The 72,089-nt window shown below is 37.7% G+C and overlaps 2 protein-coding genes across 2 annotated transcripts; both read right to left on the minus strand.

Moving 5' to 3' along the window:
- Positions 1–15,859: 15,859 nt before the first annotated feature.
- Positions 15,860–49,863, minus strand: LOC100793515 (L-galactono-1,4-lactone dehydrogenase, mitochondrial). Its single transcript, XM_003535854.5, has 6 exons — positions 49,216–49,863; positions 48,877–49,127; positions 47,227–47,412; positions 38,043–38,463; positions 37,412–37,552; positions 15,860–16,202 (listed from the first exon to the last, which is right to left on the minus strand). Exons 1-6 carry the CDS (start codon positions 49,801–49,803, stop codon positions 16,044–16,046), a joined length of 1,746 nt encoding a protein of 581 aa, XP_003535902.1. The 5' UTR covers positions 49,804–49,863; the 3' UTR covers positions 15,860–16,043.
- Positions 49,864–64,556: 14,693 nt separating this feature from the next.
- On the minus strand, positions 64,557–65,255 carry LOC102663299 (uncharacterized). Its single transcript, XM_006589930.1, has 2 exons — positions 65,028–65,255; positions 64,557–64,925 (listed from the first exon to the last, which is right to left on the minus strand). The coding sequence occupies exons 1-2, from the start codon at positions 65,253–65,255 to the stop codon at positions 64,557–64,559; spliced, it is 597 nt and encodes a 198-aa protein (XP_006589993.1).
- Between the last annotated feature and the right edge of the window lie 6,834 nt (positions 65,256–72,089).

Genomic DNA, 72,089 nt, shown 5'->3' on the forward strand with positions numbered 1-72,089 from the left:
TTTCCTCCATCTATCATCGTCTATCTCATTTTTCTTTGTAAAGTTCAATCTTAACCGATCGTTAGTGTTGTAAAGTTGTCTATAAAGAGATTGAAAGTTAATAAACAAAACCAAGATAAAACCAACTCATAACTAACTTCTTTTTATCAAATATCACTTGAGATCATTTCAAGGTCCAACGCCTTAACGATTCTCTTCACTTTTCAAATTTAAAATATCGTTTCAAGGTCCAACACCTTAACGATTCTCTCTGTTTTTTAAAATTTAAAATATCATTTCAAGGTCCAACACCTTAAACGACTTTTTGTTCGCAATTAAAATGAATCTTTCAAAAACATAAAATCAATTTAACACACAAACATTCAAACTTAAAGAACTACGTAGGTCTAAATTCCTCATCACACCTGAGGTTATGTAGGAGCAAGGGCAACACCCTTGTCGACCCTAAAAAAATAAAAATAAAATATAAAAAGGGAAAATACACAATTTTGAAGTCATGTTTTGCACACTCGATTAAAGATTATCATCCCTTGTGACGGGCGCGTGGGATGCTAATACCTTCCCCATGCGTAAACAACTCCTGAGCCCTTATTTTCAATATTCGCAAACCTCGTTTCGGTTTTTCTAACGTTTTCCTCGAATAAACGTTGATGGCGGCTCCCGCACATTTTCCGTTTTGGAAGACGCTCCTTTGGCTCTTTGTTGTCCCATCGTAGGGTGTATATATATATATATATATATATATATATAGAGAGAGAGAGAGAGAGAGAGAGAGAGAGAGAGAGAGAGAGAAAGAGAGAGAGAGGATATTTTCCTTAGTATTGTCAAATACTCAACCCTTAAGGCCAAGCTCTGATACCAACTGAAACGGCAAGAAACACACTAAAAAGGGGGTGAGGGGATTGAATAGTGTGTATATCAAATATAAAAACTTTTTGCAATAACCAAAATAGTATGAATAATATAAAGATAAACATTGGTCATCCATTCAGGATAAAAGGAATATGTAATGAAGAACAGAGTGGTTGTCCATTGACAAATAAAAGGTTTTTAAAACAGTTTTTCTAATAAGAACTTGATGTAATGCGATGTTAGAAAATAGGCTTAACTATTGTTTTATCCCCTGAATTTGCGGGTTTGTTTTTTTTAGTCCCTAAATTTTGAAAAATTTATTTTTTTTAGTCCTTGATTGACACTTTGTGGTGGTTTTTAAGCATTTTGTGGCTGGTTTTTTTAACATTTTGTGGCAGATTTTAAATGCAAATTCAAGTGGATAAAAAATAAAAATTAATTTATGATAGCTAAAACTCATCATAAAGTGTCAATTTACTATGTCAGGGACTAAAAATAGCATTTTTTAAATTTTAGGGACTAAAAAAGCGCATACCCCAAGTTGAGGGACTAAAATAGTAATTAAGCCTGGAAAATATAATAAGAATACTCAACAAAACTATATGGTAAGAAGTAGAAACACTTGGTTTATATTGGTTCACTCAACCTAAGTTACGTCCAGTTCTCCTTTACTCACTTATAAAGGGTTCCACTAATCAAAAACTTATTACAAAACAAGTATTCTAACCTGTCACTCCTAACTTTACAATTTCTTAACACCACTTTTGGTATCTTCTTAAACTCCCCCTAAATCTAAGAACCCAAGTATATCTTAACACTATGTCACTCTTGGCTTTCACAAACAAAAGTTTGATTTGAATACATGTATTCTTAACACTCAAAGAGTGAATATATAGTTAAGCACATATACAAACTACTTTGCTTTGCAAAGAATAATAATAGTGTAGAACATGTGGTTTTTTTAGAAATGTTTCACTTTCTCAATATTTGTTGGGATCTTGTTCCTTTTCTTTTCTTTTCTTTTCTTTTTTTGTCAATTGCTTCATTGAGGGAGATATCCTCTTATAAACTTTAGTGAGGTATCAGTTGTGGGATCAGTGTCGTTATCTTGAAAGAACCGTTGTCTCACATATAAGAATTGGTCGACATGTCAAGTTCTGAATTGGTCGACATGTAATTTTTTACCTTTCTAAAAGAAACTTTCCAGGGGATATTCCACAGAGGCTTTCTAGTCTCTTCTATGTTATCCTTTTCTTGAATTCAAATGTTAGCTATTAAAACGTAATAGAGACAAAAGGAATTTGGATAAAACAATACATATGCACTTCTCTTTTTCATGATACTTAGTCCTTGATACTAGATGCACGAGTTTACCTTATGTCAACGTGTTATACTATTATGCACGAGTATCAAACATAGGGAACTTGTTCATTTAGCAAAGTTTTGTTAAGTAAGCAGGCATTTGCAAACAGAAATTAATGATTGTGAATTAAAGCAAAAGTATGTTCTATCCTAAGAAAAAGCAATAAACGAGAACAAATAAGTGTGAAAACAGATATCTAAAGTCGTTGGGTCCTCCTACTGAGTAAGTAGATGCAATTAAAGATGTTTTTCTAATTAAAGATGTTCCTGTGTTCTATGCTTATGGAAGCTTGCTTGTGGAGCTTCTATGAAGGCTGGATCTTTGAGCTTCAATGAGGTCCTTCAATGGTGATTTTCCACCATGGAGATGTAGCGGAAGACAAAGGAGAAGAGGTGAGGCGAGCCGACATCCACTAAGGAATAAGCCATGGAAGAAGGAGCTTCCCCACCAAGAATGTGCCTTGGATAAGAAGCTTGGAGAGGATGCTTCAATGGAGGAAAAGAAAGAGAGCGAGAAAGAGAGAGGGGGGGAGCACGAAATTGAAGGAAGAAAAGAGAAAGAGAAGTTGAACTTTGAAGTTTGTCTCACAAGACTCTCATTCATCAAAGTTAAAACAAGTGTTACACATGCTTCTATTTATAGACAAGGTTCCTTGAGAAGCTTTCTTGAGAAAACTTCCTTGAGAAGCTTCTTTGAGAAAACTTCCTTGAAAAGTTAGAGCTTAGCTACACACACCCCTCTAATAACTAAGCTAACCTCCTTGAGAAGCTTCCTTGAGAAGATTCATAAAGAAGCTAGAGCTTAGCTACACACACCTCTCTAATAGCTAAGCTCACCTCCTTGAGATAAGAAGCTAGAGCTTAGCTACACACCCCCTATAATAGCTAAGCTCACCCCCATTCCAAAAATACATGAAAATAAAAAATAAAAAATAAAAAGTCCCTACTACAAAGACTACTCAAAATGCCCTGAAATACAAGGCTAAAACCCTATACTACTAGAATGGCCAAAATACAATGCCCAAAAGAAGGAAAAACCTATTCTAATATTTACAAAGAAGAGTGTATCCAACCTTTACCCTTGGGCTAAAAAATCTACCCTAAGGTTCATGAGAACCCTAGGGCCTTCTTTAGTAGCTCTAGCCCAATCCTCTTGGAGTCTTTAATCCAATACCCTTGGGGGGTAGGATTGCATCATATGCTGAGGACAAAAATACCAAACACTGATTCCTCCAAAGTTTGGACTAATTTAAATCAAACTTCGTTCGCAGATTCCTCTTGTTGAACTTAGCTTAATTTAAACAACATTATACTCACAGCATAATAAAGAAAACTAAAACCCTACACACTATCCCTAGCAATGCAGTTATTCAGTCCCTGTTATATCAAGTTCTAAGGAAACAATACATTTCCCAATGCTAAAGTCCCTAACAGCACACACAAATAGGTGATCAATTATGCAACCCTACCCCGCAAAGGCATTGGATAGAAGACTCCAAGTATATTAGGCCAGAGATGCAAGACAAGGCCCTAGGGTTCTCATGAACCTTAGGGCAAATATCAGGCCCATGGACTAAGTATGATGTTGGATCAAGTGGCCTCGGAATAATTAAGAAGGGGGAGGTTGAATTAATTATTAATGTGCCTTGACTAATTAAAAATCTATCCTTCTTTATGTTACTAGATTTAATTAGGCATCTACTACTAAGTTAAGAAAGTAAAGAATTGAAAAAGAAACTTAACCAAAAGTAAAAGCGATAAATAAAGTGTACAGCGGAAATTAAAGAGTGTAGGGAAGAAGAAGACAAACACAAGAATTTATACTGGTTCGGCAACAACCCGTGCCTACATCCAGTCCCCAAGCAGCCTGTGGTCCTTGAGATTTCTTTCAACCTTGTAAAAACCTTTACAAGCAAAGATCCACAAGGGATGTACCCTCCCTTGTTCTCTTTGAACAACCAAGTGGATGTACCTTCCACTTGAACTGATCCACAAGAGATGTACCCTCTCTTATTCTTAGTTACAACAACCCAAGTAGATGTACCCTCTACTTGTACCACAAAGGATGTACCATCCAATGTGTTAAGACAAAGTTCTCAGGCGGTTAGTCCTTTGAATCTTTGTAAAGGGGAAACAAAAGATATCCCAGGCGGTTAGTCCTTTGAAATCTTTTGTTTAAGAGAAAGGGAAGAATCAAAAGAATTCTCAGACTGTGTCCTTCTGAATTCTTTGAAAAGGGAGAAGGGAGACACAAAAGAATTCAGGCAGTTAGTCCTATGTTCTTTTGGAAAAGGGAGAAGAGAGACACAAAAAGAATTCAAGCAATTAGTCCTTGTTGAATTCTTTTTGGCAAAGGGAGAAGAGAATGAAAAGATATAGCACACTTTTGTTTTCTGCAGAAGAACAAGGTTTGGAAAACAGAAAACTTAGAAAGCTTTTTGGCAAAGGAAGAAGAAGAAAGATGAGAAGCAAAGGTTTCAAGATTTATCAAAAGTTGTTCAAGGAAGTTCAAAAGTTGTAAAAGTTCTTTGAATGCAAGTCGAGGTCTTGCTTTTTTAGACTCTTCATGTCTGGTCAAGAAAACCATTGGAAGAGTTATAACCTTGAGAAAATCTTGAGAAAACCATTGGAAGAGTTACATCTCTTGACTTTTTATTCAAAACTTGTCACTGGTAATCGATTACCATAACCATGTAATCGATTACACAATGCATTTTATGAAAAGATGTGACTCTTCACAATTGAATTTGAATTTCAACGTTCAGATACATTGGTAATCGATTACCAAAATATTGTAATCGATTACACCATTTAAAAAACATTTGGAACGTTGCAAATTCAGTTAAAAGCTTTTGAAATCAAACTTTACCACTGGTAATCGATTACAGGAAACTGATAATCGATTACCAGAGAGTAAATACTCTGGTAACTTAGAAAAATTTGGAAAAACTTTTCTTGTAAAACAAAATTATGCTATGTTTGGTTTTTGAAAAATCTTTTTCAATACTTCCCTTGTGAAGTCTTGACTTGTTGCTTTTTGGTTTCTTCTCTTGAATCTTGAATTCATCTTCTCTTGAATCTTTATTCTTCTTGATGTCTTTTATTTAATCTTGATCTTGAACTTGCTGACTCAATCTTGACATCATTCTTTTGGGTTCTTTTGGGCTTTTTGTCATCATCAAAACTACTTGACTCATACTTGATTCATGATCATGAAGCTTGCTTCTACATATGAGCCCACTTATCTTTGTACATATTAAACTAATGTTTCATTATTTTTTTGTCCTTGTATTTAGGGCTCCATAATGTAGGTAAGGTATTCTATAAATGTAGGATTTTTAATCCCTTGTATTTTAGGGCACCTAGATTAGTTTTTGTATTAGGGGTAGTTTTGTAATTTCATATGTATTAAGTGAATATTTGATATATCTTGGTAAATAAATTTAATTGAATTGGGAGAAGCCCAATCCAATTAAATTTTAGAGGGGGAGGTGAGCATTTTCTTGCTACACCCCATTGCCAGATCATATAGTCACACTTTGTGCATGTTCTTCATGCTTTACATGCCTCATGCCACCTAAGCATACTTAGTGGATAATCTTGGACTTGATCTTGAATTAGTGGGATGAACCATAGCTAAAATTCACTAATCATAATTAGTGAAATTTTGGCTCCAAAATTTGGCTCCACAAATTCAATTTCAAATTCAAGTGAAATTTGAATAGAAATTCAAATTTCCCTCCAATTTTGTGTGACACTTAGGCTATAAATAGAGGCCTTGTGTGTGCATTTTTTTCAACTTTGATCATTTGAAAATTAAACTTCAGATTTCAGAGCTCTTTTAGAGCACAAAATTTTGTGCTCTTCTCTTCCTCTCCTTTCATTCATCTTCTTCTTCCTCCAAGCTCATATCCATTGCCTCTTATAGTGGTGAGCTTCTTCTAGACTTATCTTCTCCTTGAAGTGGCGTCTCCTCTCTCTCTCTCTCTTCCTTCTCCATTTCGCTGCCATTCATCTTCCAATAAGCAAAGGAATCCATTGATGAAGAAGATCCTAGGCCTACAAGCTCCATGGAGCTTACGTCATGTGGTATCAGAGCATCTTCATCTAGGTGATGTTCTTTTGCTTCCTCTATCTTTTTGTTTGGTGAATTCTCTTTAATTCCTTGTTCTTCATCTTATTCTCCATGTATATCCTCCATTTTCTTGTGGTTTGGTGTTGTTTAGAGTAGATTCAAAAAAATAAACTAATCAAATCTTAGATCTACACTTGTTCTTGCATTTCTATGGTTCAAATTTTGTAGATCTACTCTTGAATCATGTTTTTGTGTTGATTTTAGGTTCTATCATTTTTCATTCATAATATTCTTGTGCTGAACCTTAGATTCAAATTTTCTTCCAAAATATTGATTAGAAAAAAAAAACACAAAAATCTAAGTGTAAATTACTTAATCCATGTTGTCTTAGAGTCATGTTTAGTCATAGTAATTGTCACATTATGTTCTAAGTTTGTGTTGAATCTTTATTTTGTTGATTGAATTCTACATACATTTGTTCATGTATTCTTGTAATTCTTAGCCTATCTTTTAAATTTTGAGTCTAATTCATGCATGTTATTTAGTTCATAACATGTTCTAAATGAATTCCTAGAAGTAGTCTTGTTGTTGAACTCTTTTTTTTGTTTTCTAAATTTCCTACATGATGCCTATGATTTCTAGGTTGAAATCGCTGGTGCTGGCAGCTTGAACATACGAACTTGTATAAATTACTGGGAATTGGTCACTACGTGTTTTGAGCTGAAATTTTTACTGAATTTTCTAGACATCTGGACCAAAATTATGAAAAAAGAACCAAGCGATTTGGATTAAAGGAAAAAATAAGAAAAATCACAAAAGTTGGCAGAAAAATCAATGTCCAGGAAAAAAAAGTGAAAGGGAAGTGTGCTTGTTGTTTTGGCTCAAAATTTGTTATATAATTGGTGCCTATTTTATACCAATCCTAGTTCTGAAATTTCAATTGAAAATTAGTGTGAAAAAAAAGTTCCAAAACTAGAGGTTTCTTGAGTTTTTTTATTTGTTTTTTTTTTACTCTACTCTAGAGTCATTCTAAGTTTCTCTTTGAGTCCCAACTTGCTTTTATGTGCTTTTCATTGCTTTAATTGTTGAAAAATCCCTGAAAATTTGTCTTGTTAAAACTCTATTGGTTTAGCTTTCATTTCATTTTTTGGGTCATTGGTTATTGCTTGTCTCTTTGTTTCCTTGTTTGTGAGTTGCCATATAGGGAATTGAAAAGGAGGATTGGTGTCATCCCTTGAAGAATTTGAGTCAAGAAGCAAGGGGAAAATCACCTTAAGAGCTATTGGACTAAGAAGCACTCCAAATTGAGTGAATCACTAAAGAGAGAATAGCCACCACAATTGAGGACTTTTATTTTGTAATTGACAATTTACTTACTTTCATTGCTTTCAAATTTTGTAACAAAAAGGCCTTTCATTGGAAGTAAGTTGGGAGCCTCCGCTAGGTCACCCTACTTCCATTTGTGTGTAATAATTTTAGGCAATTTCCCCTTAGGATAGTGAGTGTTTTGTTGGGAACCTTAAATGTGGTCATCCAAACACTCTTAGGATTCGCCTAGTTTACATTTCATAGCTTATTTCCTTTACCTTCCATTGTCAAACTGCCTAGATAGCTTGCCTTTTACTAATTAGTTTTTACCTTATCTTTCACACCTCTTTTAGTGTTTATTTTGGCTAGTTTCAACCATAGTTTCTTTTACCTTTTGTTTTCAAACCCCCAACAAGAAAGAACCACAACTTAGGAACCAACATGAGTTTTCATTCTTCATTTAGTGTTAATGGTGAGGGTTCTACTCCAAAGGACCCCTTGTATAAGATATTAGATGAGTTGAGATCCCTTCAGTTGTGGAAAGAAAAACAAGAGAGAAAAGAAAAAGGAAAAAAAAGAGTGGAAGAAATAAATCAAGATGAAAGAGAGAAAATAAGAGAGGAAGAAGGAAGAAAAATAATGAAAGAAATGAAAAGAGAAAAACATGCCTCTTATAGTAGTCATAACTCTTGCAAGAGCCTAAGTGAAGAACTTCATGACTATTATGAAGGAAGGCATAAGTCACATCTTAGACCTCACTCCCATAGGAGAGAAAATGAAAGAAAGCCTCAAGAGGCTAACATTAACCTCCCATACTTCCATGGGAAGGACAATGTAGAGGTTTACTTAGATTGGGAAATAAGGATAGATCAAAAACTTAAAAGAAAGTCTACTTTAAAATCTTATGGATCTCATTCTTATCCAAAGAAAGACCAAGGTCTAGGCATCTTAGGGGCAGCACCTTCTAAGCCCAAAGATGATAAGGGGAAGACAATAGAAAAACAACCCCCTAAGGCTAGTATGCAAGAAAATACTAGCTTTATAAAGTGTTTTAAATGTCTTGGAAGAGGACACATTACTTCTCAATGTCCTACAAAGAAAACCATGATTATGAGGAGCCAAGACATTTATAGTAGCCAAGATGAGGCTACTACTTCACCTTCCTCTAGTGAAAGTGAAGAAGCAAAAGGGGAAGAATCTAGTGAAGAAATCTACTCATATGAAGAAGGACAACCTTTAATGGTTAAGGAGAAGTGTAAGGAGGTAAGTGTCTCCTCCAAGAGGTTAGCTAAGAAGGAAAGGCATTTTGAAATAAAGATAAATATTAAAGAAATTTACCCTCTTAGACAACCTCCACATTTTCTCCTTTGTAAAAAGACACTTGTTAGCATTGTCACACCTCTTGGGCTTGAGTTTATTCCTCAACTAAAAGAGTTGTTGGATGAGGGTTTGGTTCGCAAGAGCTTAAATTCACTTGCTTTGTTGGTGCCCAAAATAGGTATTATTAGGCACCAAATTCCTAAAATAGATGGTATGATGAATGTTTTGAGTGGTGCAACCCTCTTTTGTAAAATCACTCGTGTACCCAATATCTTCATTATTTGTGTACATAGGGACTCATTAGGTAGGTTTGTTCTTATTTTTAGTTTCAATACAAACTTAGGTACTCATATGGGACACCTTAGGTTTGTCATACTTTTTGGTAGGAATAATCAACATGAAAATACAGAAAAAGGTATGTTTTATTGCATTACTTTTCTTAATTTTTTAAATAGTGATCAAGGGGTTCCCATAAACACTAAGAGAATAAAGGTCATTCCTGAGTGGCCCACTCCACCAAGTATAAGTAAAATTTGGGGCTTCCATAACTTAACAAACTTTTACAAAAGGTTTGTCCCATATTTTTCTATACTTGTAGCACCACTCATTGAGTTGGTGAGGAAACATGTTCCTTCATGGGAAGATGCCCAGGAAATGGGTTTTCAGACCTTACCTTACTTCAACATACCAAACACCACTAATATATATGTTTTTGTTCTTTTTACAGGTGTTGAGGAAAAAAGCCCGGAGTTTCAAGAACTTCGGGATTTGAGGTCAAATCTTTTTCAAGGGGGAGGGAATGATGCAATCCTACCCCGCAAGGGCATTGGATAGAAGACTCCAAGTAGATTGGGCCAGAGATGCAAGAGAAGGCCCTAAGATTCTCATGAGCCTTAGGGCCTTGTGTGTGCATTTTTTCAACTTTGATCATTTGAAAATTAAACTTCAGATTTCAGAGCTCTTTTAGAGCACAAAATTTCGTGTTCTTCTCTTCCTCTCCCTTCATTCATCTCATTCTTCCTCCAAGCTCTTATCCATGGCCTCCTATGGTGGTGAGCTTCTTCTAGACTCATCTTCTCCTTGAAGTGACGTCTCCTCTCTCTCTTCCTTCTCTATTTCGCTGCTATTCATCTTACAATAAGCAAAGGAATCCATTGATGAAGAAGATTCTAGGCCTACAAGCTCCAATGGAGCTTACATCAATCAAGCCACAAGCATGCATACAATAAGCATAGATAGAAGCAGTGAACACATAAAACAATCTTAATTAGATATGAAAAAGAGTTTACATTAACTACTCAGTAAGAATCCCCAACTAAGGGTTTTAGCCATTCATGGCAAGGAAGCTCCTTTTACACTGAAGAAGCGGAATCAAGAGAAATTGCTTGCTTACAAAGGAGTGGGGATTTCTCCTCTACCTCTAGGAATCTCACAATCTCTCAAAAACTCACTAATCTCCCTAAAAGATGAAAACTTGGCCCCTTGCTCTGCTCTATGCTCTTTGAAATTCACACTCTTCAGGCCTCTCAGTAGTGAACCGTTCTCCTCTCTTGGCTCTCGCTCCCATTCCTGTACAAATCAGGCTTAAAAAGGGCTTCCTGATCTCAACGTCGCGCTTAGCGCGAGTAAGTGAATTTGAGCTTAGCGCCAATCTCGCACTAAGCCTAGAAAGCGACAGACGACTTACTTAGCGAGCTGATAACGCGCTAAGTGCGTGCTTGCGAAGTAGATGTCTTTCCAGATTTCCCTTTACTCGCTAAACGCGCTGGTGCTGGGCTTAACCGTTGATGCGCGCTAAGCGCATTGAGCTCGCTTAGTGCGATGACTCCTTTGGCCCTTCTTTAAAATAGCTCTTTTTTGCCTGAAATTAAAGAAAATTTAACATTAATTCCATGTAAAGAGGCTTCTACTGAGCAGAGATCAAAACAAAGAAATTTTATTTACAAACCTACCAAAAAGAACCATAAATTGGAAGATTTATATACATTTTGGAAAACTTTTCTACACAAAAGTTAGTCGTAAAAGACGACTAACAAACTCCCCTAAATTTACAGTTTTGCTTGTCCTCAAGCAAAGAAAGAACAGTTCACTTGTCCTCAAGTGACAAAAAATCACAATGGTTCTTCACAAATGTGTTTATTCCAAAAAATTCAATCACATGACATGAATGGCAATCAATGCTTCCATCAACAACTTCTCACAAGACATGCAGTTTTTCGAAGACATGAACATGATTATTAAGAAACACAACTGAGATAAGTTAGTAGGAATGACAGATATCAAGGAAGGATCATCAACCAAAGCCTCACGGTCACTGTTTCACTCAAGCACAAGTGTTTAGGCTATCCATTAGTCAACAACCAACATAAGTCTCAATCTTTTCACTTCATCTCATACCATACAGTCAAGAACACACAAACTTGAATCCGAAGGACTTTTACTAGGCTTGTAATGAGGCTAGGCTGCAAACAAATCATGGTTTTTCTAGGATGCAAAACTTAAGTTCTAGGAGAGCATTCATCCATAGATCAACCTTTTTCTTTTTATTCCAGCTCTATTACTTGCCTTTCCGCACTTAGCTTTTCTTTTTCTTGAATAACAGCATACATTTTTATTTTTATATACTACTTACATTTTTTTTAACACATAGTTGTGCTTATTAACTCCTGTGTGTGCTATTATTTCTTACCGTTGGAAGCTTTCACCCAATAAACTCCCCCAAATTTGGGGCAAATTTCTTTGAACCAAATTTTTCCTTTCATGAATGATGCTCTCCTACAACCTAAGACAAGGTAGAAGGAGATAAACTGTACAGGCTCAAGGCTCAATCAAACAATCATACTTTTAGCTCAAACTGGGTGCAAGGGATAAATCATTCATACACAAGGTAAGCTTTTTGGCTAAGTGGCTACTTTTAATTAAAACATGGCCTTCATCTTCTTCAAACTCATGCATTCATTCCATATTCAGAGATTCATGCAAAAACCATTACTTACTGCTAGTCGTTCTCTCACAATTAAAGATCACACTCTCACCAGGTTGTGGCTAACGTGTTCCTTCATAATCAACCTGACAAACCAACTAACATTTTCAGTCATGATCCTAATTCCATGTTTTTTCTCTTCTAATGATTGCATGCTCATTCAAAGCATATGATTTACGCATTTCAATTCACTCACATCATACAATCGATCCATTCAAATCAATCAACAAACACTGATTTCCAAAATCAAACATCAACCATTGAATAATATAAGTGCACTGTTCAATCAAGCTTTTATACAAGCTACCAAACAAAATATAACTATGAACTGAAATTTAAAAACTGAACTGAAATTTAAAAACTGAAACATAAACATAAAATGTACTGAAGACAGAATAATATAAACTGTTCAAAGTGCAAGAAAATGAAGATCCTGATCTTGTCAATCATCCTGTGCAGCGTCATTCAGGTCCAGTGCTGGTGCAGATAGTGGATCCTGAGAAATAGGCAAGTCCAGCACTGGTGCAGATGGCTCTGGCTGAGAGGATGTCAGGTCCAGCTCTGAAATGATATGCTCTGGTAGAGGCTATGGAGTCACCTATGGGGTAACTGCTGCAGTGTCCTCCTGTGGAGTAGCTGGACCAGCCCCAATAATAAAAGGCTCTAATGGAGAGGGCTCTGATATGTCAGCAGAAGCATCCTCATGTGCAAGTGAATATAAATGGACTTTGAGTGAGAAATTTTTGTTTACCTAGTTGCAAGTGGATATAACCGCTCAATCCTTGGTTGAGTGAATGACATGCAATACCTGCCTAAGATTTTAACAGCATTATACATCCTCCCATTTTTGGATAGGGCAAAAATTGCTCCACACATTTCTTTTTGCAAATGTACTAAACATGTTGAACCCTAACTGTACCGGCCAACTCGATCAAGATTTTTTAATAGGGATAGATACATCAGGTGAACTCTATTCTTTGACTTGTCTGGCATCAACACCCCACCAATCAGCCCTAAAATGTATGCTCTACAATGGACTACTAATTTTTATGGTGCAGGTTCTGCTGGGAGAATCAACATGTTTTCTTTTAATCATTTTAGTTTAAGTGTTGATCCCACTAGTACATTCTTTGGGGGAACAACACCTATATATATTTTGCACACATTAGTTCCAAATCATAATATGTTGGGCCAATAATTGGTCTTCCATCAACGTGTAAACCCAACTGAAGAGCAACATCTTCTAAGGTGATTATGCATTCACCAACAAGAGATGAAATGTGTGTGACTCAAGTCTCTACCTTTCAACCAAAGTAGTGACTAAAGTGGAATCAATTTTAACTTTTCTAAGCTTTGCAACATGTGGAACCCAGCTTGAACCAACAAAGATTCGATTCTAAAATCTGAAGAAGGCATAACATGAGCTTATGATTGGATTACATCGTCTGTTACCTACAAAAAATAAAAATAATAACAACATCACTATTTGTGAACCATAACATAATTAACATTCGATTAAACAAAATGTATTACATACTTCTCCAAATCTATGTAGGTATTGTTTCCAAAAAAGAGAAACAGTAGTAGATTTCATGGTTTAGGCTTTGGTACTAATGTCAAGAAGAAGTTAAAGAGGGATATATGAGAACGAGACATAGTGAGGCTGTGAGTTAGTGTATATGATGGCAATACATGCATTGTATTTATAGAAAAAAACTAACAGTAAATTGATTCATTCGATGGGATCTTGGTCGTTGATTTTGTCGGTGGGATCTTAACTGTTCAACGTGTGTTGCTCCAATCGATGATATCTAGGTCGTTCATTTTGCTAGTGGTATCTTCGCAATTCTTTTTGCAGTGTATGTGACATGCCATTTAACATTATAAATATGGTCTACACTGAGACAATCTGATCCATCACCTCAATCAAAAACCTTACTATTACCATAAACCCTAAACCATGACTTTATCATCAGTCAATGCGATTGTGTACTACAATAGCGCCATCATAACAACTAAACAAGGTTCAACATTTGTAAGTGGTTCACCAAAGATAGTTCAACTTGACAACAGAATGTCACTTGATGCCAAACAAGATTAGTCTACCAAATGGTAAAGTGATCAACTTGTTTATCACACATGTTTTTTTAATTTCAAATATGTATTTTAATAATCAAATAAAATGAAAATACAAAGGAACAAAAACACTATATTTAAACTAAGAAATAGAAATAGACAATATTTAAAACAATAATAAATAAATATTTTTAATAATTCATAATAAACAAACATATATTTAAATAATAAATTATATTTTGATTTTATAGTGAATAATTAAAATTGTGATATAAATTTATTTTTAACTATAAAATATTAAAATTTAATTTTAAAGATGAAAATAAAAATAAACGAGTGATTTAAAAGAGATAGACGTACAATAAAATTATGAATATGTAATAAATTACTTTAAAAAGTTCTATTATATGTTATAGATTTTATTTTTAGGTTTCATTTAATCTATTTAAAATTTTAATTTGGTCTATTTAAAGTTTTTATATAAGTCTAATTTTTCTTTATATTGGACAATAAACTCATAAATCATTGAGAAAAAATCTATGTAAAAAAAATTATAATCTATAAAAATCAAAATTATCATTACTCAAAACACGATAAAGGTGAAAATACACAGGGATAAAAAATGAAATAATATAGTAGAAGTATCATCTTAAAATTATTTTTTAACAACACTTTCTTTTAAATCAACTTTATTTCATTTTAAATTACAAATCAAATTAAAAGAAATAACAAAAATAATACAAAGTCTTCTCAAACTACAAATTATTTTAAGTTTAAACAATTTAAGCATAAATATAGATGATTAAAAAGGAAAAAATAAAAAAAAACAAAAGAAATTAAAAGAAATAACATAAAACACATGTTATGAAATCAATTTTTGCCGTGTTATAAAAACAATAAAACCTTAGTTTAGAAATCAATTCTTGAGAATCTGATTTCTTAAGTGAACAATAATTTGTATCAGCCACCTAAATAATATTTTTCTTGCATTATTTGCGTAAATAATTATTTTATTTGTATTATTTATGTAAATAACTACTTTTGCAATACCTTGATTTAATAAAATATTTATTTTATTTTGAAATTATTTTATAAATTTGCAACTGGATTTTGGAGTTAATATATACTAAACATCATAAAAAATACAAATTCGGTAGTTGAATAAAAATACCAAAACATGTAAATTAATAAAAACAAAATTATAGTAAAAAATAAATTTAGAAAGGAAAAGCGTGGATCATATTAGAGAGAATTTTTTTTGTTACATAAATATGATTTAATATCTAGCAATAAAGAAAGTGGGTAAACTATTTATAACCTTAACCAGAAAATTTCCATCAATTATTTAATAATAAAATGCATAGATAATGAAATATATTTGCAGTTATTAATGTAGTATTTGCAGTCTATAAAACATATTTAAAAGTTCATAACTTTTTTTGTTTTTTAAATTAATGTAGTATTTTTTTATTAGTATACAAATATGTTTAATTACATATTCAAATTTGTTATTTTTTTATTTTTTTTAATTTATACATCTTATAAAAGTATTATATCACTATGGTATTACTTGAAAAAGAACAAATCATAATAAAAGTTAAGCTTAAATTTTTTAGACAATATTTACTCGATTAAAATTATAATTAATTATTTTCTTAAATTTTAATGTAATTATATATAATTTTAATATGCTACTAAATAATTTTAAAAAAATACTAGATAACTTAAATGAAATGTTTAAACCGATTCGTCAAACCAACTCTCAAATTTGGTTTACAAACTGAACCGTTTAAACCAATTTGGAACCAGTTCAGTACTGATTTTTGCACACCCCTGTACATACGTTGCAATTCTTTAATCTTCTGAGTTCAATGCATCTGTCATGCAAGAAATAAACTGAAAATATGCATTTATGCATAATAATCCAGATTGTGCACCAGATATTTTCCAACCCAATGTTCCAAAGTCAACAACTTAGGGTTGAATATATTTTTTTTATCAGCACTTAGGGTTGAATATATAGTAAACATAAAAAATATGGACAATATAGACACAACCAACACAAAATTATATGGTGTCTGATTGTGGGAAGAGCTTTTCCAACATGTTGTTCGAAAGGATCCTATTGGGGTCCAATTCCTTTCTTGCTTTATTGTATGCATCCACAGGAAACCGCTTTCTTAGCCTTGCTTGGAGGGCTGCAAGCTCCTCCTTGTCCTTTGGAACCTAGACAGCAAATAATATGCACAAAAATTAAGTATACTTCAATGTTCAAGCACTTTCCTTTCATGTTCCAATTGACAAATAAGGCGATATCAACTGGATGCACCTTCGACACCTAAGCTGGTACTTAATAAACACACACACAAATTAGAGTAGGTAAATACAACCAGAAAAACAGCTTTATAAAAGCTGAACAATATATAATAAAACAACTATTCTAACGCTCCCCCTAAAGCTGAAGCATATAAATTAAATGCTCCTAGCTTGGAACATATAAACTGAAGCATCAGAGGATGAAAACAACTCCAAAATAATTCCCATTCTCTAAACCCAAAACAACTCCAAGGTAGAGAACTCCAGTGCACAAAATACAATGCCAAAGAACTGAAGATTCTTCTTCTAACTCAGATGCTGCGGAGGAACAAACTGAAACCCATGGCAGCAATGAACTCACATCTACTCCAACAACAAAAACTGATCAAGCTTTAACCAATCAACCTTCCAACATGACAGCAATGCAGCCAATAGATACAAGATCACCTCAAGTAATTTTGCTCAGATTGGTGGCTGATTGGGAGACAACCAACTTTGACTAGTGGTTGATTGGGAGAAACAACCAACAGACTCTCCCCCTAAAGCTTACTAAGCTTTTAGCATTTACAATACAATATCTTGACCCAAAAGATGGTTCTTGACCAGATCGAACCCCAAGAACAGCAACTGAGTCAATGACTAGGACAACCAATGCATCTGGGACTTATCTCTAACAGCCCCTCCACAAGCTAGAAGGTGGACTCAACACTTCCAGCCTGGGATGAACAATACAAGTACAAAATGAAAGCGCAATACAATGAAACATGCCGGAAATACATCAGCAAAAGATAGACAATGACTGAAAACATTCAAAGACAATTGGAATATGCTTAACCATTAAGCAGAAGCCATAACACAAGGCTTAACCACTCAACAAAAGCAAACACACTTGACCACCTAAAGGGCAGAAGCAAACCACTAACTAATGTTTAACCATCCATGGTAGAAGCTTGACACATTGCTTAACCACCTAAAAGGCAAAAGCAAACCAAGCTTAACTATCAAGAGTAGAAGCTACACACGATGCTTAACCACTCAAGACAGCAGCAAACCAATAACAGTGCTTAACCACCATATAGGTAGAAGCAACATAGCTTAACCATCGAGAGTAGAAGCTAAACATGGTGCTTAACCACTAAGACAGAAGCAAAACAATATTTGAATGCTTAACCACCATAAAGGCAGAGGCAACACACCAATGCTTAACCAAAGGCAGAAATTTGACATCAATACTTAACCACCATGGACAGAAGCAAATGACTGTTTTTTTTATAAAAAAAAATAAACACCTAAAACCTCTTGATGAATGGAGGGGACAGCAATAGTAAACAGAGAATATATATACAGCAGAGGCAACACACCAATGCTTAACCATCCATGGCAGAAATCTGACATCAATGCTTAACCACCATAAAGGCAGAGGCAACACACCAATGCTTAACCATCCATGGCAGAAATTTGACATCAATGCTTAACCACCATAAAGGCAGAGACAACACACCAATGCTTAACCATCCATGACATCAATGCTTAACCACCATGGACAGAAGCAAATGACTTTTTTTTTCAAAAAATAAACACCTAAAACCTCTTGATGAATGGAGGGGACAGCAATAGTAAACAGAGAATATATACACAAGAATAACAGTTGGACAGGAGTGATTGATAACAGAGATGACCAACTTAGAAGACAACCAAGAAAGACAGGACCTTTTACAGAACCAGAACACAAAACCCAAAGGAAGGAGGTGTTAAGTTCAGACCGACAAACCAAATAATGAAAAAAAAAAACAAAAAGAAGTGAACTTCACACCTAAAACAGACTTGGAAGACCTGACTTGGATGAACCTTTTTTTTTAAAATAGAGAACAGTGGTGCAGGACGATGGTTTGTGGTGCTGGACAACTCCAACAGAAAAAGAAGACCCAAACTCAAACCGCACACCAAACGAAGGAAAATGTGAACATGAGGCCCAAATGATGATACCCAGGAGGAATAAGGTAAAAGTAACAGCAGAAATGGGATCTGCAGGTGAAAACATCCAAAAACAGTCAAATAGTGACATCTCCGTCAGTGGCTCCAGCAACTGACGTGGCGACTCCAGCAGCGGCGGTTGAATCTGACTAGAGAGTCAGACTTGCCGGAGAGAGACGAACACAATGGTGGCAGTGGATGTTACTAACTCCCCAGATAAACGTTGTTGAACAAACTGAAAGAGAGAGAGAAAACTGAAGAAAAGTGAAAATGATTTTTATTGATTTGGAAAGTTAGTTGCAGTTAGTTACATACAGAGGTATATATAGACCTATGTTCTGTTAACCTTACAGAAAACAGATTGTAACTAACACTAATAGATTCTAACTAACACTATCAAAGCTAACTGCCCTTACCATCATACTACAGCTGTTTATCACTAGATGGGTGCTATTAGCAAAAGCTAACAGCCCTTACAATTAGATTACAAAATGTTTTCACGGTTGTACAATAACATACTTCAATAACCCCTCAAACTTAAGGGGAAGAGTTTTCAGAAGAAACACTCTTCACATTGAGTTTGCCTCGGAGAACTTCAAACCTTGATGCAGAAAGAGGCTTAGTGAGTACATCAGCCCACTGATCCTAAGCTTGAATATGGACAATAGAAAGCTGCTTGGCTAGAATCTTCTCCCTTACAAAAAAGTCATCAATTTGCAGGTGTTTTGTGTGGCTGTGAAAAACTGGATTGTGTGCGATAGAGAAAGCACTCTGATTATCACAAAAGATAACAGGAGTGGTAAATGGAACTTGTAATTCTGTCAACAAGGAATGAATCCAAGTCAATTCAGTGGAAGTCTGAGCTATGTTGCGATACTCAGCTTCTGTACTAGACCTGCAGTAACCTTTTGCTTGCAAGACCACCAAAATATTAAATTTGGACCAAGAAAAATAGCAGTCCCTGAGGTAGAGCACCTGTCATCCACATCTAATGCCCAGTCAGCATCACAGAATGCTCGAATAGCAAAGGGCTTTGTAACAGAAGTGGGTTGAAGAAGCAGACCATTAAACAAGGTGCCCTTCAAATACCTTAATATTCTTTTCACCATTGTCCAGTGAGAATCCAAAGGGGCAGCCATAAATTGACAAACTTTGTTGACAGCAAAACTGATTTCAGGTCTAGTAAGGGTAGCATACTGTAATGCACCAACGACAGATCTGCATAGTGTTGGATCATGAAAAGCATCAGCACCATGTCTAGACAACTTGTAGTTGGAGACCATTGGAGAAGAAATAGAGTGAGCTTCAACCATGTTAGTTTTGTGAAGTAAATCTCAAGTGTATTTGCTCTGAGTCATCAAGATAGAATTGTTGGGCAAATACTTGATTTCCAAACCCAAGAAATAATCTAAATGACCAAGCTGCTTGAGTGAAAAGGCAATATTTAGTTTGTATGTAAGCTGTTGAATCAGAGAAGTTGAGCTACCTGTTAGAATTATATCATCTACATAGACTAAAAGGTAAACAACATGCATCTGTTGGTGAAAGATGAATAGGGGTGAATCACTTTTGCTCCCAACAAAACCAAACCGCAGCAAAGTAGACTTTAGCCCATCAAACCATTGTCTTGGGACCTGTTTTAAGCCATAGATAGCTTTTTTGAGTTTGCAGACTGGTGATTTATCTACAACTTCAAAACCAGGAGGTTGTGCCATAAAAACAGTTTCTTCAAGTGCCTTAATAACAAACTTCAATAAACGTAGATCTGACAAAATGTGAAAAGGATGAAAATAGATGGCCAGAGAAGGTGGCGACGCGTGGCAGCTCCGATGATCTAGTACAGGGTGGGTTTTGCCGGTTGTCAGACCCTAATTTCATTCGAGTATAATGTTTTATCATTCAAATATGACGTTTTGATCATTGCTAATCGAATTAAGGTGTTTGGTACTGGTTGCAACACAAGGTAGAAGGATCGCTCAAGTTGATGTTTGATTATCAAATCTGAGAATAAAAACCACAAAGAAAGAGGGCAAAATGGCCATTTTTTGGATGTTTCTGGGCCTGAGCTCGCCCAGGCCAGCATCTGGCTCGCCTGAGCCATGGAATGCCTTCATCCTGAAGCAACCAGCTCGCCCGAGCGAGCTTCCCCTGCACCAAATAACTTTTTTTCTATAAATAGCCATGCAGGGGGAAGGGTTTAGGGGTTGGCAATTGAAGGAACTGAAGCAAAAACGCATGGAGAAAGAAAAGAAGAAAAAAGCAAAGCCGAGGTGCCGCTGAATCGAACCGTGGATCATTTCCTACATCTTCTCTCTTGCTAGCCTTGTACCCTGTGCAACAATCGGTTAGTTTTTCTTAAGATTTTGATGTAATCTACCTTTATGGGTCCTCTGTGATATTATGTGTGCATTTATCTTCTCCGCTTATCGTTGGTAATTTCATTTTATTCGTAAGGCTTAATTCTAGTCAATCACTAATGTCATAAAAATTGGTTTTTTAGTGAGACTGAAAGGTAATAAACACAACAAAAATGAAAAAAAAAAATCAATTCACAACCCAACTTCTTTTCATCAAATATCACTTGAGATCGTTTCAAGGTCCAACGCCTTAACGATTCTCTCTGCTTTTTAAAATTTAAAACGTCGTTTCAAGATCCAACGCCTTAACGACTCTTTGTTCGCAATTAAAATAAATATTTCAAAAACATAAAATCAATTTAACACAAACATTCAGACTTAAAGAACTACATAGGTCTGATTTCCTCATTGCACCTGAGGATACGTAGGAACAAGGGCAACACCCTTGTCAATTCGGAAAAAAAAAATAATAAAAATAATGTAATAAAAGAAAAGCAATTTACCGCTCTTGGAAAAATAAATAATTTTGAAGTCATGTTTTGCACTCTCGATTAAAAGATGTTGTCCCTTGTGACAGTGCGTAGGGTGTTAATACCTTCCCTATGCGTAAACAACTCTCGAACCCTCCTTTTCAAAATTAATAGACCTCTTTTTGATTTTTCTAACTTTTTCCTCGAATAAACGTTGATGGTGACTCCACTTGTTCACTCCCTAGGAGACAAACGTGCTTTTATCTATTTTTTTTCGCCATCCCGTCGTGAGGTAGGTTGCGACACTGGTGACAGTGGGGCAAGTCTAGTGGTGCTTGCGGTGACAACCACTACACATTGAGAGACCGCACACTAGAAAAGAGAATGTGTTGCCAGAAAACAAAGAAAGTCATTGGTAAAAGAGAAACATGTTAGGAGGATGATGTGCGGGTGTGTGAGGAGTTATGGAAGGGGATGAAGTGCGGGTGTTTGAGGAGTTATGGAAGATACGGATTCCACCTAAAATTGTAATCTTTGCATGGAGGCTACTAAAAGAAAGACTGCAAACAAAGTCAAACTTAAGGAGGAGACGGGTGGAACTCAATGACACATTATGCCCATTCTGTGGGAGCCATGAGGAGAATGAAGCACATCTATTCTTTCTTTGTGACAGAATCATCCCGCTATGGTGGGAATCCATGTCCTAGGTCAACATTCATGGTGCTCTTCCGCAGAAACCTTGGCAACATTTCTCCCAGCATGTGATCTGTTTGCCTAATCGAATTTGTGATAATAGATGAAGGTGTTGGTGGTTGGCCCTCACATGGTCAATGTGGCAGCACCGGAATAAAATAATCTTCTCAAATGACACTTTTGATGGTAACAAGGTGATGGAGGATGCTATTTTTACACTTTGGACGTGGCTGAAGAGTTTTGAGAAGGATTTTGCAATCCCCTATACTTACTGGTCATCTAACATCTCAATAGGTTTTGTCTCTTCAGGGGGGTAGAAAATATAGGAAGTGGGAGCAGCTTATCACTGTATTTCCCTGCCTCTGCAGCTAATGGTTCCTTTCGAGACTGTTCTTAGTCTGATTTTGGAACCATGATGCTCGCAGTTTATTTACATGTACTGTTTGTACTTCTGGTACTCATTATATATATATATATATACACACACGTTATCTTTGCCGATAAAAAAAAATTAAAATTGGCTCAAAGAACAATATAATCGATTATTTGGCTCTGCTCTGTTTTATATTGTCAGATATGCACAAAGAATCGATTAACTCAAGTGATAATCGATTATTTCAGGCTAGCCAAAAACATAGGTGTGCAAATCATCAATTAAAGGCAAATATAATCCAATTATCTTGATAAAGCTAAAACTCAGGTGGTTTTAAGATCAAGTTATCAAAATAATCAATTATCCTAAGCAAATAATCAATTATTTTGGTTTTCAACTACAAATAACAAACTTTTCACCTCTAACAGTATGACTCTTATTCCATAATCCATTTTAGAGGGTCTTGGAGAGAAACATGAGCCACGAAAATCATTTTTGAAACAAGATTAACAAGTTTTGTCATATAAAACAAGATTGACAATGCATCTCTCAAGGACTTAAGGAGTCATCATGTGAAAGTGGATAAGTGTGTTTTTATTTTGCAAATCTATCACATTAGGTGATATCAATCCTTTTACTTGGTTTTTCTGTTTAGTGTTTGTTTGAGGTTTCTCAAAGGTAATCTTGTAGCGGGTTTCTACAAGATTGGGGAAAATTTTATTGAGGGTGTTAGGAACCAAGAATTGAAATGATGAAGAAAAGCAAGAATTTTACTGAATAGTAAGAAAAGAACAGAAAATAGGAGAGAAAAACTCTCCTCCAAGGGTTTCCCCTTCACAAAGGATTTCTCCTTTCACAAAAAGCTAATGTTGAATTCACAAAAAACAAATCTCCTTCTCTCCTATCCTTCTTCCCCTATTTATATCTAATAAACCCCTCTAACTAACTAACCCATTTTTTTCAAAGGCAACTAACTAACTCATTAATAGTCTAACTATCTTAATAGAGGGTGTCAAAAACCTTGAAAACTTTATATGTGCTTGTGTTTGAATAGCTGGAATTTGGTTAGTGAAATCTCAACCAGGTTAACTGAGAAACTGGATGTAAATCAAAGTGATGGTGATAAAGCCAATATAAAAATTTGAGTCCTCTCTATCTCTATCTCCTTATTTTACTTTCTTGGTTATTTGTGATGTGTTAACTGGTTTCATGATAATATAGTTCAAACAAGAATACTATTACCTAGGAAAATTGAACTAGGCTACCACATCTGTATTGCTAAATTGAGGTTGATTCAAGGAAATTTTGTAAGTTTCATTAAAGGCCTTCGAAAATAGTTTGGGGATTTTAAAACTTTTCATTGATCCAATTCACCCCATCTCTGATCCAACCCTTTTGCTTAACACTTTCTATTGTAGCAACATAGGTCCAACATTTTTTTTTTTTTTGCTCAGCAAAAATATATACTTTGTATTAAATGAGTACCAGAGGTACAAAATATTACAATTAGAGATACCAAGATCATGGTTCCAGATCAGACTTGAAGTAGTCTAGATTGGAACCAGAGCTTGGGAAGCAGGATTACATATTTTGTAATTGCTGTAAAGTGTAACCCTCCACTAACAAGTGAAACCTAATCTGAGATTGCTAGACCAGTGATTAAAGCTGGTCCCAAAATCCTTTTCTAGGTTGCGAAGCCATGACCAAAGTAGAAAAGTTGCATCATCCATGATTTTGTTGGCGTTGAATGTTGCATTGGAGAAGAGTATCTTATTCCGCTGTTGCCATATGGTCCAAGTCAAAGCTAACCACCAACTCTTCCACCTATTAACCTTCACACCCTGAGGCAATCCATTAGTAAATTGGAGGAAATGATACCTAGGGATTTGTGGGAAAGGGCCCACAATTTTTACCCAAGACATCGATTCCCACCATAAAGGGGTGATTTTGCTGCAATGAAAGAACAAGTGGCTTGCGTCTTCTTCGAGTCTGTTACAGAACAAGCACCTCCTGACATTTACTTCCACTTGACGTTTGTGGAGGTTTGCTCTTGTGGGAAGGCGATCCCTAAGTACCCTCCAGGCGAACACTAGTACTTTGCTAGGCGCCTTTACCTTCCACAATTCTGCATAATCCTTATCCTCTGCCCCTTCATGTAGAAGCTCCCTCATCATGTTGTAAGCACTTTTTGCAGAATAATACCCACTAGAATCTGCCTCCCACACCCACGCATCGTCTCTTTGTGGGTGAATCTGCTTACTGTCCACATCATTCAGAAATGAGATTGCCATGCCTACCTCATTATCAAACAGCGGTCTCCTCCAAGAGAACTCCCATTCCCACCCCAAATCCTTGCGCACCCCCATTTGCTGAACGGTGTGATTCTGCTGATTAGAAATGAGGTACAACCGTGGATACTTGGCTGCTAAAACTCCTCCAACCGCAATCCATTCATCCTCCCAAAACTTAATTCTGCCACCACAGCCAACCCTCCACACTATGCTTCTCTCTAATGCCTCCCCATAGTCCGGATGATGTAGGGCCATCTTTAGATCTCTCCACCAAGTAGATTCTTTATTATCTCTAGAAACCTCGTGCAAGCTCCTCCACCCCCCATACTTGGACTCCAATACTCTAACTCATAGTGCGCCTTGCTGCTGAAATAAATTCCACTTCCATTTTGCAAGCAATGCAATGTTGAAAGTGTTTATATCCTTGATTCCCAACCCCCGTTTTTCTTTTGGGCGACACACTGTATCCCATTTTACCCAAGCTATCTTGTTATGATCCTCAGCTCCTCCCCATAGGAATTGTCTCTGTAAGCGAACCAGCTTATCCAACACCATTTTGGGAACCCTGAAAAATGAAAAGAAATATATAGGAATAGATGTTAGGACAGATTTTATGAGAGTCACTCTCCCCCCAAAAGAGATGTATCTTTGCTTCCATCTCGCTAGTTTTCTCTCACACTTGGTAAGTAGAGGATCCCACATAAGGCGCCTTCTTGGGTTTGCACCAATAGGAATGCCAAGGTACGTAAAAGGAAAGGACAACAAGCTACAATTGAGATAATTTGCTGCTTCAAGTTTCCATTGCTCGGTCATTCCGAATGCACCAAAGCTGCTTTTTGCAAAATTAATTTTAAGTCCCGAAACAAGTTCAAAAGCTCTCAATATTGCTTTGATTGCTTTTACGTTCATCATAGTAGCCTCCCCAAAAAATATTGTGTCATCTGCGTACTGAAGGATAGTGATGTCCACATTATTTGAGCCCACTTTGAATCCCCTACACAGGTTTCTCCCCTCAGCTGCCTTTAGAAGCCCATTTAAAGCTTCAGCCACAATATTAAATAACAGGGGTGCTAATGGATCCCCTTGTCATAAGCCTCTTTGCGGGATGAACTCATGCGAGGGACTACCGTTCACCAGCACTGAGATAGAGGCGGATTTTAAGCAACCCTCAATCCACCTAATCCATTTGAGACCAAAATCCATTCTTCTTAGCATATATAACAAGAAATCCCATGCCACTGAGTCATAAGCCTTCTCGTAATCAACTTTAAACACAATGCATGGTTTCTGGCCTTTTTTTGCTTCATCAACAACCTCATTTGCTATAACCGCGCTGTGTAATAAGTGCCTACCTTCAATGAAGGCAGATTGCCTTTCGTCAATGATTAAAGGCAACACCTTCTCCAGGCGGTTGGCTAGAATCTTTGCCACTATCTTATAAATGCATCCTATAAGTGAGATAGGCCTATAGTCATTCAAGGTTTGTGGCTCTGGCACCTTAGGAATGAGTGCTATAAATGATGCATTGCAACCCCTTGGGAAACATCCATTTGTATAAAATTCATCCAGAAATCTGAGGACGTCAGGTCTGATTAGATCCCAAAAACTTTTGATGAATTTGAAATTAATACCATCTGGGCCTAGGCTCTTCTCGCTCTCGCACTCCCACACTGCCCTCTTTACCTCCTCTTCCTTGAAACGCTCCTCCAGCATGTCACTTTGGTGGCTTTCTATGGTCTGAAAAGGTATACCGTCCAGCCGTTGTCTAACTTGTTCTGGTTCTTGAAAACATCGCATGAAGAATGATCTTACTTCCTCTTTGACCCTTGTTGGCTCTTCTATCCAAGATCTGTCAACCATCACTCCTTTTAAGCAATTGTTTCTGCGTCTGGCATTCATTATCAAATGGAAATATCTTGTGTTACAATCCCCTTCTCTGATCCATTTGGACCTTGCCTTCTGCCTAAGTAGAGACTCATGTGATTGAGCTGCACTCCACAACTCTTCCTGAAGGTGCTTTCTGGTTTCTATTTCGATGGGGGTTAGATGTCTATTTGCTGAATCTGTCTCCAACTTGTTCAATTCTTCTTCAATTTTCTTGAATTTCATGAAGGTGTCCCCAAACTGTTCCTTATTCCATACCTTTAGCCTTTGCTTCAATCTTTTAATTTTTTCTTTCAACACATACCCTCCCCATCCACTTTGCTGAATACCATTCCATGATTCTTCTACCATTTTCCTGAATGATAAGTCTGATAGCCAGCAATCAAGGATCCTAAAAGGTTTAGGACCCCAATCAACTAGTTTAGATGTGAGCATAATTGGACAGTGATTAGAGAAGTTTCTATTCAAGGTCTGCTGGGTACTTGCAAGCCATTTGGCGAGCCATTCGGGAGACACTAGGAATCTGTCTAACTTACTCCTAGCGGTGCCATTCGGCCGAAACCAAGTAAAGATTACCCACTCATGGTACTTCCTCAACCTCCAAGTCTCCAATCCATTCATTAAACTCATTTATGTGGCTTTCTCCCCATCCCCTAGTACAATTGCCCACTCTTTCTGACTCCAATCTGATGTTATTAAAGTCACCCAAGATACACCAAAGCCCCCCTAGATTCAGAATTTTCAACTGTTTAATATTTTCCCATAGAACTCTTTTGTGCTGAATATCACACGGTGAGTATACTGTGATGATGTGAATTGGTTGTCTCCTGTCGTCATTTCCCTTCCAACATTACGAAACCTTGCCCTATGACCTTCCTGTCTAACTTGAAACTATTTTCACTCCACAAGCATAGAATTTCGCCTGCTGAGTTCAAGGCTTGTTGTGCTTCCCAACTAACTTCGGAGTCCCCCCATAAGGCTTGGCACATGGATTTATTTATAACTTCCTTTTTTGTCTCCTGTAAACATAGCATGACTATTTTTTGTTTATTGACCAGTCTTCTAATTGTTGGCTACTTGATCCCCCTACCCAACCCTCTAACATTGTATGTGATTATATTCATTGCGAAACCCTCCTGCATCTCAATCTGTGTGCTTCTTCTTGATCTCTAGTCTCCATGTCCATTATTTTTCTTACAGGATCCCCTTGCGAAGACCCATTGGTGACCCCCAATGATTTTACCAGCTCCCACATATCTGCTGCTTCCTGCTTGTGAGAGTGAATAAAATCTGCCTCTTCATGTTGGATTTGTGTTGGTCTATGTTCGCTGTTGTTGGTGTATGCAAGTTGTTCCGGCCCATGTTTGACTTCAGCGCCCTCCACTAGCTGAGATGAGGTTGGATTAATTGGCTCTGGATCCATTGCAGCAGTTAAATTCAATCCATGTGTAAGGCCCGAAATAAATTTCCTTTTGGAACTCCTTTTTCGCAAATACACTTGCCACTTAGTTGTTGGTGGGCTTAAGTTCTGTTGTGGGTGAGTGATATGGGGGGTGTGGATAGCGAAATCCAGCCCATCAGCAGAGTCCCCTTCATGGTCACGTGACCTATTTTAATTTGAAATGTGGGTCTTCATATTCTCGTGCTGCCCTTCTCCCTCAAGCTTTCCTCTTTCAGGCTCATGGTCAACCCTCGCGTCAGGGATTAGAATCCCAATTGTGTCTGCAATGCCAATTTCGTGAAAATCTCGTCTCTCACATGCAAGGTTGGTGGCGGCAGAGTCCATTGGGCATGTACCACTGTGCGATGACTGCCCGTTGTCCGTTGGAGTGTTTGCACAGCGGATAACATCTTTACCCTTTGGGTTAACGTTATTTTTTTGTCCGCTGGATAAAAGAGCATCAACGGGATTCTGGGTTCCGGGAGGGGAAGCTTGAACGCCGGCCATCGTCGTGACCACGGTGGGTGCACTGACAACCGTGTTGTCGCTGAATCCCTGTACTTGCATGTGGAGCTCTGGTCCCACCGTCGAGGTGGTGCTATATGGATTCTGCAACTCGGCGTTTGGCTCTGCCACCATGACCTCCACCTCCTCACCAGTCATCCACGCATTGCTGGTAATCCCGTTTAGCGTACCGACGTCACTATCTGCAGATTCTAATTCTTTAGATGAGCCATACGCACTTCCCTTCCGGCCATAGCAAGTGTCGGAATTGCTGCCATTTTCTTCTACAATATGCACAATATACACCTCCCCGTGTATATGCACATTAACAGTGTGTTGTATGTATGGCTGCCACAGGGTTTTGACAAGAACCCGTACCCTGTCCATCCTTTTAACCAACTCGACAGCATCGTCCACATCCATCATGTCGCCGATTGCGGCCACTATGTTTCCAATCTGATGCATGTCCCAGGCCGTGATTGGTAATCCCCAGCAATAAACCCATGTCAGTCTGTAACCTATGCGCAGCTTAGGGCTCCATTTCTCCAAGGAATGGAATGGAGTAAGTCCTCCCTCTTCTTCCTCCTGCATCATGTGCTTTGCGCCTTCGTCAGAGAGGCCTTGCAACAAGACCATGTCAGCACCCATGTACTTCGACGAGATGTCGGCGCTGATATCCCAGTATAGGTCATCTTCTACCCTGTCAAACATGGCGAGATTTTTCAATCTTCCCACCCACGTCTCGTTTGCCCTCTTCATCAACGATTTTGGGATATCTAGGTACACTGAAGACCATGATGTACCATTATTGCCTCTGGTAGTACCTGCGGTTCTCCTTGACCCTGAAGTTGCGTTATTTCTTGCTACTACCTCCGCGTACGACCCATGGTCTGTAGTCGATATAGATTGAACATGACGAGGTATTGCTTCTTCTTTGTGCACGTCGTGCCTCGCTTTGTTCGTGTTCGAGATTGGCTTAGCGACCTTGTTTCTTCCAAATATTGGAATATTTACGTGCATCTTGAGACCGCCAAACACGGTGTTGTCGAGTGTCCACTCCAGCTTCTGTGCATCCTTGACGCCTTCGAATCTAACAAACCCGAACCTCCTACCATTCTTGTTTCTATTCTTGGCAATGAAGATTTCCCTTACGGCACCAAACGCTTTGAAATGGTACCATAGTTCTTCCTCCGTCGCGTCGTCAGGGAAACAGGTAAAGTAAAACGATGTTATGTTTTTCCTACTCCTCCAATTAGCTCTACCGTAGCTCTGTCCTTGCCCTCGCCTGTTCCCAGCATGCCTACGATGAGGATCCTCTCTCACCTTCTCACTGACGCGCTCTCTGGTTTGGTTCCTATGCTTGACTCTTACCCACCCATTCTCACCTTCTCTCGTGCTCTCACTGTCTCTCTCTCTTTCTCTCACTCTCGCTCGCTCTCATTCTCTCACACATAGGTCCAACATATTATACAGAGCAAGTCAAATAGACAATTCAATGAGGAAATTAGGCCAAAGATCAAATAATTTTGCTAAAAGTAGTTGCGGGGCTTTTGGGGTGTCGGATCAGTGGGCCTATGGTGCATCCAAATACCTCAATTGTAACTTGATGTCCTTTCCTTTCACATATTTGGGCATCCCTATAAGTGTCAATCCCAGAAGATGTCAGACATGGGAACCCATAATTACTAAATGTGAGAGAAAATTAGCGAGATGGAGACAGAGACACCTGTCTTTTGGGGGGAGAGTGACTCTCATAAATTCAGTGCTAACATCCATTCTGATATATTTTTTCTCATTTTTCAGGGTTCCTAAACAGGTGGTCGACAAACTAGTCAGATTACAGAGGAATTTTCTATGGGGTGGGACACCCGAGCAAAACAAGATTGCTTGGATCAGATGGGATACAGTGTGTAAGCCAAAGGAAGAAGGAGGACTGGGAGTCAAGGACATCACCGCGTTTAATACATCATTGCTGGGAAAGTGGAAATGGGATTTGTTTCAGAATAAGGAGGAGACATGGGCAAGGGTACTACAATCAAAGTATGGCAGTTGGAGGAATCCGAAAGGAGCTCCGAGGGCATGGAGGTTACTCAAAGACAGATTGCCAACCAGAGATAATTTGAGAAGGAAACGGGTAGAATTGCACGAATATGTGAGTCCTTTATGCAAATCAACAGATGAGAGCGCGAGTCATTTATTCTTTCACTGTAGCAAAATTCTCCCAATATGGTGGGAATCGTTGTCTTGGGTGAAATTGGTGGGGGCTTTCCCACACCACCCAAGACACCATTTTCTTCAACACAGTCATGGAGTTTATGAAGGACTGCAGGGGAACAAATGGAAATGGTGGTGGTTAGCACTCACTTGGACTATTTGGAAGCACAGAAACAGCATTATCTTCTCCAATGCTACTTTCAACGCTCACAAAGTAATGGATGACGCAGTGTTTCTAATTTGGACATGGCTTAGACACTTAAAAAAGGATTTCACTTATCATTACAATCAGTGGTCTTCAAATCTCAAAGAAGGTTTTCTTCGGACATGAAGATAGAAATCTAGGATTCACTCCTGTACTTTTCTCTTTTGTGGTTTCTTCCAGGTCCTGTAGTTACAGTGCCTGTTTTGTGAACCAGCTCCGGAGTGTATCTATAAAACTTGTATACTTTAGTACCTCTGGTTTTCTTTTTCACAGCAAATATCAATATATTATATATGAAATTCAGTACTAGGTGTACTGAAAGTACAATGATAAAGACAAGGCAAATGCAGTCTGAACCCCACTAGGAGGAATCAATAGACAGACCACAATATAATACAAACCCATCCCCTCTAGGAAAAAGCATCCTTCAAATTGGTTGACCAAAAATTAAAATGTAGTTGGAAACCTTTCTCCACACACTTTAGCCAAGACCAGGTGTGGAATAAGGCATCATCCATGACCTTTTCAGGAATAAAAGGCTAGTTCTTGAAGATCATGCCATTTCTATGATGCCAAATGGACAAGGACAGGGCTATCCACAAAAATTCCCATCTGTTGATTGTACAAGTTTGCCTATTCCACTGAGAGAATTGCAAAAAGTGATTCTTTGGTCTATGGGAAGAGGACCCACTCTATTAACCCATCTCATTGGCTCCCACCAAAGACTCCTAGTCTTTGAACAGTTGAACATAAGATGATTGACCGATTCTTCTTCATATTCACATAGAGGGCAGCTGTAAGAAGGCAATGTGACTTGTCTCTTTCTGAGATTATCCCTAGTAGGGAGTCTATTCTTGAGAAGTCTCCAAGAAAAAGCACTCGCTCTTAGGGGAATTTTCAATCTCCACATAATCTTGAGGGCATTGTCTTCACTATCATTATTATGAGCCTCCTGCAGCACTTTGTAGGCTGATTTTGTTGAGAATAGACCATTAGAGTCAGACTTCCACCAAAGGAAATCCCTGCTGGATTGGTGTATGTGGCCAGAATCAATCTCAGCTAGGAAATCAGCTACCATTTCAATTTCATGATCAAAAAAATCCCTTCTCCATGATAACTTCCATTCCCATCTGTCCTCCACAAAGTCTCCCATAGAATTGATTGAAGAAGTCTGCTGTTTGCTTATTAAGTATAGATGGGGATATTTTCCTTGGAGGTTATAATTGTCCCCCAGCCATTTATCCTTCCAAAAACTGATCTTGGAACCACTTCCCACCCTCCATTTTAGGTTATCAATAAAGCAATTGTTGTGCTGCTGCTGAAAGATAGCCTTCAGGTCCTGCCACCATTGGGAAGTGAAATTCCTCTTTCCACCAGAAATCAGCTCCTTCCACCCACCATATTTAGAAAGTAAAATTCTAGTCCAAGGTTGGTTGTGATTATTAGCCAGCTCCCACCCCCATTTGCCAAGTAGAGCCTCATTAAATTTAGATAAATCTTTAATCCCTAGGCCCCCTTTGTTCTTAGGAAGACAAACTGTGTCTCACTTCACCCAAGGAATCTTGTTGGCCTCTTGATGACCTCCCCAAAGGAAATTTCTTTGGATGGAAACAATTTTGTGCACCACTTTTTTAGGGATCTTAAAGAAGGATAGTAAGTAGATAGGTAAAGCTGATAGGACTGAGTTAATGAGAGTGATTCTGCCCCCATAGATAAGCTTCTTTGCTTCCATTTTGCAAGTTTGACTTCAAACTTCCTTATAATAGGCTGCCACACAATCCAGCTCTTAGAAGACACCCCTACTGGAATTCCAAGGTAAACAAATGGAAAATCCATAGTACTGCAGTTGAGGAATTGGGCTGCATCCCTGCACCAACTTCCAGATTTACCCAGACAACCAAAGTGGCTTTTAGAATAGTTTATCTTGAGGCCAGAAACCTCTTCAAAGCACCTCAGAATACATTTTAAGATTCTAATATTATGCTGAGTGGCATCTCCAAAAAACAGAGTATCGTCAGCATATTGGAGGATGTTCACTTCTTCTTTTAAAGATCCCACTTGGTAGCTTCTGAACAGATTCTTGGACACAGCTGACCTCATCAAACCTGTGAGACCTTCCACTACAATATTGAAAAGAAGAGGTGCAAGGGGATCACCTTGCCTTAGACCTCTCTTAGGAGCAAATTCCTTAGATGGGCTTCCATTAACTAAAATGGATATGGTTGCAGTGGATAGACAACCATTTATCCATTTCCTCCACCTTTCACAGAATCCCATCCTCATGAGCATGTAGTCAAGAAATCCCCAATAAACCGAATCGTATGCCTTTTCAAAATCCGCTTTGAAGACCATGCAAGGTTTATTTCTAGACTTGGCCTCAGCTAAAGCCTCGTTGGCAATCAAAACACCATGAAGGATGTGTCTCCCCTTCATAAAAGCCGTCTGCCTTTCATCTATAAGATGAGGTAATACAATGGCCAGCCTCTTGGCCAAAACTTTTGCCACAATTTTATAGACACACCCTATAAGGGAGATGGGTCTATAATCATTGAAAGATTGAGGGTCATTAAGCTTTGGGATGAGAGCTATAAATGAAGCATTGGTTCCTTTTGGAAAGGATCCATTGATATAAAATTCATCCATGAACCTCATGAAATCTGGTTTCAAAACCTCCCAGAAATGTTTAATGAAATTGAAATTCAAGCCATCTGGGCCAGGGCTTTTGTCCCCCCCACAATCCCAAACTACAGATTTGATCTCCAATTCAGAAAATCTGGACACAAGGCTTTCTTTATCTCTTAGATCAAGAGAAGAGAAGCGAACACCATCCAATGCTGGTCTATTAGAACATTCCTCCGAAAATCTGTCCTTGAAATAGAGGATAGCTGCATTTTTAACACTGCAAGGTTCATGTACCCACACACCATCCATGAAGATACCTTGAATAGCATTTTTTCTTCTTCTATGATTGATCAATCTATGGAAATAGGTAGAGTTGTTGTCCCCTTCTTTTAACCACTTAACTCTAGCCTTTTGTCTCAACATAGATTCATATGCATAAGCTGCCTCCCACAATTGGACTTGAAGGGATTTCTTAAGATTCACTTCCACTTGGGATAGAGGTCTGTCATTTAGTCCAGTCTCCAAAGAATTCAACTCCTTTTTAATATTATTAACTTTTCTAGCATTAGCTTCACCATTTGATAAGCTCCACTGCTTTAAGCACTGTTTAAGGATTTTTATTTTGTGATTCAGAACATATCCTCCCCATCCTGGAGGGTGATAATTGCCCCATTGCTGCTGCACTAGTTGCTGAAAACCCTTATCCTTCAAACCACCAATCCATAACCTTGAAAGGTTTTGGCCCCCAATCTATGTTCTTTGACTTCAATAGGATGGGGCAGTGATCAGAATAGTCCCTATCAAGCACGAACTGAGTAGAATCAGGCCAATGCACCAACCAATCATCTGATAAGAGGAACCTATCCAGTCTACTCATAGCACTGCCATTAGGTCTACACCAAGTGAATCTTCTCCCAAAAGACCTAACATCCTCTAAAGCCATGTCTGAAATCCAAGAATTGAATTCAGAAATACTAGGGTCAACACCCACTGACTGAGCTGAGCTCACTCTCTCATCTTGGTGCCTTATCGAGTTGAAATCACCTAATACACACCAGAGGGCTGCTTGAGAAGCTGTCTTCAACTGAAGGATCTCATCCCATTGCTGTCTCTTTCTTTGTAAATCGCAGGGGGCATAAACATTGATTATGGAAACCCTCTTATTGTCTTTAATCCACAGCCCTTCCAATAGAATAAAACCTCTCCCCACTACCTTTCTGTCAACTAAAAAAGAATCATTATTCCATATACATAAGAGGCCACCAGCAGCACTAATTGCAGGTGCAAACTCCGAAGAAGCATTACAGTCAGCCCATAAATACTGACATAGTCTTCTATCAATGGACTCCATTTTTGTTTCTTGGATGCAAAGAACATCAAGATTGTTGGTCAAGGTCAACTTTCTAATGGCTGACCTTTTGACACCACCACCCAACCCTCTAGAGTTAAAAGATAAAATATTCATGAGGCAAGATTATCCCTTCCCATCATAGCTGGTGAAGCTACTACAGTCTCACTAATATCCTTGACAGTCTTCATGTTATCAAAAGAGGCCTTATGTTCATCAAAGGTCAAGCCCAAATGCCTGGCTACTTCATGGTGGAAGTCCTCCTCAGCCTCTGCAAGAACATTGATAAAGCTGCTTGAAGGAATGGGACTGAGACAGGTCTGAGGCGGAATTGGAACCACATCAGCTGCATCCACCCCCCCTAACAAGTCATCTTCCATATGAATGGGGCCACTGTTTGCAAGGTCCAGAGGTGATGGCTTATTGTCATCCCTTCTGGTCTTAGAAATTCTATTTGTATGGCCCAAAGATTTTCTTCCTGCACCCACCTTTTCTCTAGAATAAACTTTTAAGTTATAAGCAGTTTCCTCTCCCTTTGATACTGGGCCGTTAGTATTCAGGCCCAAGTCCTGCATGACCCCTTCCATCCCCCTATTCTGAGTGTTATTATTCGAACCACATATCTCTTTAATTGAGAGATTTGAATTTGGTTTGACCGCAGGGCATAACTCAGAGGTAATATCCTCTGGACCATGCTGAAAGGCCCGAAGGACAGCCCCTTTGACGGTATCAACGTCCTTGGGACCTTCATCACCTTTTTCCTCAATCATCGTCTGCTTCTGACCAGGGAAGGTGAACCTACGAACCTCCCTTCCACTTGCATGCAAAGAGCCTATGAGAGGACCGTTGTGATCCTCCTGACGCACGGAGCAGGATGGCAGGTCCACAGCAGGAAGCAACTCCCCATGGTGAGACGACACGTCATCGTCTGAGAAAGCCTCGGACTCCGCGCGCCAAAGGTTGATGGCCTTGGTCCACCGGCGCCGACATCCGTCCCCCAAATATTCCGACGATGCTCCGTCAGGTATGCGTGTTGTCAAGTCTTCGTCGGAATCCTCCATTGTTGTCGTGAACGGTGATGGCGGAAAAGCCTCCAATTCCGACCAACGCTGCCGTTTTCCCATAGCTCGAGATACCTCCTCCCTCAAGAACAAGTGATGCTCCGTTTCATTAACCATAGCCACCATCGATTTGGAGAAGATAGGTTTCTCCTTTGTGCGTATCAGAACCCGCGCGACGTCAAGTCTCGAACGGTCCGCCGTCTCCTCGTCAAGTTCAATAATTTCTCCAAATGTCGAAAGCAAGGTCGCGAAGTGTTCAGCGTCCCATATCTCCAAGGGGACACCCCAGATATGAATCCATATTAAACGGAATTCGGGCTTCAACTCCGGCGTCCATTTCTGGATTGAATATAGCGGTGTCTCTCCGTTGGATTGTTCTCTGAGGTTGATCTTATCTGCTTTAGCTTCGTCCATGTCGTGGAGGATAATCATGTCATCCCCCCAATATGACACCTTCACCTCCATACCTACCACCTCCTGAACCTCATCCACCGCCCTCTCAAACATTCCTCTATTTTTTAGACGACCCACCCAGAGATGATCCAACCAATTAGTTTTCCACTTTGCAGTCTGCAATGTTACAGATGCAACAGGAGCTTCTGATCCATTCTTCCCTGACAAAGGCACCTCAATCTCCTTCCCTTTCATCGTATGATCGTGCTTAACAGCTTCCGCATACGATTTCATGCTAGTGAAGGGCATATTGTTGAGTCTCGGTTGTTTGGGTTCCATAGGATTCATGGAGTCCTTCCATGCTCGAACAACGTCTCCCCCTGATCTCACCACTTCCCTTTTACCTCCTCTCTAAAACTTTGGTTTGTTAACAAACAGCTTCAATCTACCTTCATCCTCTACACCTTTAAAACGAACAAAACCATATCGTTGACCCTGTTTATTCTTTGATTTAGGTATGAACACCTCCCACACTTTTCCCCATTCCTGGAATAACTTCCAGAGATAAGTTTCATTAACGGACTCTGGGAAATGAGAGAAATAAAAGGAGATTATGTCCTTTTTATTCCTCCATGATAGGGGTCTGTGTTTTTCGCTTGTCAGGTGTGCATGAAGATTATTCTGTCGGCGTGGTCCTGCTCCTTGTTCAATTCTTTTCTGTAACCGAGCCTTCCTTCTACCTCCCACTTGAATCCAAGGGTCCTCCTGGTGTTTGTTATTGATGCATCTGTGATTGGCAGCTGGTCTGTAGAAATCTCTTTCGTGAATGGCGTGACCTCTTCTCCTCCTATCCTCCTTACTCTTTCTGTATCTGGCCCTTCCGTTAAGACTCTCTTTTAGGTCTCTAGCACTCGAGCGTCCTCTCTCTCGCACAGGCTCCCTCTCATACTCGTTCACTCCCTTTCTCTTTGACTCTCTCTCTGTATCTTTCTGTATCTCTCTCTCCCTCTCCATCTTTGATTCTCTCTCTCTCTCGTTCTCTGTTTCTCTCTCCTTCTCGTTCTCTGTTTGTCTCTCTGTTTCTCTCTCTAACCATTCTCTCTCTACGGATTCAAGTAGGGTAATCAATCCCACTTAGTGCGAAAAGGCTTATTAATACCATGTTGGACCTTATTAATACATATATTATTTTTGCTGAGCAAAAATAAAAAAAATAAAAAAATAAAAATTGGTACATCATATCCAAATACCATGTTGGACCTTTCATTTTTTATGATACTTATGATTACCTCAATCTTAGCCCAGTGTTCATATGCGGAGTAACGATCCCATAACTTTGCCTGAGTCAAATGCCTATAATGAAAGAACTCTTCTGTTATATCTTTCCTTTGCCGACCATCCATGGTAGGGAGGTACATGATTATACCTACCTGAAACAACATCAAAAGTATAACAATCTTCAAAACAGCATTATAATGTTGAAATTAATGGAAGGAGCGAATGTTTTGTATTTCATTGGTTCAAAAACTTGACATTAAAGATGATGAAAGACATTACTATGGGCAGTTGATTACAATTAAAGTCAAGTAGTGAATCTAATGCCTATTGGATTTCTTTTCGGCAAATAAATAATCTTTCTCCACAACAAAAATGCATAACTGGAGAAGCCGAATTTTAGCATTTAATAAAAAATATTTCATCTTTTTCTAAATGCCACTAAAAATTTTAAATCCCAATTGCACCCCAAAAGTTTCTTTATACAAAACATGAGAAAACAAAAAAGAAGTAGAAGCATCAAGATAAACATGGAGCTAAGCTCACTTCATATGACCATGTAATACCAGTTCACCCATCCTGGCTTAGAAAAGAACTTGGAACTATATCTGCACTGCAAAATCACCCAGGAAAGAGTTTTATTACCCAAGAAAATATATCATCCCCAGACGGACTTGAAGCAGGACTCAAGGAACTCCTACTGCTAGCTGTCCAGCGCTGCTCAATTGGAGCAGGTGCAGGTATGTCTTCTTTCTCTATAAGTAGCTTCAGCTCTTCAATGTATTCAAGGTCTTTCATGCTTGGATTAGCTAGTTTTCCAGCAGGGAAACATGCCTCTGATACCCACTGTTGGCCTCCGCAATCAAAGCCCAATATTTCATCACTCCATCCAACCCTATATCCTTCTGACTTTCGCCAGAACTCGGCCTCAGCTTTATTAATGCTGATGATGTGCTTTTTATTGAGAGGATCTAGGGCAATTAGCTTATCTCTTAATTCTGTGAAAGAAAGCTCATCTATATTTTGTTCACCATCTTCTGCTGATTTACCCCTGGATCCTTCTGCTCTGTATACAATAACAGAAACTCATGCAACTTGAAACAGAAAAGTTCACAACATGCAACAATAAAATAGCGACACAATTTACTAAAGATATAAAAGAGAATGAAAGTTGTTGGCAATATGTTAGGAACCAAGAATTGAAATGAGAAAGAAAAGAAAGGATTTCATTGACTAGTAAGAAAAGAACAGAAAATAGGAGAGAAAACTCTCCTCCAAGGGTTTCCCCTTCAAAAGGATTTCCCCTTTCACAAAGAGCTAATGCTCAATGTACAAATGATAAGACCCCCCTCTCTCCTATTCTTCTTCCCCTATTTATATCCAATAAACCCCTCCAACTAACTAACTAACCCCTTAACTAACTAATCAATATCCTAACTGTAGTAACTAACTCATTAATAGTCTAACCATCTTAACTAACTTTACCTTCTCCTTATATCCTAACAATACACCCCTCCTAAAAATCAACCTTGTCCTCAAGGTTGGAATTTGAAAACTGGAATTGCACACAGAAACTTCCTCAAGTTTTCTCCAATTGTTGGAAGACAACTGCACCCCTTGTAGCTTAACTGGGAATGACCCACTGTCCTTGTATGCAAACTAAGGTCCGGCGGATTCAGTGGTGGGAGGGACAAGGGTGACCTCCATATAACTTTAATCACCATGACTGCCTCAGTACATTCCTTCTCCCTTTAGCTCCACTGCTGAGCTGTCAGCCATAGATGCAACAAAGTTTAATGCTAAAGGCACATCCAGCAAGTTGACATTCCAAGATTCCAACATCATTGATGTTCTGTCCACCTTCATGATCGAATTTGGGTCCAACAATGAATTCTGTTTCATCATAACAATCTTTTTATGAAAATCTGAATCTTGAAAAGAATGAGGCTTGACTGCATCACCAGCTTCAACTTCCTTCTTGATCATCTTTGGTATTGGGTTATCAAGAAAATGGTCTTCGCAGCCCACATTCTTCACTTTGTTTTCCTTGTGTTTCTCCCTCTTCATCGAAGGATCAACTTCTTCCTCCATCATAACTTTTTCAATCTTTGTTTCTCTTACTAATATTGCTTCATTGTTTTTGGTTTCCTCTCCACCACATAGTGTGTGGTTCTTGATTACTGAAACTTCTTTACTTCTGTTTTCTGATTTCAAGAACTGCAATGGGTCATCGTCACACTCAAAATTGTTACCCTTTGAATCAGTTTCCCCTTCTATGCTTCCATCAAAGGTGGGAAGTTCCAGGTTTCTTGTCCAAGAACTAGCCTTTGCTTCACTGCTTTCTAACCCACTTCCCTCCATGTTATGTTTGTCTTACTGAGTCGAATGAGGATCAACCTCTTCAGTCAATATCTTGCACAACATATGTTTCAGCTCTTAAATGTTGATCCTCTCTTTCAAGAACACTATGGAACTCCTTTTTTCAATACGGGATTCCTTTTCCTTGCTTGACATGCACTCCAAGATCAATTCTTTGATCTTGTCATGTCTAGCATATTGTCCTTGATGTGGGCAATGTCACGTCGCAGCTCCGTCAGTTTTTCCCCTTGAGCGCTGGCCAATTTCTCCAATGCTCCCACATGGTTTTCCATCACGAACACAAATCCGGCAGGTCAGACCAATTTGTTAGGAACCAAGAATTGAAATGAGAAAGAAAAGAAAGGATTTTAATGACTAGAAAGAAAAGAACAGAAAATATGAGAAAACTCTCCTCCAAGGGTTTCCCCCTCACAAAGGATTTCTCCTTTCACAAAGAGCTAATGCTCAATCTACAAATGATAAGATCCCTCTCTCTCCTACCCTTCTCCCCCTATTTATCTCTAATAAACCCCTCTAACTAACTGACTAGCCCCTTAATTAACTAATCAATATCCTAACTGTAGTAACTAACTCATTAATAGTCTAACCATCTTAACTAATTTTCCCTTCTCCTTATATCCTAACACAATACTAACAGAGAAAGTAATCAAAACTATAGTAAAAGCATAAGAACACCAATCTTTTTTTTTGCTCAGCAAAAATAGATAATATATATTAATGGAGTACCAGAGGTACTAAATTACAGATATTGGGGTGCCCAACACAAATATGCCCAAGACATTGGTTCCAAAACTGACTAAAATGGAGTCAGGAGTGGAACCACAATGGGCTACCCCAGCTGAAACAAAACTATATTAGATAAAATTACTGTTACATGAACCCTGCAGAAATGTTACTAGACCATTGGTTAAAATGCATGGAAAAATCCTTCTCTAAATTCCGCAACCATGTCCAAAGTAAGAAAACTGCGACATCCATAACTTTGTTGCTATCAAAATCCTCATTGGAGAATATCATTTTTTTTTTTTTTTGGTCAACAAAATTAATATATATTGATATATGAGGGAGTACCAGAGGTACTATAGATACAAGAGTATGTAAGTAATGCTGGTAAAGCCTCATATCAGGCTGAGTACAGACTGATAGGAGCTTACTAGCATACTACAGAGCGTCAAAAATTACAAACCACAGCTAGTGTTACCCTAGTTTACAGAAAACCAGCTGGTAGATTGCTAGACCAATAGTTGAAATGCAATGTAAAATTTTCCTCCATTGTTCTGAACCATGTCCATGCCAAAAACAGTGCATCTTCCAGCAACTTACTGCCATTGAATGGAGCATTCATTGGAGAATATCATCTTATTTCTTTGCTTCCAAATGGTCCACGTGACAGCTATCCACCACCATTTCCATCTTTTGGCCCTCAAACCATCAACCATTGTTAGAACATGTTGTAGGAAGTGCATCTTAGGGTCTTTTGGGAAAGCAGAAGATTGGCTCACCCATGCCGATGATTCCCACCATATGGGGGTGACTTTTCTGCAGTGGAAGAACAAATGGCCTGCATCTTCCACCTCATTCCTGCATAAAGGACAGCTAGTGTCCGAGACTGCTACTTGTCTTCTATGTAAATTAATTTTGGTAGGTAACCTATCTCTAATTAGCCTCCAAGCAAATATTGCATACTTAAGTGGCACCTTCAGTTTCCACAATTCATGATAAACACTGTCGTGGATCCCATCGACTGTCGCTTCCCTCAACAAATTGTAGGCTGATTGCGCCGTATAATGACCACTTGGATCTCCCCTCCACACCCACCCATCTCTTCTATGCATCAGAATAGGCTGTCTTTCGATGTCATTTAGAAAATTAGTAGCCATGAGTACCTCGTTATCAAACAGCGGCCTTCTCCAAGATAGCTTCCACTCCCATTCCGCTTCCTTATAATCTCCCATGTGCTGGATTAAATGATTTTGTTGGCATGAAATTAGTGACAATCTGGGGTATTTTGTTCCCAGTGCTGCCTCTCCTTCAATCCACTCATCCTCCCAAAATTTTATCCTATCCTCACATCCAATTCTCCACTTTATACCTCTTTTTAATTCCTCCCCTTGCTGTGATGCTTGGAAGACCAATTTTAGATCCCTCCACCACAAAGACTGTTTTTTATCATTAGATGCTGCATCCAAACCCCTCCATCCTCCATATTTAGACTCCAATAATCTTACCCACAGCTAACCTTCATTGTGAAACAAGTTCCATCTCCATTTGTCAATAAGTGCAAGGTTGAACATGTTTATATCTTTAATACCCAAACCACCTTTTTCTTCTGGGAGGCAAACGGTCTCCCATTTGATCCAGGCAATTTTGTTATTATCCAATCCTCCTCCCCAAAGAAATCTTCTTTGCACACGTACTAACTTATCCAGCACCTTCTTTGGAATCCTGAAAAAAGACAAAAAGTAGATAGGAATAGAAGTTAAAACTGATTGAATTAGAGTCACTCTCCCCCCAAATGAAAGATGTCTTTGCTTCCACTTAGCTAATGCTCTCTCACACTTGTTGATAATAGGTTCCCACATATGATCTCTCATCGGGTTGGCACCTATAGGTATTCCTAAGTAGACAAAAGGGAACGACAGCTGACTACAATTCAAACATCTGGCTGCCTCGAAAATCCGCCTCTCCAACATGCCAATTGCACCAAAACAACTCTTAGCAAAGTTAATTTTTAAGCCTGATGCCAGCTCAAAAATCCTCAATATGGCTTTGATTGCTCTTACGTTCTCCATAGACGCCTCTCCAAAAAATATAGTATCATCCACATATTGGAGGATACTAATATCCACATTATTTGAACCAACACTGAAACCCCTGAACAAGGTTTTGTTGACAGCCTCTCTCACCAAGCCATTCAGTGCTACCATTGATCAACACGGAGATGGATGCAGATTTCAAACAACCCTCTATCCACTGAATCCATTTGGAGGAAAAGCCCTATCTGCTGAGCATATAGATCAGGAAGTCCCAAGAGACCGAATCGTAGGCCTTCTCATAATCAACTTTGAAGACAATGCACGGCTTCTGACCTCTTCTAGCCTCTTCCACCACTTCATTTGCTATAAGTGCACTTTGAAGCAAATGTCTACCCTCTATGAAAGCAGATTGTCTCTCATCTATTATAACTGGCATGATCTTCTTCATCCTATTTGCCAATATTTTGGCCACGATCTTGTACATGCAGCCAATGAGTGAAATTGGTCTATACTCCTCCAAATGTTGTGGATTAGCCACCTTTGGGATTAGGACTATGAACGAAGCATTGCTTCCCCTTGGGAAAATTCCGTTATGTCGTTAACATAGAACTCATCGAAAAATCTCAGAATGTTCGGTTTTAAAGTGGTCCAGAATCTCTTGATAAATTTAAAATTAATTTCATCCGGTCCCGGGCTTTTCTCACTCCCGCAGCCCCACACTGCCTCCTTTATTTCATCCTCCTCAAACCTGCCCGATAACATGACATTGTGATGCTGATTGATAATCTGAAAGCGAATGCCATCAAGACGGGGTCTTTGCTGGTTCTCTTCTCGGAATCTGTTATAAAAAAATGATCTGGCAGCCTCCTTCACCTTCTTTGGTTCCTCAATCCATGCACCATCAATCCAAACACCACTCACTGTGTTATTTCTACGACTTGCATTGACCAATAGGTGGAAGTATCGAGAATTACAGTCGCCTTCTTTTATCCATCTCACTCTAGCTTTCTGCCTTAGTAGGGATTCATGATGTTGTGCAGCTAACCACACCTCTTCCTGGAGCTGATTCCTTTTGAGAACCTCTAGAAGAGAGAGTTGTTTGTTAATTGTGCTCTCTTCAAATTGATTTAACTCTCCCTCCATCTTCTTGAATTTCTTGAAAGTGTCACCGAACTGCTCTTTGTTCCATTCCTTCAGCCGGTGTTTCAGTCTTTTAAGCTTTTCTTTAAGCACGAAACCTCCCCAACCCCCTTGGGTATGTGACTGCCAGCATTCCTGCACAACAGATGCGAAAGACTTGTCCAAGAGCCAACAATCAAGGATGCGGAACGGCTTAGGACCCCAATCAACAATCTTTGACCTTAGAACAAACGGGCAATGTTCGGAAAAATTTCTATCCAATGGCTGTTGTGAGCTTCCCGGCCATTTTGCGAGCCATTCTGGAGAGATTAGAGATCTGTCCAGCTTACTTTTTGCAGTTCCGTTGGGCCTAAACCACGTAAATTTTTTACCTATCCATGGAGCTTCTTCCACTTCTAATTCACCTATCCACTCATTGAATTCTTGTATACTTCCTTCGTCCAATCCTCTTTGGCTGACTCCGACTCTCTCCGAAGGATGTCTAATGTTATTGAAATCCCCCAAAATGCACCATAGCCCCCCTTGGATTGATGATTTCAGCTGTTTAATGGCATTCCACAAGATTCTTTTGTTTTGCACATCACATGGAGAGTATATAGCTACAATATGCACCTGCACTGCCTCCTTTGTCCACTGGCCTGTCAGCCAAATGAAGCCTTCGCCAATGGTTTTCCTCTCAAGCTTGAACGATCTTTCACTCCACATGCATAAGATTCCCCCAGCTAAGTTATTTGCCTGCGGCAACTCCCATGAAACATCAGGATCTCCCCACATTGTCTGACACCACGAATTTTCTATTGTGTTCCTCTTGATTTCCTATAAACATATCATATCTGCATTTTCTTTTTTAACTAGTCGCCTTATTGCTGCCCACTTGACCCCCCTCCCTAATCCTCTCACGTTGTAAGTGATAATATTCATGATGTACTGGTTTTGTTCCCCCCTTTCTCTGCTACCTTGCTGTCTCTTTCCTCCATGTTCATGAATTTCTCCACCATTTCCTCCTAATTTTCTATTCCAGATACCCCCAGCTGTTTTGCTAACTCCCATAATTCTTTTGCTTCCTGTTGCTTGTTTGTTGCTTGTTTTCTGCTGACCCTGTCTCCTCCACTGCATGCTGGTCCAATGACTCTCCTTTGTGATCAATGTTGAGCTGGCCTCGGTCTCCTTCCTCCTCTTGACCCATTAGCCTATGTTCCCGTGGGCTTGGGAGCTGTTGTTGCTGTTGGGAGTTTGGCTGTTGCAGTGGTGGGCCTGTAATTTGGGCTTTCGAGGTGTTCGCAACCCTCTGTTTGTAGCTTTCTGCCCCTCCTGGTTCGTGAAAACACCTTCCAGAAGTAGCTGGACAAGAGAGTGAAATATGTGGGCTTAATATTGTGTGTTTAGGTGTTGTGGGGGGGGTGGGGGGGGGTGTGGCTAGTAAAGCCCAATGTGTTTGAAATTTGGCTTTCCACGTTGTCCTCACGTGATGTTTCCTTCAAGACTATGCCTTTACTTGCTGTCTGCCCAACCTCTGTACCCAAGCCATCTTCTCTCTCATCTTTCTTTTCCGTGTTTATACTGCTTTCTCTTTCCCCTCTCTCCTTGTTGTCGACTTGTCTCCATTCCGCAAAAGGAATGTCACGAGCTGTTCCATTCGGGGATCCCGCTGACCGTTCTGCATGCGCCACTGCGTCGCCGTCCTCTGCGCTACTTTCCTGACATGACTCCTTTGACCGCCAGCTTTTTCTATTACCCGATGGTCCTTGCGATTTTGAGTGACCATCGGGTAACGCCGATGACTGGTCTGCTGCGCCTCCGCCTACTGAGCTGGTGCCGTGCAATCGCGGCTCCCCCGCTGGGTTCCACGCTCTGTTCTCGATCACCAGCAATCCTGAGCTCTTGGCGATTGGTGACACCAGGGACCTTGAGCTCTTCGAGGTCGGTGATGCCATGAAACTGCCGTCAGAATCTATTTCTTCTGACGATGTGGCATCGCTGCAACTTTTGCCCAACCACCTCGCGTCATCGAGACCCCTTTCCTCCAATATACGAACCTCGAACATCTCTGATCCAAGGTAGGCTTGTACAGTGTGCTAAATGGCGGGTTTCCACGGTGTTTTGATGAGTACCCGCGCTCTGTCCATCCGCCGTCGATCTTCGACATCCTCATCAACCTCCACCAACTCCCCCATCACCCCCACTATCTTCTTAATGGATGACTCGTCCCATGCGATGACCGGGATTCCCCAACATTGTACCCACGCAAGCCTGTGTCCCGAACGTAGGGCCGGCATCCATTTCTGCAACGAGTAGAACATGGGGGTCGTGCCCTGACCCTCCCCGTGAACCAATTTGTTTGCTCTCTCATCGGTCAAGCCAAGTAACAGTACCATATCATCCCCTAAATATTTGTCTGTGACATCCATTCCGAGATCCCACCTAAGTTCATCTTCCACGCTGTGAAATCTCCCTGGGTTCGTCATCCTCCCCACCCACCCTTCTTTCAGCCATTTTTCCATTTCTGCAGATGGCTCGAGGTGTACTGACGATAAACCATCTTCATGGCTGTGTGCTCCATTCCTCTTGCCCGCTACTGCCTCCGCATAGGATATGTGGTGTGTTCTTGTATTCCTCTGGGTATGAAGGACTGCCTCAGGCTCGTTCCAGATGGGGGGCTTGTGTTGTTGATACTGTATCACCTCCGTAGTTTTCTTTTCTCCCCTCTGTCTCCCATATCGTGGAAGATTGACATATAGCTTCAATCCTCCTATAACCACACTGTCCAATTGGCTCTCTAATTTTCGCTCATCCTCTACGCCCTTGAATCTAACAAAGTCATACCTTCTCCCGTTCTTGTTTCGTTGTTTTGAAATAAATATCTCCCGGACGTCTCCCCATTTTTTGAAATGGTGCCATAGCTCCTTCTCAGTGTAGTTGTCGGAGAAGCGCGTGAAGTAGAATGGCGTTATCTCATTCCGATCTCTCCAGTTTGTTTGATTGCAGTGTCGCTGATTCCTATCCCTAAGTCTGGTTTGTGTGTATTGGTGCCTCTCTCTCAGTCTCACTCTGTCTCTCTCGAAAGCCTTACCTCTCCCTCTCACTCTCTCCCACCCTCTGTTTCTCTCTCCTCTCATTCTCAGAAGAACACCAATCTGAGATAACAGCACTTTCAACAACTTTTAGATCAATAAGAAAAATACATTAACATTTATCAGTCCATGCCTTGCTAAATTACAAGAAAATAGAGACTAGTAGGAATTTTAAAGACCTACAAATCGGTAAATGCAAACAGTTACAAATCTTTGGTAATTTCTTCAATCTCTGTGTTTCTACCTCTTAATGTAAATTTAAATAATATTCAAGGGACAAAAAATAAGAAATTCCACAAAATGAAGACAAAATAAGTGTAACCAATTGCAGAAAAATACGTGAGCAAGCAGCAGCTTCTACTAGCCTTTATTCAGTGAAAAAGACTCATTGACGCTTTCTCTCACATCTGGCTACTTTAGTACTTCCAACAAGTCAAAATAAACCAATAAATTTTACATTCAACAGACAAAGTATAATTGTACCCATATTTCTTGAGGGACTCCCGGTAAAGGTCACGCACATGCTGTATGGCTTCATCTTTGGTATATTGTGGTTTGAACTTGGGAGGACCTTTCCACTTGGAAACAGGATTGCATCGCACAACCACAACAGAATCAGTATAAGGGATATAAAGGTACTTAACATGCTTGTTCTCAGATAGCAATTTCCTGCATAAGATAGAAAAAGGCTAATAATAAAAATCTTTGGAAGCAGATTCTATATCACCTGTACCAGAGGTAACAATAATAGAAAATGTAAGCACATTCATGCAGCAAAAATAGCTAAGTGAAATATATGCAAGCATACAAGTATACTGCTACCAAGAATATTATATTAGAGTAAACACAAATTTTGGCCCACCAGAGGTATATGTAGCATCGTCTTGGTCCACTATTTATCAGTGGTGCCTAATTGGTCACTCCATGATAATTAATGCTATTAAATTTGCCATTTAAACACAAATTTGATGGCATTTAAAGGAGCAATTTGATGTTAAATATATCTTTGGATGACTGATTTGATACATTTATACATAGAGGAACAATGAGATGTTTTTTTGATCCGTAGGAATCAAAGACAGTGTTAGGGGATTTACAATAACTTATGCACCCAGCTCAACCAACTGTGCTAGACCCCCTAGACGGAACAATGAGATGTTGCATATACTTATGGAAGAACAAAACAAGATTTACCATATCATATTATTAATTTTTTAATTAGCCTGAATTCAGGAGACATCATCACTAGATTTGTCAACTCTAGCAATCAGTTGGCAGATGTGTTCACCATAGCCTTGAGGGGTCCATGGGTTAACTATATATGTAACAAGGTTGGTGCATATGATTTATATGCTCCAGCCTGAGGGGGGATGTTGAGAATCTGGAAAATATAAATCATTTTGGGGAAACATATCCCATTTAGGGGAAACTGCATCTCTTGGGATCATATGTAATTAATTCATCCATTCCATATAAACAGTACCGTAGGGTCTCTCTGACTCACGGTGTTTCTGCCTACTTGTTCTGTTCTTAAACAAGTACCATTACCAGTTACCACCATATATTTATGAATTTATGGGCTTATAATATCAGCTGAATTTTGGAGGTCATTGGTTCTAATTACATAAATAGCCTCTCCCCATTTATGGGGTTAACAATGCAAGCATATGAAAACTCCAAAATGGTAGAAGTCCTCAACACTGAGACACTCTTCTATTATTGTTAAAATTAGAATAAAAACTTAAATTGGTCACCAGAAATTTGCTGTCACCACATAAATCCTTGGAGATTTTTGTCACTAAATTAGTCTTTCGAAGATTGAAAATTGTTATCATATTTGTCCTTTTGTCATCTTTATAGTCTTCCACAAGGACAAATCTGAGTAACTTTTTAGATTTTTCAGGGACTAATTTAGTGATAGAAATGAATCTTTAACAAACTAATATGATGACACCATAATCTTTGGAAGACCAACTAAGGGGTTTACATTCATCATAGTTCTTGGGAGTAAAGCAAGATCTTGATCAGTGTTACAAAAATCTAGTGTTATTAATGTGATAATAATGACATTCAACATATATCTGTTATTTAATTGATTCTACCAAAAAGGAAAATATAAATTCCAACAATTACTTGTGATTTTTCTTAATCTCATTCATGGTTGAGACAACTGTGTGCTCCACAAGCTCCTGTCGATCAACACACTGAAGCGTGACTTCAGCCACAACTCCAAGTCCCCCAAGACCACATCGAGCAAGATAAAACAGTTCAGGGTCTTTATCTTTTGAGATCTCTATTGTCCCTTTGGCAGGGGTGACCAGCTTCATGGCAATAACTTGTTCATCAATAGGAGGCAATCTAGCACCAGTTCCATGCGCACCAACCTAAAACACATGAATGCAAATAATTTTACTTTGCTTTAAATGAAAGATAACACAGGAAGGTATAGTAATAGTACTACTACTACTAAACCTGAATAATGCCACCAATTTGCTGTTCCCTAATGGAAGCAAAATTCTGCAAGGTAAGACCATGGTCCTTGAGGCCATCGACAAGCTGCTGCACTCGAATCCCGGCCTGGACCCTGACAGTCTTGCTCTGCTTATCGACATCCAAGATCCCATCCATGAGAGCCAAGTTCACCATCCCGGTCCTGGAAAGCCCGATACCATTCGGCGAAAGCCCGGACCCCACCGGCCGGATACGGCTCCGCGCCTCCCTCAGCGCGCGCTCCAGCTGCTCCGCGTTCTCCGGCTGGAGGAAGTTGCGCGTCTGCACCTCGTGGGTCCCGCTCCAGTTGGAGACCGTGTGCAGGTCCTCCGGCAGCGGGGCGTACCGGAAGATCTGCGCCTTCTTGTGCTTGGCGTCGTCCGGGAGGGGGAATGTGTAGTAGGTGGCGCCGCCGCAGAAGAGGAGGAGGGCAGCGTAGCCGGCGTACTTGCGGGTTTCTGCATCCGCGGAGGAGTTGGGCGCCGCGGATGATGAGCATCGCCGAAGCAGGAGGTGGTGAAAATGCGAGTGGAGACCAAGGGAACGCTTCAGAACTAGAGTTCTCAGCATGTCTTCGGCTTCGCTCAACTCACAAACAAGGGAAATTTACGGACAAATGGGTAATTAACCATTTTAGTCATAATTTAATCCCCAAATAAATAAAAATTCTTATTTAATTCATAAACACGTAATCCCCAAATAAATAAAAATTCTTATTTAATTCATAAACACGTAAAAAATATAACAATTAAATCCTGTAGCCTAAAACTTTATTCGTAAAAAATATAACAATTAAATCCTGTAGCCTAAAACTTTATTCGTAAAAAATGTTTAATAATAATTTAATAATAAAATATTCTCACAAATTAAATAATAAAGATAAAATTATTACACTTTTAATACATTCAATTGTTAAAATTTATGAATCAAAATAATTATTTATCACAACAATCATGACAGATGTATATATAGTTATTAACTTTTGTCCCCCATGATTTTATAATTGGACCCATCTCAATTTCAATTTTCTAATCTTTGTCAAATTTTGTCTTTTATTGACTATTTTTGTCTGATATTTCATTGTCTTTTCAGTTCATTAGGTATTTTTATGTTTTATTTAACTGCACATATTTTTTCAACTCACCACACTTTTTCACATATTTTGATATAATAATACTAATTAGGTTAAACTATTATGTAATTTTGATCATTTTACTTTTTTTATAATTTTAGTCTAATCCTCAATTTTACATATATTTTATTTCTTTTGTTTTAGTTAAATTAAACTTTAGTTTAACATATTCACTTAAGGTGTCATAAAAAATAAATAAATATAAAATAAAAGAAGTAAATTTATTTAAAATTAAGTATTGGACCAAAATTGAAAAAAAAAAATAGGACACTAAAATCATGGTTCAATAATTAAAAGAATAAAAGTATCATTTAGTCTAATTATTATTTAATATTTTTTAAATAAATTTCCTCACTGACTCATGTTCTTAGATCTGTCACTAATAGTAGGAGTGTGAATGTGGTGGAACTAGCAAAAAAATATGACTAAAATGAAATTTTCCTTTTTGTTTAGATTGGGACATCATTACCAAATTGTGCATGACATGATAAATAATACCTTATAATACACATTGTATGATTATTATTATCTTATACTCTTTTGAATATTCATCATACTCAAAGAGAAGAAATTAATATGTAGATTGTTGTGCTTCATACATAATAGGCCAATGAACTTAGTCTAATTATAGAAAGAAACGGTAAGTATTGAGTTATCATATTAACAAAGAGTATGCACAACATAAAGGGAATTAACAAATAATTTTTATATGCATTCACTATAACAAGTGGTCAATTTGTTGTGGTGAATGTGCTAAGTTTTAGTTTTTAGAAAAGAAGGTTTCAATGTTGCGAGGCATCAATTCACTATAGCAAAACTAAATTGTTTTAGTTTTTAAACACCAATTTTGGAGCGAAAATGAAATCAAACAAAAGAAAAGTATTGTTGAGATGAATTATAATTCTTCATATGAAACTCATTCCTAATCAATCTCCTAGTTCAATGCAACCAAGATCCAAACTACAATGACTAACATTAATTCCTTAGTGATTAATCCTTGAGTTCCAAGCCAAATCCCTAATTCCTTAGGTGATTTAAACCTAGAAACTCATAGCTGGGTTAGTGAACCTCTACAAAGTATTTGATCCATTCTAGGCATTAAAACCTTGCATAATTTCAATTCACGCATCCAAGGTTTCAACGCGTAAGCAACATGCACACAGTTGTAGAACAAATTAAACTAGGATATGTTTATGTGCATGATGTGTGTATGTTTTCTATGTTAGAGCATATGAGGAGTCATGAGCCTAGTTGTTAGGTGAGTGATGTTACTGATTTAATATATATCTATACACCAACTGAGGACATGTGTAGCTAGATACTAACCCTTAGAGGTAGGAGGAAGATATGCAAAATGTTATGCCTCACAAAGAGGTGATTTACTCAAGTTGGGCAAGTCAAAGTAAAGGAAAGGTTATGCGCATTCTCATCCAATGTTATAGTAAAGTAAGACCCTACTGAATGGTCAAGAGTAAAATAATGGTGCTTAGGTGTCTTAGTGCACTAGTGGCCTTAGATTTGGCATAGGATTGCCCATCCGTATGAGTTATACGGATTAAGTAATTCGTATAACTCATACGAATTGGTTAATTTGTATGCGTTATACGGATTTATAATATTTTTTCAATTTAAAATTAAAAGAAATATTTTTATTTTTTAAATTATAAATATATTAATATGATTGTTATACAAATTAATGTGTAAAAAAATTATTTGTTTTTTTGAAATGTAATTAGTATTATTATTTTAAATATTTTTAAATAAGTGTAGTTTGATAATTAATTTGTAAGTATTTGCTTTTATATTTTGGAAATGGTATTAATTATAAAATAATTTACACTTATAATTTATGTATAATTTATTTGAGTCGTTGCAGTCTAAAATTGATTATTTTTGGTTTAATTTGATGATTTATTTTATTATTTTGGAAATGGTATTTGTTATAATTTGATGAATTAGAATTGGGTTCATTAATATAATTTATTTTAGTACATATGGTTAGGTTATAATTTTTTATGTATTATATGGTTATAAATTTTAAGTAGAAAAAGTTGATGTTATTGTTTTTTAATATATAGGGTTTCAATTTTAATGTTTTATATTATTAAATACAATAAAAAAATACCTAACGTTTTATGTGATAGTATATGTATGATGCGGTTAGGGGTCGTTTGTTTGTGACTAAAATTTTTAAATATCTTGTTAAGATGGACGAAGATCAGTGGATGCATGACAATATAATGTCTGAAGAAATTGATATGAATGAACAAAATGAAGATGAAGATGGTATGAAATCAGAACATGTTGATTGTTTTGATGCATTCAATACTTCTCAGGTATTAATATAATTTTTTTGTTGTTAAAGTAAGTTATTGAATGTTTGTTGAAGAGTAAAAATGTTTGGATTGCATTGTAGGTGTTTGCTACTTGTGATGATGTTTTGAATTGGGCTCGAGCTGTTGTTTATGAAATTAGTTTTGAGGTCAGACACAAACACTAGTATAAGATGAAAGACTTCATTTGTCTTAATTGGTTATGAAAGGAGTGGTCAGTATAGGTCCAGGAAGAAAGATTTTGTAAGAAGAGATACTAACAGTAGGAAATGTGAGTGTCCCTTTAAGCTGTGTGGGAAATCAATGGTTGGAGGCCAAGGATGGATGATGAAGTTAACGTGTGGGAGTCACAATCATGAAATGACAAAGTCATTAGTTGGACATCCATACGTTGGTAGATTGACTAAGGATGAAAAGATAATTATTGTTGATATGACAAAGTCAATGGTGAAACCAAGAAATATTCTGCTAACGTTGAAGGAGCACAATGTCAATAGTTATACAACAATCAAACAAACATAAAATGCAAGAAGTGCATGTTGTTCTTTCATAAGAGACAGTGATACTGAAATGCAACAACTAATGAAGCTTCTTAAACGAGATTAGTATATTCATTGACATAGATTAAAGGATGAAGATGTTGTACATGATATCTTTTGGTGTCATCCTAACGCAGTGAAGTTATACAATGCCTGTAATTTAGTATTTTTGATAGATAGTACCTACAAAACAAATAGCTATAGGCTCTCATTACTTGACTTTGTTGGTGTGACACCAACAAGAATGACATTCTCTACTAGTTTTGCCTATTTGGAGGAAGAATGTCTAAATAATGTTGTCTGGGCTCTAGAATGGTTTCGAGGTCTTTTTCTCGTACGTGATACCCTCCCTAGAATTATTATTATTGACAGAGATTTAGCATTGATGAATGCAGAGCAAATTGTATTCCCTGAGTGTACCAACTTGTTGTGTAGGTTTCACATTGACAAGAATGTCAAGGCAAAATGTAAATCCTTGGTTGGTAAAAAAAATGCATGGGATTTTGCGGTGGATGCCTGGGGAGTTTGGTTTATTGTCCTTCGAGGATTGCCTTAAGAAGTTTGAAATTTCTTGTTCACCATGGCCAATGTTTGTTGACTATGTCAACCAAACATGGATAATTCCCCTCAAAGAAAAATTTGTTAAAGCCTGGACGAATAAAGTGATGCACTTAGGAAACACAACAACAAACAGGTATGAAAAATGTCATTTTTTATTAGGTTTAGGACTTAATGGATAAAAATACTTGTATTTATTTATTTTTTTTTTGTCTATTTCATATGCATAATTGAATCTGCTCATTGGACTTTAAAAAGACTACTACAAAATAGCCTTGGAGACCTATGTAGTGTTTGGGAAGCCATGAACAACATTATGATGCTGCAACACACTGAATTGTGTTATAATAATTTGAAATTGTTTGTGCATATGTAACAGGTTTTTTTAAGAGACTATTGTCCCTTACCACCTTTAGCTTTGTTATGGTCTAGACATTATCATCCTCAGGCAAAGCTGATGAGAATCATGAAACTGGCCAAATACAGGCTAAAGGCCCAAGTGGAGAAGGACGAAGGCCCAAGTGGAGAAGGACAAAGCCCCCGAGTGGAGAAGGATGAAGGCCCAAGTGGAGAAGGATGAAGGCCCAGAGGCAGAGACACTATCAAGATTATTAATTGTTGCTGAAGGCCCAAACTAATTTGAAGGCCCAAGTTAAATAAGTTTTTAGTTATAATTTATTTTTATTGTAATTTTGGCCCAAACTGTTTAGAAGGCCCATGTCTATTTTTATCTTTTTGTTCAGCTACACTATAAGTATGGGTTTTTGTTTTGAATAAGAAAACTTTTGGCATTTTGATCAAATTTGGTGAGAGTTTCTCTCCGGGTTCCTTGTTGAACCAATCTTAGACTTATCAAGGTAATCCTTGTGGCGTCTACCCTGACTTATCTTCCTTCATTGGAAGTGGCGTCTACCCAGACTTATCTTCCTTCACCGGAAGTGGCGTCTACCCTGACTTATCTTCCTTCACCGGAAGTGGCGTCATCCAAACCTTCGTAGCCTGTATCAAACGATCCGGTCCTACTCAGGTTCACATCATCTGGTATCAGAGCTTCGGCTCTTGATACAGGTTCTATCCTATCCTATTATTTTTCTTTGTAATTTGTCCAGGTTCGTGTTTTGTCCTTGTTCTATTATTTGCATTTTTGTTTACATCTTGTTTCATTCTTGTTTGTGTCTTGTGTTCTGTTATTTGCATTTTTGTTTACATCTTGTTTCGTTCTTGTTTGCATCTTGTGTTCTGTTATTTGCGTTCTTGTTCTTGTTCTTGTCACGTTCTTGTTCTTGTTTCTTGTGTCTTTCACACTTTGTGTAAAAAAAAATTGCAAAAAAATTTGAAAAAAAAAGTGGGTGTTTGATCTTTGAACACGAAATTGAGGCATTTAGAGGTATTTTTTTGGAAATAAAATCGTGGGTCAAATCCCCTATTCTAGATTCTCCTCTGAATTCTGAGCGTTTTGATATATAGTGGGCCTCAAACGGACAACCGTAACAAAAGTTATGAGCATTTGAAGTTTAATTGTCATATCTGTTATCTTATCTGCTATCCTATCTATTATCTTATTTGTTATCCAAATTAAATCTAATTTGTTATCCAAATCTGATCTGTTATCCAAATCAAATCAAATCAAAATTTGTTATCCAAATCAAATCAAGTCTAATCTGTTATCCAAATCAAATCCAATATGTTATCCAAATCAAGTCTAATATGTTATCCAAATCAAATCTAAATCCAAATCAAGTCTAATCTGTTAACCAAAATCAAATCTGATTTGTTATCCAAATTAAATCTGCTACACAGTCTGTGATAACTAAACTGTCTTTCCTGTTATATACCTTGTGTGTCTAATTTGATTCATCCAGGAACTTAAGAGGGAGTGAGTGGTAAAAGGTAAGAGTAAAAACATCACACAAAAGCCTATATTGAGATCATCAAACACGAGTGAACTACCATCAAAGAGAGAAACACGTGAGTAGAGTGTGGTGAGGTCCTGAATTTTTTTTTTTAATTTACTACAAAATTCTTTGTTCCTTAATCATGGCAAGAGCTGGTGACAATGGGGGTGTATATCATCAACTGGACGAATCTCAACGCTTATTTCTGGACGCGTGGACTACACAAATGCAACGTTTGTTGAACCGTAACAAAGAAAAGCCCTACAGACGAATAGCCAAATCTTCCTCATTTACTCTTAAACCTCTATCCCCTAGAGAAGTGTGTGATGACCAAATCAGAATGGGAGAAAAGAGAGAACAAGAGAAAGAAAATAGTGAGGCACCACAAAGGAATATGAAAAAGAAGAGTGATACACCCGAGGAAAAGAGTGATACACATAAGAGAGAGAGTGATACACATGAGAGAAAATTTAATTATTTTGCAGAGGCGAGTGAAGTGAGGAAAGTGTTACCTGCTTATGAACCACTCAATCTACAGTATTGCAAAGACAGTAAAATTTCTACTGATAATTCTAATGAGTTTACTATTTCTATTTCTCCTAGTGTTCAACCATTATTGCAGGAATTTAAAAATGTCTTTCCTAAGGAGATTCCTCATGGACTACCACCTTCAAGAGGCATAGAACATCAAGTTGATCTCCTCCCCGGAGCTTCATTGCCTAACAGGCCAACTTACAAAAGCAATCCCCAAGAGACTCAACGTAAGGATGCACATGCCAAAGTTGAGTATGTGAAAAGATTGTATGACCAAGTGAAGGTGCAAATTGCAAAGAAGAATGAAAGCCATGTCAAGCAAGCCCACAAGAAAAGGAAGGAAGTGGTACTTGAACCCGGTGATGATCCTGAACATTTGAGGACAAATGTTTTCCAAGAAGGAGGGAATGATGAGAATCATGAAACTGGCCAAATACAGGCTAAAGGCCCAAGTGGAGAAGGACGAAGGCCCAAGTGGAGAAGGACAAAGCCCCCGAGTGGAGAAGGATGAAGGCCCAAGTGGAGAATGATGAAGGCCCAGAGGCAGAGACACTATCAAGACTATTAATTGTTGCTGAAGGCCCAAACTAATTTGAAGGCCCAAGTTAAATAAGTTTTTAGTTATAATTTATTTTTATTGTAATTTTGGCCCAAACTGTTTAGAAGGCCCATGTCTATTTTTATCTTTTTGTTCAGCTACACTATAAGTATGAGTTTTTGTTTTGAATAAGAAAACTTTTGGCATTTTGATCAAATTTGGTGAGAGTTTCTCTCCGGGTTCCTTGTTGAACCAATCTTAGACTTATCAAGGTAATCCTTGTGGCGTCTACCCTGACTTATCTTCCTTCATTGGAAGTGGCGTCTACCCAGACTTATCTTCCTTCACCGGAAGTGGCGTCTACCCTGACTTATCTTCCTTCACCGGAAGTGGCGTCATCCAAACCTTCGTAGCCTGTATCAAACGATCCGGTCCTACTCAGGTTCACATCAAAAGCAGTGACCAACTTCATATATTAGTAGAATGCAACAGTACAAAAATTTGATGATGTTGAAAACAGATCATGTTGATTTAAGTGAAGAGTGAAGATTCTGCTACTTATGTAATTGTCATGTACTACAATTATATACAATTGTTTCATTGGAAATTCATATAATTATGTGTTATACTTTATGTTCAAACGATTTAAGGTTACTATAATACCTAGGGTTTAGTGTTAATTTATGTTATTAGGGTTAAGTGTTACAGGAAAATGGGGATTCTGAGGTACGCCACCAATTAGGGTTGATTGGTGCATCACAAATGAGGGGGTTTAGTGCCTAGGGTTTAGTGTTATGTCACAAGTTAGGATTTAGTGTTAATTCAAAACTTATGTTTTTTTGTTACGTGTCTAATATAGGGTTTATGGTTTAATTCACGACCTATGATATGCGGGTCCAATACTAATATAAAAAACATGTCAAATAAAATTTGTCAAATAAAAATGTTGTCAAATAAAATAAAATGATAAACATTGTCTAAACATTTCCTAAAAATTTCTAAATGTCTTTATGCGTCTTTCATACGCTGCCTTCGTCGCGACTGCACATATACATTGTGTTTCGCAGTGACACCTCTGACGATCCTTAGGCAGTCTTCCATCACACTGTATGCTTTTGTATCTTCTGTCACTATCCTCAGGTTCATCAATCGTTCTAACCTTTCAACTATTGCTTGGCAAACATCCTATGAAATTGACAACAACCGAAAAGGGTTATACACATTGCATGTTTAAATAAAATGAATATCAGAGTAAGCTGAATATATATGTTACCACTGCATGTCGAGGCCGCTCTACATGAGAATGTGCATCTGCAAGTGCTTCCTCCATAGTTGCTGCAACCATCGAGTACTGAGGAATATCTGGTTCAACATATGTGTCATCTTGCATGATAGATGGATGTCTAACTGGATCCCCAGGCTGTGCCGATCTCATGAAGGGATGAGAAATCATGTACAACCAATCGATGTAGCTGCACACTGTCCAGGCACAACCCAAATCTGACCCATCGGTGCAAGGTACTCAGAGAAATGTATTCATCTGTTGTCAATATATTCTAAGCATAATCTTGAACCTGGAGAGTATGGAGGAATAGTTTGAACATACCTAAACTGCCGCACAACCCTCTCTGGCCAGTGTATGACAACAATTGGACCCCATCGGATATGTTCAGAAAACAAAGAAACCAGCTCGAACTCTCTAACTTCATGGTGGTCATCGTAAGCCATCCAACAAACACCATCAAAAATCAATCTATCTAGACGTTTTCGATACGTTGACATTGGTAATGCCTTGCCAGAGGTCCAGCAGTAGGCACATGGTTTCCTTTCATGATAATCTTTAGCAGTAATAGCCTCAGCAACAAATGAAAAATGCTCATAAATCCAACACTACACATATTTTCAAAACAAAAAAAAATTAAATCAACACAATAGTCAACATCAAAGAACAAAAAAAAAATCAATTATAATTACCTGTAATAGTGTGATATATCCGACAAGTTTTCAGATGCTACTCTTAGACACATCATTCAAATTGTTGTACATATGCACTAGGGCAGCAACTCCCCATGCATAGCTTCCACTCTGGGTGAGGTCTCAAAAGGCGTCCAAGAAAACCACATGCACGTGTGTTGCACTCTTATTAGCAGAAAGAGTGCAACCTAGCAAATGCAACAAATAAGCTCGAGCTGTTACAGTCCAGTGTGCTGCATCACATTTGCTACGGTAAATGTCTCGTAGCCATGATAGTCAAACATATGGCCCATGACATTATACTGTCTCAGCTCTTGCTTCATCTACACTCCCAGGACTCTTCTTATAACCTTACCTAAAGCCCGACTCAAACTTCTGGTTCTAACCATAATTTACACATTTAAACCATCATAACAATTTATGTCAAAATTCAAACAATACTTCAATCAATTACTATTCAATAATTCATAAATAAAAAAATTATTTGTAATATATATTTTTAATTAATTTTATGTAATCAAAATAACTTCTTTACTAAAAAACAACTTAAAAAAAAGACTATCATTAATTAAATAAATAAAATAACAAAAAATGTGTCTCCTTGCCTATTTTTTTACAAAAAAACTAATATATAATTATTATAGTAATATATTTATAATTTAAAAAAACAATAACAATTTAAAAACAAAAACTAAATTAATCTATTTTTAAGTAAAAAAAGAATATCTATTTAAAATAAAATTCAAAATAATATATTTATAATTAAAAAATTATGTATGTAAAAAAAACTAAAATTAAAAAAACAAAAACTATTAAAAAAATAAAAATAATCTATTTTTAATTAAAAATCAATAAATATTTAATAAGAAAATTAAAAATAATATATTTATAATTAAAAAGATAATAACATTACCTATTTAAAAACAATAGCTATTTAAAAACATAAATAAAATTTATAATTAATATTTATAATTATAAAAGTAAAAAATTAACTATTTAGAAACAAAATTTAAACTAATGTATTTATAATTTGAAAAAACAATAAGTATTTTAAAACATCAAAGTAATATATTTAGAATTAAAAAAACAATATGTATGTAAAAAAAGGTAAAATTAATATATTTATAATTAAAAAAGAATAACTATTTAAGAAAAATAAAAATAATCTATTTTTAATTAAAAAAAACCATTTAAAAAGAAAATTCAAAATAATATATTTATAATTAAAAAAACAATAGCTATTTAAAAAATTAATATATTTATAATTAAAAACATAATAACATTAACTATTTAAAAACAATAGCTATTTAAAAACATAAGTAAAATTTATAATTAATATTTGCAATTAAAAAAGTAAAAAATTAACTATTAAAAAAAATTAAATAATATATTTATAATTTAAAAAAACATTAAGTATTTTTAAAAAATAAAAATAATATATTTAGAATTAAAAAAACAATATGTATGTAAAAAAAGTAATATATATATATATATATATATATATATATATATATATATTTATAATTAAAAAAAGAAGAACTAATTAAGAAAAATCAAAATAATCTATTTTTAATTAAAAAATAACCATTTAAAAAGAAAATTCAAAATAATATATTTAGAATTAATAAACAAGAACCATTTATAAAAAAAAATCAGAATAATATTTTTATAATTAAAAAAATAAATATTCAAAAAAATTCAAAATAATATATTTAGAATTAAAAAATAAATAGCTATTTTAAAAAAATAAAATATATTAAATTAAAAATAATATATTTAAAAACAATAGGTATTTAAAAAGAAAATTCATAATAATATATTTATAATGAAAAAAAATAACTATTTAAAAAAATTCAAAATAATATATTTATAACTAAAAGATAGCTATTTTATAAAAAATTAATATATGTATTATTAAATAATAAAAACATTAACTATTTAAAAACAAAAAATAAATTTATATATTTATAATTTATAAAGATAAAAACATTAACTATTTAAAATATAAATCAAAATAATATATTTAAAATTAAATAAAACAATAACTATTTAAAAACAAAATTCAAAATAATATATCTATAATTAAAAAGTCAATAACTATTTGAAAAAAAATTCTAAATAACATATTTATAATTATAAAAACAGTATCTATTTAAAAAAATTATATACTTATAATTAAAAAATAAAAGCATTAACTATTTAAAAATAGAAATAAAATTAATATATTTATAATTAAAAAAATAAAAACATAAATTGAAATAATATATTTATAATTAAATAAAACGACAACAACTATTTAAATACAAAAATCAAATTGATATATTTATAATTAAAAAAATAAAACATACGAATTAGGTAATCTGTATGATTTATACAGATTGATTAATCCATATAACTCATATGAATTACTCAATCTGTATGCATTATACAGATTCCAAACACATACCAAACACCAATGACAATGTCAAACGCTTACCTCGATGGCAGAAACAGCCCGACAATGGTGGACACGACCTAAACGACGCCAATGGAAGTTGTGGACAACGACAACGCAGCCGAGAGCACACCAAGAAGGAAGACAAAGAAGGTAGCAACTTGCGGCGTCGTACAGAGTGAACAAGGGAGCCTGGTTTTTAAAATTTAAGTGAATGACAGTTTTGTCACTTCACTTAAATTGTTGGGTGCACAAGTAATGGTACTAGGTGCACCTAGCAACACCCTCACCAAGGGTGTAACTGCGCAAGGGAATGTATATGTTCGGTCGAGGCGAAGGTGGCGTACATCGAACGCATGAAGATTGTTAGGATTTTTTTATGTTTTATAGGAATTATGTATGCAAGACTGAACAATGTTTATTATTTAATGTTATTTGATAAACTATTTATTTATTTTCATTTATGTAGCATGTGAATATTAAATTATTGACCTAACTAGATTATGTTAAACCCTAAACCAAATTAATTAATCACTCAACCTTAAATACATAATTCATTAGAACTAAAACCCTAAACCCTAATACAATTCAATTAACCAAATAACCCTAATAAAAACCATACCCAAATAACCCTTAATAAACCAGTACGTTACAAAAACAATATACTGTTTGTTTTTTTTATACTATGATTAAAACACGTTAATTATCACATTACATGACAATCCTATAAGTATTTAACAACTATGTATGTTATAAATATTGGCTTAACAGTAAGTAAATGTTTAATCTTTCCCTAAATCAACAAAGTCTGTTTTCAACCTCATCAAATTTGTATACTGCTGCATTCTACTAATATATGGTGTAGGCCATTGCTTTGCTTGATAATGACAATGTGTAGACCATAACAAAGCTGTTGGCGATAAGGGACCAGCGTCTCTTAGAAATACCTGTTACATAGGAACATACACATTCAAATTATCACAACACATTTTATTACATAAATTACACAAACATGATGATCATGCTTTTACTTGAACAAAATGATTGTCATACACATGACCGATACATATAACGTGATTTACAAAAAAATCTCTTGGTGGTTGACTTCTAAGAGGAAAAAACGTCGTACTTTGTTGGAGAAAAAGAGAAACAAGGATGACATTATACCTTGATGCAATCACATATCTCATGTCGATTATATTCATCCACTTATCCATGGTAACCTACATGTAACAGTTTTAATTACATTTATTTAAAGTAAAATTAATCCATCAAAATGTAACAAAAAACTTATATACCAACCAAAGACCAAGAATATTCACCCATACCCAATAAGGCAACAATTGCATGATATCCATAGTTACCATTAGGTTTGACATTGACAATGTTTTCAATGGAATCATGAATGCATGGATGAAAGTGATCCAACATCGGTATGGTCCTTCCTGGTTTTGGTTGTTTAGATGATGATGCACTACGTTTGACCGAATAATTACTATTTTTCATAGAATGTAATGCATCAACATACTCCCAGTAAGACAGATCACGCTTTATTGATCTTTGATGTTTGGTCATCGGTTTCTTTTGAGCACCTTTTGTTTTGACCTTTTCTGGAGGAGCACACATAGAGTTTACATCAGGGTAGGCAATTTCCTGAAGTTTACTCTTTAGAGTAACTTTGCCACAAACATCAAGCTCTTCAAATCGCTTGGATATGGTTTCCATCTCTTCGGTTATGCTGACTTCGGGCTTAGATAACCCTTGGTCTGAAAAACTTAGCCTTCGCCAAAACATATGGATTATGCCAAGAGGTATGCTACTGACAACATATCTAGCTAACTCACATGCACAAGGAAGACCATGAGTAGTTCTCATTACATATCCATAATGAGAACTATCAATACCAGCATAACATACATGCTCAAACTCAGTAGCAATCTGGTTTAAAGCATACCTTGACACGATGCCAAGTAGTTTCTTGTATAAGGTAACTTTAAAAACATGTTCAACCACATGTGTACCTGTCTCAAAAGATGTCTTAATTTCTATGTGTTGCAGCATGATCATGCTATTCATGGCTTCCCAAACACTACATAGGTCTCCAAGACTATGTTGCAATAGTCTCTTTAAGGCCCAATGAGCATACTCAACCTTGCATTTGAAATACACAAACAAGCAGACAAAAATAATTATTTTTATCCATTAGATCCTAAACCCTAACAACAACAAATATTTACATCTTTTATACCTGTTAGTTTTTGTGTTTCCTAAATGATCACCTTATTTGTCTAGGCTTTAATAAATCTTTCTTTATAGGGAATCAACCATGTTTGCTTCACATAGTCAACAAACATTGGCCACGGTAAGCAAGCAACTTCAAACTTCATAAGGCACTCATCAAAGTCTTGCTCAAAAGGACAATCAACCAAACTCCCTCAGGCTTCCATGACACTATTCCATGCATTTTTTTGACCAACCAGGGTTTTACATTTTTTCTTCACATTCTTATCAATGTGAAACCGACACAACAAATTGGTCGACTCAGGGAAAACAATTTTCACTACATTCATCAATGTTAGATCTATGTCGGTAACAATAACTCCAAGGAGGGCATCACGTCTTGGAAAAATACCTTGAAACCTTTCTAGAGGCTAAACAACATTATTTAGATGTTCTCCCTCTAAATAGGAAAAATTAGCAGAAAATGTCATCCCTATTGGTGTCACACCAACAAAGTCAAGTAACAGTAGTAACTTGCTAACCCAAGGAAGCTCCTGATCTCAAACACCGACTTGGGGCTCTTCTATCTCATCATGGCTTCTACCTTTGAAGGATCTACTGCTATCCCCCCCGCAAGATATAACATGACCCAAAAAACTCACCTCTTCTAGCCAAAACTCACACTTGGACAACTTGACATACAACCTATTATCCTTGAGGGTCTGCAACACAACCCTAAGATTCTCCTCATGTTCCTCCCTAGTCTTGGAATACACCAAGATATTATCTATGAAGACCACTACAAAACTATCTAGGTAGGGATGAAAGATCCTGTTCATGTAGTCCATGAACATGCCAGTGGCATTGGTCACACCGAAAGGCATAACTAGATACTCATAATGGTCGTAACGGGTCCTAAAGACAGTCTTCAGAATATCCCTAGAATTCACTCTAATCTGGTGGTAACCTGACCTAAGATCTATCTTACTAAACACACAAGCCCCCACTAACTGGTCCATTAGGTCATCTATCCTAGGCAAATGGTAACTATTCTTAATCGTCACCTTATTCAGCTGACGATAGTCTACGCACAGCCTCAGGGTCCCATCCTTCTTCTTGACTAACAACACAGGCGCTCCCCAGGGTGACACACTAGGCCTCACAAACTATTTCTCTATCAGCTCCTCCAACTGTTTCTTAAGCTCATTCAGCTCTACAGGGGACATCCTATAAGGTGTTATGGATATGGTTTCAGTACCAAGCACTAAGTCTATGGAGAACTCAACCTCTCTCTCAGGTGGTAACCAAGACACCTCCTCAAACACCTCAGGAAACTCCCTCACGATGGGTATATCACTCACAGGGGTCTTGGTCTCAACGCTCATGCTAGCTAGGATCATGTATACCTGTGCATCCTCTCTCAAAGATGCCTTAACCTGGTTAGCAGATAAAAACTCATCACCATCACTCACACCAGACTCAAGAAAGACAATAGATTTCTTAAAACAGTTTAGCAAGACATGGTTGAAAGATAACTAGTCCATACCAAGAATAACATCAATCTGACTTAAGGGTAACACAACCAAGTCAACTAGAAATAGTCTATCAGAAATCAAGATAGGACATTGCAAGCACACATTAGAAGTTAAAACAGACCCACTAGCAGGTGTATCCATAATCAAGTCAAATTTCAAAGAACACACAGGCAAAGCAAGTTTTTCAACACAAACACGAGAAATAAATGAATGTGTTCCACCTGAATCATACAACACAACCAAGGGAACATGACTTATGAAACACATACCTTGGATGAGATCATCGAACTGTGCGGCATCAGCTCCACTAAGAGCAAACACTCTCCCCATTGTCCTTGGTCGTCCACTCTGGTTATTCAGACTCCTACTCTTCTTTCTTCTAGGATGCAGGCAACTAGTACTGATGTAGCCCTTACCTAGACAATTGAAACAAGTCACGTCACTATTTGGGCTCTCATGAGTAAAATGACAAATCTTACCACACTTAGCACACTAGGATGGCGCAACAAGTGTAGCAGGAGCACAACCACCACCACCTCTACCAGCAGGTTGAGACACTTTGTTAGCTGGCTGAGAACTTCCACCAATAGGCTGAAATCCTCTACCGGTAGGCTGGGATCCACCGGTCCTTTGTCCCCCAAAGTGGTTGCCATATTGTCCAGAAGGGGTAGAGTACGGCTTAGCACAAATGTGAGTCATAGGCTTCTTCTCTTTCCCATGACTGGCACTGGCATTCCTGTAAAAAGTAGCCTTCCCCCGCTAATCCTCATCAAAGACCTTGCACATATTCGATAATTGTGCAAAGTTGTTGATGCCATGATAGTTAACCATCATCTTCACACATTTGGACCTTTCACTAGATTGCCCCTAATAATGAGAAAAGTATTTGACTAGGTTTTCAAACCTAGTTGCATATTCTGCCACTGTCATGCTCCCATGTTTCAACTTGAGAAACTCCATCTCCTTCCTGTTCTTCACAACCTCTAGAAAATACTTCTCCAGAAAAGTTTGTCTAAAGGTCCCCTATGGAACAATAAAACCACCTAATCCCTCTAGATGTGGACAAGTTTTCTCCCACTAGTACTTTGCCTCATCTGTTAGCATGTGAGTAGCAAACAATACCTTTTTCTTGTCCTGACACTCCATCACTCAGAAGATCTTGTCAATCTCCCTCAGCCAAGCCTCAACACCCTCAGGATCATAACCCCCCTTGAAGGTAGGTGGGTCATTCATATGAAAGCGATCTAAACCATGGTATGCAATTATTCTTCCACCGCCTCCCTGATTAGACATGACTTGCACCAGGTTGTTTAGAGCCTCAGTAAGAAGTCGCTCACGTTCATTTCTCGTAGCCATCACTTCTTGTGTCAAGCAAGAAGCAAAAACTTTGAGAAATGCACAACAGAGTAAATCTTTTTGGATCAAGTGGCCTTGGAATAATTAAGAAGAGGGGGTTGAATTAATTATTAATATGTCTTGACTAATTAAAAAATGTATCCTTCTTAGTGTTACTAGATTCAACTATGCTCTTACTACTAAGTTAAGAAAGTAAAGAACAGAAACGATAACTTAACCAAAAGTAAAAGCGGCAATTAAAAGTACACAACGGAAATTAAAGAGTGTAGGGAAGAAGAAGACAAACACAAGATTTATACTGGTTTGCAAACAACCCGTGCCTACATCCAGTCCCCAAGCAACCAACAGTTCTTGAGATTTCTTTTAACCTTGTAAAATCCTTTACAAGCCAAAGATCCACAAGGGATGTACCCTCCCTTGTTCTCTTTGAACAACCAAATCCACTTGAATTGATCCACAAGAGATGTACCCTCTCTTGTTCTCAGTATAACAACCCAAGTAGATGTACCCTCTACTTGTACCACAAAGGATGTACCCTCCAATGTGTTAGGACAAAGAATTCATAGGCGGTTAGTCCCTTGAATTCTCTGTGAGGGGGATACAAAAGATATCTCAGGCGGTTAGTGTTAGTCGGTGAAAATGACTAACTTTTGTGTATAAAACTTGTGTATATTGTATCAAACTTCTCCAATTTATAGTTGTTTTGTAATACTATAAGTACTTTTTGTTAAATATAGGTAATAGATAATTTATGCTTTTGTTTTGTGTGTTTAATAATCAATTTCTCTCAATTTCAGGTTAACTAGGCAACTTTGGCAAAGTGCTGTTTTTCACTCTTTCGCTAAGCCAAGCTGCTGGCTTAGTGAGAATTCGCTAAGCGCAACCTTCAGTGGCTAAGCGCGAGGAAGAATCCAGAAGAAGATGAGCTGTCAAGTTCGCTAAGCGCACCGCTCCAGGTCATCAAGCGCACCGCTTCAGCTCATCCACTAAGTGAAACAAATGCGCTAAGCCAAAATCCACTTATGCGCGCTAAGCGATCCAGATTTGCGCTAAGTGCACGAGCACGAACAAGGCCCCCTATTTAAGCTTGAAATCAGATTTGCAAAGGGAGTTTGACACTTTTCTTGAGAAGCTCTGCATGCACGAAGGTTCTAGAGAGAGAAAGGTCCAAGTTTTAGAGAGTTCTGAGAGATTTTGCTGTATAAAGATCTGCAGAGACGCAAATTCGAAGCGGAAGCCGTTCTGAGAGCTTGAGATGAGTTTATGAGTGATTGTGAGATCCTAGAGGTGAAGGAGACATCCTCACCACTTGTGTTTTTACAATCTTTCATCTTTTTCTTCTCTTTGTTGTAAAGGAGGTTTCCGGACTATGGAAAGCTAAATCCTCTATTGGATCTTCCCTGTAGGTACCTAATGTAAATATATTTCTATCTATGTAATGATATTTTGTGTGTTCTCTGTGCTATCTGCTTTTCATTCCAGTGTGCTTTTACCTTGATCACGTAGATGCATGCTTTGTTAGGGTCATTCAACAGTGGGAATTGGTCTGATTCTAAAGTCCTTCATAGTACGAGGCTAAGTTGTTGTGCTATCACGAGGAATCGGGGTACAAGAACTTAGTTGTGTATGTGTGTCTTAATGCGGTCTTGGTTGAGTCTAGTCTTACAAGAGGAATCTGCGGACGAGGCTTGATTAGGACTAGGCCAGGTGTCATACCCTAATTTCGTCCGGGGATTATTATTTGATGATATACAAACTTTGATTGGCCGCTTCGAGATACTTGGCACCCTTTGTTGCACAATATGTGAAGTCCCGAGACGTGTCGAAAATCAAAAGGAAGCAGGCTTACGCGATCCGTGAAAATTCCGTAATGTGACGGAAATCGAATGGAGGTGTTTTTCGCAATCCGTGAGTTTTCGTAACTTCTTCGAAAGCTAAAAAAGAGTAAATACATAATCCGTAAGGATTCGTAACCTTGCGGAAGGAAAATAAGTATCGTTACGAAATTCGTAAAGTTTCGTAACGTTACGGAAAAAGAATTACCAAAAAAAAGGTAAAGGGGGGTGCATTTAGTAAAAAGGGGGGTACAAATAGCAATCAAGCCCACTTGGGCCTTCCAGATTCTTCCTCCTGAAGGCTGTTGCTTCTGGAGGAAGCAACCTTGCTCGCCTGGGCGAGCTAAAGGGAGAAGGGGTTCAGCCTTCTTGGCACTTCTTATTCTCTCGAAATTGCTGAGGAAAATTGTTTCCGTGAAGAAAATCCAAGCCGAGGCGCTTCCGTAACGTTTTCGTAACGTTTCAGTGAGTAATTACGCGAAGATTCTCGACCGTTCTTCAACATTCATTGTTCGTTCTTCATTTTCTTCAGTCTTCAACGGGTAAGTACCTCAAACCGAGCTTTTCAATTCATTCTATGTACCCGTGGTGGTCCACATTTTGTTTCATGTATTTTTATTCTCATTTTCATTCGCTTTCTATACCCCCTTTTGACGTGCTTCAGTCATTTCTCGCCTAATCTAAAAATAAAATAAATTTTTACCGATTATTTGAATTGTATCATCCGTTAATTTCTGTTAAAATGAATTCCGACCGTTCGGTCGTGCCGTAACCACGTCGGAAATCAAAGAAGAGGTAAAATAATAATATAATAATCGGAAAAAATACCTTTTAGTAGAATAAAGCGAAAAAATCAATCGGACGTTTTCTCTTTGGGATTTCTCATTCTTAATTGAATTGACTAATAACTAAAGTGAAACTAAGGCTAAAATCAACTCGCCTAGTCAAGCTCGTCCACAAAAATAGGGTTTTGAAAGTTTATCATTTCAGTTTCTTACCAAGTAAAATGGATCATTTTTAAGGTCCAACGCCTTAAAATGATCACCTTTCAAGTAAAAAGAATCGCTTGATTCATGCATAAGAAAGAACTACGTAGGTCTGATTTCCTTTCCAAAGGAGGGTACGTAGGAGCAAAAGCCCCGCTTTTGTCGACCTCAAAAAATAAAAAGAAATAAAAGTTAAGGTAATACAATTTCCACAATTCTAAAAAATAGGCTATTGTCCTTTGAGACAAACGTGAGAGGTGCTAATACCTTCCTCAAACGTAAATACAACTCCCGAACTTAGAATTTTCATTTTGACCAGTTTCCTTCGGTTTTTCCGACGTTTTCCACAAATAAACGTTGGTGGCGACTCCGCGCATCTTTCCTCCTTTGGAAAGCGCACTCGTGAGCCTCGCCTTCGCTCGCCCGCAAAAGGGAACGTTGCGACAGTTGGCGACTCCACTGGGGACGCTTTTTGTGATTTAGGCCTATTTTAAGGAATTGTGGATTTGTGAAACTTCGTGTGTGCATTTGTTGAACTGTGTAAAATGTAAATAACTGTTGTCTATTTCGCATTCTTTACACTGCATTCTAAGCACCCACGGGTTTGAGTAAAAAAGGGGGCCCTACACCCGGGTTCATGGGAATTTAAGGAGTGGAGGTGAATCTATCATCATGCTAGGTCTCCGACTTGCTTGATAATAGTGAAACCTCGTCTAGAGCTTTCTCTCTTTATAATGTGTTGTCGCTGGTATTCCATACCGCCACAATATTATTATCTTGAGTGATGATACCTCTAGAAAACAGCCGTGTGAGTTATGAATTGTTGGGGAGTAGTTATTAGAGACCCCTAGATATTGTCCTATAGGTTCCCAAAATAGGGGCAAAGAGCAAACACGCTCCGTGCCATTTGTTCTCATGCATTTTTCTGCGAATAGCATGTTTTGCTAGTGATATTTTGTTTCTCTAGAGTGATACATCACTTTTTAATACACATGTTGAGGCGCCATAATGCCTAAAACGTAGTATTAAAAAGATGGATCTTTTTGGTCTCGTATATGTAAATTACCCTTTTGTTGTGTTTTCTTTCCGTTTCATGCATGCACATCTGCATCATACCGTCACACGTGCGTTGTATGTAGGTCTCGTCTTTTGTCATGGGAAGTCGGAAGATCCATATCGTCTTCTTAACTGCACGCATGGGGCGTTGCGCCCCTAAAGGTGCAAGTAAGGAGAGATGATTTTCCGGGCTCTCGTGTCCGTAAATGCATTCATATCATGCATCGCATAAACATCTCTTCAGCATCATAATGAACATATCGTTCCTACATTTGTTCGTTATCATATTCCAGCATCACATTTTGCATGAGTCATTGCATCATCATGCATATGCATTCAACAAACTTTTTTGATCTACAAATTGCATACTAATTGTTTTCATGTTTGCTCATGCGTGACCCTTGCGTTTTCCCCTGCAAGACAAAAACAAAAAAGAAAGCGCGAAAATTCACGCTGCATTCTTAGTTGCATATATTCGGTACCATGAGCCAACCGTGTTGGGATCATAAACCCATTTCACTTAAAAACAAAATGATTGAACATGGTACCTAATGCATGGTTAACTAAGAAAGGATGTTTCTTCGGGCATCTTAATCTCATAATTACATTTTCCATGCATAGCATGCGTATTCCTGAGTCTTTCATCCCTATGAAATGTTGTTGAAGTATTGGCGATCAAAATTTCCATTTCCTGGGTTATGGGGTTGAACCAAGCTCGTGCTTTTACGAAAAAGTTCATCAAATCAAGTTGAAGCATGGAAGTAACAATCTTGCAAAAAATTGGGGCAGAAGATGGATCGGGTTACATCGCTGCTTCGTTTACTGCCAAACACATTTAGGACTGTTAATGTCCTTGTTACTTCCAGTTTCAACTTGACGAAGATGTCATTGGACCATGTTGAAAATCTAAATTGATTCAACCCCATATCCTGCGTAAAATTCGCAATACTTCAACTGTGCATCATTCGCATACATCCATGTTATTCATTGGTTGCATTGCTCATTTCATTCTTTCCTTGAAAAAGAAAAACTTAATCGTTGTTATAAAAAAGAAAAAAAACATGCTTTACGGTGCCCTCACCGAACCTGTGCTAGAGCTAGAGTAATGGGTAAAGCGGAGGAGGTACAAGAGTAGATGGAGGCCGACATGGAGGCCATGAAAGAGCAAATGGCCGCAATGATGGAGGCCATGATGAGCGTGAAGAAGATAATGGAGGCCAATGCAGTTGCAATTGCCGCTACCAGCGTTGTTGCTAAGGTGAACCTGATGTCCCCATCCGGCATCAACCAAATGAATCATCCAACCTCAGATATGGTAGGCAAAGATTTGGGAAGTACGGGCGGCCCCCATGATGTGCAAATTCAAAACGAGCACGCCTTCCCGCCATATGGCTTGCCTCTCAACTATACGCCACCCAATGTGGCGTACACTCCCAATAAGAATGTCAATAACTCCACTCCTATACCCATTGAGAGCCAACAACCCCAAACTGATCATGCACATGTCTCTTAAACCGTGGGGGAGACACATGAAATTCCCCACCACAATCTAGCCGACTTCGAGCCTTGCCTCGGATATGCCACTGAAGGGCAAGCAGTTGGTGGTATACCCTTGCAAAACACTTCGGAGGGCCCTCAGTATCACCCACAACTACACCTCTTGCATTCCACAACAAGTAAAAACCCTCATGCTATGGCAGAAATGGGAAAGTTGGATCATATAGAGGAAAGGCTCAGGGCCATTGAAGGAGGTGAAGATTATGCCTTTGCTAACCTAGAAGAGTTGTTCCTAGTACCCAATATCATCACCCCTCCCAAGTTCAAGGTGCCAGACTTTGACGAGTACAAGGGGACTACTTGCCCCAAGAACCATCTAAAAATGTATTGTCGGAAGATGGGGGCATACACAAAAAATGAGGAATTGCTGATAC

This window comes from Glycine max, chromosome 10 (genome assembly GCF_000004515.6).
Source record: "Glycine max cultivar Williams 82 chromosome 10, Glycine_max_v4.0, whole genome shotgun sequence".
In the NCBI taxonomy this organism is placed as follows: Eukaryota; Viridiplantae; Streptophyta; class Magnoliopsida; order Fabales; family Fabaceae; genus Glycine; species Glycine max.

What these genes read in the sequence shown, in the direction of transcription:
- LOC100793515 (XM_003535854.5), bottom strand. Translation starts at nt 49,803, where the DNA reads ATGCTGAGAACTCTAGTTCTGAAGCGTTCCCTTGGTCTCCACTCGCAT. An exon ending in AAATTGGTGGCATTATTCAG is followed by an intron (nt 49,128 to 49,215) that starts GTTTAGTAGTAG and finishes CATGTGTTTTAG; the next exon opens with GTTGGTGCGCATGGAACTGG. An exon ending in GGGATGATATATTTTCTTGG is followed by an intron (nt 37,553 to 38,042) that starts GTAATAAAACTC and finishes ATGTTGTTTCAG; the next exon opens with GTAGGTATAATCATGTACCT.
- LOC102663299 (XM_006589930.1), bottom strand. Translation starts at nt 65,255, where the DNA reads ATGGGGAGAGTGTTTGCTCTTAGTGGAGCTGATGCCGCACAGTTCGAT. An exon ending in GGTCTGTTTTAACTTCTAAT is followed by an intron (nt 64,926 to 65,027) that starts GTGTGCTTGCAA and finishes GGTATGGACTAG; the next exon opens with TTATCTTTCAACCATGTCTT.